Source organism: Oncorhynchus nerka, linkage group LG11 (genome assembly GCF_034236695.1).
Source record: "Oncorhynchus nerka isolate Pitt River linkage group LG11, Oner_Uvic_2.0, whole genome shotgun sequence".
NCBI lineage: Eukaryota > Metazoa > Chordata > Actinopteri > Salmoniformes > Salmonidae > Oncorhynchus > Oncorhynchus nerka.
Window position 1 is genome coordinate 23777198 of NC_088406.1, and position 72089 is coordinate 23849286.

The 72089-nt window shown below is 43.3% G+C and overlaps 1 protein-coding gene and 1 long non-coding RNA gene across 2 annotated transcripts; both read right to left on the reverse strand.

The window, feature by feature from the left end:
• Positions 1-1347: 1347 nt before the first annotated feature.
• On the reverse strand, positions 1348-14615 carry LOC115118102 (retinol-binding protein 2-like). The gene is made up of 4 exons (XM_029646645.2): positions 14446-14615; positions 3311-3489; positions 2501-2602; positions 1348-1827 (listed from the first exon to the last, which is right to left on the reverse strand). Exons 1-4 carry the CDS (start codon positions 14516-14518, stop codon positions 1774-1776), a joined length of 408 nt encoding a protein of 135 aa, XP_029502505.1. The 5' UTR covers positions 14519-14615; the 3' UTR covers positions 1348-1773.
• On the reverse strand, positions 1348-32568 carry LOC135573953 (uncharacterized). The gene is made up of 2 exons (XR_010465032.1): positions 32512-32568; positions 1348-1558 (listed from the first exon to the last, which is right to left on the reverse strand). It is a non-coding gene; the product is annotated as an uncharacterized LOC135573953 (long non-coding RNA).
• Positions 32569-72089: the final 39521 nt, after the last annotated feature.

Here is a 72089-nt window from a genome sequence, read left to right on the forward strand (position 1 = left end):
TTGTGTCTTCAGCAAACTTAATGATGGTGTTGGAGTCGTGTTTGGCCACGCAGTTGTAGGTGAGCAGGGAATACAGGAGGGGACAAAGTACACACCCCTGAGGGTTAAGGATCAGCGTGGTAGACGTATTGTTGCCTACTCTTCCCACCTGGGGGCGGCCCGTCAGAATGTCCAGGATCCAGTTACAGAGGGAGGTGTTTAGTCCCAGGGTCCTTAGCTTGGTGATGAGCTTTGTGGGCACTATGGTGTTGAACGCTGAGCTGTAGTCAATGAAAAGCATTCTCACATAGGTGTTCCTTTTGTCCAGGTGAGAAAGGGCAGTGTGGAGTGCGATGAGATTGCTTCATCTGTGGATCTGTTGGGGCGGTATGCGAATTTGAGTGGGTCTAGGGTGTTCGGGAGGATGCAGTTGATGTGAGCTATGACCAGCCTTTCAAAGCACTTCATGGCTACCGACATGAGTGCCACGGGGCGGTAATCATTTAGGCAGGTTACCTTCACTTCCTTGGGCACAGGGACTATGGTGGTCTGCTTGAAACATGTTGGTATTACAGACTCGGTCAGGGAGAGGTTGAAAATGTCAGTGAAGACACTTGACAGTTTATCCGTGCATGCTTTGAGTACACGTCCTGGTAATCCGTCTGCCCCAGTGGCTTTGTGAATGTTGACCTGTTTAAATGTTTTATTCACATCGGCTACCGAGAGCATTATCACAGTCATCCAGTATAGCTGGTTCAGACTAAAGTTCAAACCATGCTGGTGTTGCAAGAAGCACGTTCCAACCAACTAAGCAATCACATACTTGTGTCATAACAATTAGAATGTTACACGCTCCCAGCTCTATGCCTATGCTTGATGGTCGAAGTGTTCTACTTTAAATCATTTAACTGCACCTGTTGAGGGTTTCATATCTGTCAGGTCTTGATAAGAAAGCCTGGATGGTGTGAGGAATACTCTCCCAATCTTGTATTCAAAGTCCAAACCTCCTCACTGTTGCATGTTGAAAGGTTCCGTAGATCTTCTGTCATGTCATTGATAATCACTTAGATCTGTCCCTGTGAAGTAGTAGATAAGGCTGCAGGCCTTCACAACCCAACTGAGCATCATGTACTGTACGCTATTCATATATGCCTTCTTCTGGTCATCTACTGTACAGTGTACAATGTATTCGATTGATTTGCCAATTTACACAATTCCGTTCTCTCACAATGACGCGCTAATTTGAGAAGAAATGTTATGTTTTTAAAAGGTCATACTGTTTGTTTTTATTTGCAAGTACTGTCAACTCTGGTCAATATACACCCATATAAATATTAATTTAACTTAAAGTCAATGCATCCCATCTGCTTGGATTGAATTAAGTATTTATTAAATGTAATCACATCATAAATACATAACATAATTATGCAGGCAGAAACACATGTATGTAATGTTCTTTTTGATCTTTTGCACCCCAGTATCTCTACCTGCACATCATCATCTGCACATCTATCACTCCAGTGTTAATGCTAAATTGTCATTTTTTCACCTCCAAGACCTATTTATTGCCTCCCTAAACCTCCCTACTCTTCTACATTTGCACACACTGTACATAGATTTTTTATTGTGTTATTGACTATATGTTTGTTTATGTGCTACTCTGTGTGTTTATTTGTCACACTGCTTTGCTTTATCTTGGCCAGGTCGCAGTTGTAAATGAGAACTTGATCTCAACTGGCCTACCTGGTTAAATAAAGGTGAAATAATTGTTTTAACATTACAACAAAGACTGTTTTAGGGTTTCTTCTTGAATACTTGTTTGCAGACTTTGTCTTCAACATAGATGTCCTGGAAAAAAAGAGATGGATAGAAAGACAATTAGACAATCATATAACATGTAGTCTGCATCCGAACCAGCACCCTATTCCCTATATCAGGGGTGTAAACTCATTCCATGGAGGGCCGATTGTCTGCTGGCTTCAGTTTTTTCCTTTCTATTAAGACCTAGACAACCAGGTGAGGGGAGTTCCTTACTAATTAGTACCCTTAATTCATCATTACAAGGGTGGAGCAAAAACCCGCAGACACTTGGCCCTCAATAAAATGAGTTTGACATATGTGCCCTATATAGTGCACTTCTGGTAAAAATGTAGGGCACTATAAAGGGAATAGGGTGCCATTTGGCATGAAGCCCTATAGGGATTATAGTATCACTTCTCTTTCTCAGAGCTCGAAAACAAGATTGACTTTACAACTTCCACTGTACTGATTGACATACATACATGCAACTTCTCACTTTATTATCATGAAAAAGGCCAGAGTGTAAGTCTGAATGAGGATATGTATAAAAGCTGAAGGATTGATAGCTGTCTGTCTCTTTATCTCTCTCCTCAGAAATGTACTAAATGTATAGAGCTTCTGTTGTATTAGGTATGAAGAATCTGTAACGTTCTGTATGTTCAAGTTGAAGTCTAGGACATTTCTGTCTCTAAACCCCTCCCCCCATCTGTCTTGCTCTCACCAGGTGTAGCAGGTCTCCTTCTATCCATTGCTTCCAGCCACGATTGGCCTTCTCTCCCTTCTGCACAGCCACCAACGTATCTCCATTCCAGGTAACCAGTGTCTGAAGAACACACAGTTAGCTTACCGTAGACAAGCATTTACCCAAATGTCCCACAGCTATGATATCAGGCTGGTATCATAGACGTAACATAGTAAAAAAATAGGTGAAACTCAAATTAGTATATGTTACATTTGGTATGGTTGCATAAGACAGAAGGTTACTTAAGGCAAAAACGTTGGTCGGGGTGGATGACGTGAGCGTCTAGCAACCCCAAAGTTGTAATTGGTTACATATCATACACATTTTAATGCAGAACATATCATACAAAGTGGATGATGTCTATCCACAAATTAAAACATACCATACCAAATGTAAAATATCATACTAATTTGGGTGTCCCGTATTTTCGGTTACTATGTTACGTCTAACCCTGAGTCCAGGCTGAAGATGTGTGTATGTTTCCATAAAGCCAGGGTCAACAACCCACAGCAGTGCTTATGGCTGTCTCTTGAATTCTAATCTGAGAGAGACTGGGCCAAACCTTTTAAGATGCTTGGATTGTGGGCTATGTGTGTGAGGGCTATGTGACCATATTAACAAATTGAGAGTCAAGGGAAAGTAGGAGATGAAAACCTATAAGAAATGTAAATAGAAATGGTGGAATAGAATAAAAGGAGAGAACATGGAGAGGGTAAAGGTTAGGGGTTGGAACCAGTTAGGACGAAGTGCAGTGACACTCTGACATGGTCATATTGGTTGTGGTCCTACCTGGATCGTCCTGTTGTCCAGTCCCTTAGTGACCTCCTCAAACTCCTCCCCGACGGTGAAGTTGACCTCGTAGTTCCTGAAGGTGCTCAAGGTCTTGGTCTCAAACTTGTCTCCGTTCTGGATGATCACCTTGGTCTGGGTCAGGTGGGCGGCGATCTTACGGGTTGCAAAGTCAATATCTGGAGGAAACACAATGAAACAACAATGTCAATGTTTAAAGATGCTCTGCTCTTTCCATGACATAGACTGACCAGGTGAATCCAATCTCTTATTGATGTCACTTGTTTCATCTACTTCAATCAGTGTAAGTCTTGAGACAAATGAGACATGGATTGTGTATGTGTGCCATTCAGAGGGTGAATGAGCAAGACAAAATATTTAAGTGCCTTTGAACGGGGTATGGTAGTAGGTGCCAGGCGCACTGATTTGAGTGTGTCAAAAACCTCAATGCTGCTGGGTTTTTCAGAATGGTCCACCACCTGAAAGACATCCAGCCAACTTGACACAACTGTGGGAAGCATTGGAGTCAACATGGGCCAGCATCCTTGTGGAAAGCTTTCGACACCTTGTTGAGTCCATGCCCTGACGAATTGAGGCCGTTCTGAGGGCAAAATGGGGTGCAACTCAATATTAGGAAGGTGTTCCTAATGTTTTGTACACTCAGTGTATACTGTGAGTATGAAGTATGAACTTCTTAGGGCTAGGCGTCCCACTGGGTACATACAAGTGTCTTATATTGGTCAAAAGATTAGATTCTTGTTGATCTAACAGCATTGCTCAATTTATAGTAGCTTTTACAGTGAAAGCATGCCATGTGATTGTTTGAGGATGGCACACCATATCAAAATATTTTTCCACCGGCACAGGTTTCATAAATTCACAAAAAGCGATTACATATTCACTTACTTTTTGAAAATCTTCCTCTGATTTGTCATCCAAAGGGTCCCAGCTACAACATGTAGTGTCGATGTGATAGATAAAATCCTTATTTATATCCCAAAAAGTCAGTTAAGTTGGCGCCATCGATTTGAGTAATCCACTCGTTCAACATGCAGAGAAAGGAATCCGAAAATCTACCCCCTAAACGTTGTTTCAACAAGTCAAAATGCGTTTCGATTTACTCCTCAAATACTGTTACGATCATCGTAATGAGCGGACCAAGGCGCAGCGTGATTGAAGTTCCACATCTTTATTACGGTGAAAGGCGCACTTCAGGCCTGGTGCGTGGAGCCGGCACAGGTGGCACCGGACTGGTGACACGCACTGCAGGGCTAGTGCGGGGAGCTGGCACAGGACGTACCGGACTGGGGAGCCGGCACAGGTGGCACCGGACTGGTGACATGCACTGCAGGGCTAGTGCGGGGAGCTGGCACAGGACCAAACTGCTGACAGGCTCCTCAGGTCGGATGCCGTGTAGAACACACCTACATAACATTTCTCTCATCTCTCTCTCTCCCAAATTCTCCATCGCCTCCCTGACGGTCTCTGGCTCTTCAGGGTGAGTACGGGTAGCTGGCACAGATGGCACCTGACTGATGACCAGCTCTTCCACTCTCCGCTGCTCCGCCGACCACCCCCTCGGGTTTATGTGGCCGCGGTCCCCGGCGGTCTCACAACCTCCCATAATTTCTTCCCAGGTCCAAAACTTTACCTCCGTCACACGCTGCATGGTCCTTGCTTGGTGGGATATTCTGTCACGATCGTCGTAATGAGCAGACCAAGGCGCAGCGTGATTGAAGTTCCACATCTTTATTATGGTGAAACTAAACAAAAACAATAAACCAATAACGAAACGTGAAAGTAGTGGTGCACATGCACAAACACAAAACAATATCCCACAAACACAGGTGGGTTAAATGGCTACCTAAATATGATCCCCAATTAGATGCCAGCTGCCTCTAATTGGGAACCATACAAAACACCAACATAGAAATATTGAGCTAGAACACCCCCTAGTCACGCCCTGACCTATTACACCATAGAGAACCAAGGGCTCTCTATGGTCAGGGCGTGACAGATACCCTAACATGTAATCAAACTACAATATTTCTTACGGAAATAAGTATGTTCAATAGGAAACCGATTTTACAGGTGTGTCTTGTCTTCATTGCGCATGCAAACACGAATTTCCAAGACTGTGTCCCTGTACTAAAACTGATATTTCTTATCTGTTTTGAAGTTACAAGCCTGAAACCTTGAAAATAGACTGCTGACACCCTGTGGAATCCATAGGAATTGCATCCTGGGAGCTGGGACTTGAGTATGCCCTTATACTTGCCATTGTAAGAGCATGGTCTCTCTCAAAAACAAAATTAAGGTTGGTTTTTCTTTGGATTTTCTCCTACCATATTGTGGTATATTATCCTACATTATTTTAACATTTCTATGCATAAACTGGCTTCAGGGCCTAAGCAACATGCAGTTTACTTTGGGCACGTCATTCAGGCGAAAATGAAGCAGTAAGGCACGAGGGGGTGTGGTATATGGCCAATATACCACAGCTAAGGGCTGTTCTTATGCGCAACGCAACTATTGCTATTATAAACTGGGTGGTTCGAGCCCTGAAATCTGATTGGCTGATAGACCGTATAGCACGGGTATGACAAAATGTATTTTTACTGCTCAAAGTATGTTGGTAACCAGTTTATAAAAGCAATAAGGCACCTCGGGGGTTTGTGTTATATGGCCGATATACCTTCTGTATCCTTAAGAACAGCCCTTAGCCGTGGTACAGTTGAAGTCGGAAGTTTACATACACCTTAGCCAAATACATTTAAACTCAGTTTTTCACAATTCCTGACATTTAATCAGAGTAAAAATGTCTTAAGCCAGTTAAGGATCAACACTTTATTTTAAGAATGTGAACTGCACATTGAGAAAAGTATCATACTTTTTGGAGAAATGTCCTTATGTTCGGAGGAAAAAGGGGGAGGCTTGCAAGCCAAAGAACACCATGTCAGAATAATAGTAGAGAGAATGACTTATTTCAGCTTTTATTTCTTTCATCACATTCCCAGTGGGTCAGAAGTTTACACACACTCAATTGGTATTTGGTAGCATTGCCTTTTAAATTGTTTAACTTGGGTCAAACGTTTCCGGCAGCCTTCCACAAGCTTCCCACAATAAGTTGGGTGAATTTTGGCCCATTCCTCCTAACAGAGCTGGTGTAACTGAGTCAGGGTTGTAGGCCTATTTGCTCGCACACGGTTTTTCAGTTCTGCCCACACATTTTCTTTAGGATTGAGGTCAGGGCTTTGTGATAGCCACTCTAATACCTTGACTTTGTTGTCCTTAAGCCATTTTGCCACAACTTTGGTCATTGTCTATTTGGAAGACCCATTTGCGACCAAGCTTTAACTTCCTGACTGATGTCTTGAGATGTTGCTTCAATATAACCACATAATTATCCTGCCTCATGATGCCATCTATTTTGTGAAGTGCACCAGTCCCTCCTGCAGCAAAGCACCCCCACAACATGATGCTGTCACCCCCGTGCTTCACGGTTGGGATGGTGTTCTTCGGCTTGCAAGCCTCCCCCCTTTTCCTCCAAACATAACGTTGCCCATTATGGCCAAACAGTTCTATTATTGTTTCATCAGACCAGAGGACATTTCTCAAAAAGTATGATATTTTTCTCGAATTGCAGTTGCAAACCGTAGTCTGGCTTTTTATGAGCAGTGGCTTCTTCCTTGCTGAACGGCAGGTTTCAGGTTAAGTCAATATAGGACTCGTTTTTACTGTGGATATTGATACTTTAGTACCTGTTTCCTCCAGCATCTTCACAAGGTCCTTTGCTGTTGTTCCGGTATTTATTTGCACTTTTTGCACCAAAGTACGTTCATCTCTAGGAGGCAGAACGCGTCTCCTTCCTGAGCGGTATGACGGCTGCATGGTCCCATGGTGTTTATACTTGAGTACTATTGTTTGTACAGATGAACGTGGTACCTTCAGGCGTTTGTAAATTGCTCCCATGGATGAACCAGACTTGTGGAGGTCTACAATTGTTTTTCTGAGGTCTTTGCTGATTTGTTTGATTTGAAGGTAGGCCTTGAAATACATCCACAGGTTTACCTCTAATTGACTCAAATTATGTCAATTAGCCTATCCGAAGGTTCTAAAGCCATGACATAATTTTCTGGAATTTTCCAAGCTGTTAAAAGGGACAGTCACCTTAGTGTATGTAAACTTCTGACCCACTGGAATTGTGATACAGTGGATCATAAGTGAAATAATCTGCCTGTAAACAATTGTTGGAAAAATTACTTGTGTCATGTACAAAGTAGATGTCCTAACCAACTTGCCAAAACTATAGTTTGTTAACAATACATTTGTGGAGTGGTTGAAAAATGAGTTTTAATGACTCCAACCTAAGTGTATGTAAACTTCTGACTTCAACTGTATATTAGCCATGTACCACAACCCTTGGGCCTTATTGCTTTATTATAAACTGGTTACCAATGTAATTGGAAGAGTTGAAAGTAATATTTTGTCATACCTGTGCTATACGTTCTGCTATACCACAGCTTTCAGCCAATCAACATTCAGGGCTCAAACCACCAACCTATTTCATATATACTCTTTTCACCTTGGTTGAACAGTGAGGTGTGTATAGTATACTGTTTTGTTGTGTTCCCTTGTGTATTAGCCACCAGTCCCCCTCTTCAGTTATGAGACTGGAGCTCAAGTTCTAGAATTACTATTCCACTCAGACCAGCTCTGTTGACAATCTCATTTACCCTTTTTAAAATGGCCTTGTACCAGAAATACAGCTGAATAAGTTAAACTGTGAGCCTGCACTGCATTGGCCACAAAGTGTAAATTCAATTTCTACCCGTCTCTCCTTTTGATTACCCATCCAAATATGTTCTCCCTCCCTATGTTTCCATATGGCTGTGATTTTCAATCCGTTCATGGAAATGAGAGAGCGGCACGGAATGAGACGCCTCGGATTTGGGATTTGTTGGGTTGAGCGGGAGGGAGTTATGACAGGGAGGGAGTTATGACAGGGAGGGAGTTATAACAGGGAGGGAGTTATGACAGGGAGGGAGTTATAACAGGGAGGGAGTTATGACACGGAGGGAGTTATGACAGGGAGGGAGTTATAACAGGGAGGGAGTTATGACACGGAGGGAGTTATGACAGGGAGGGAGTTATGACAGGGAGGGAGTTATGACAGAGAGGGAGTTTGACTCTTGAATGGGGAGGGAGTTATGACAGGGAGGGAGTTAAACAGGGAGGAGTTATAACAGGGAGGGAGTTATAACAGGGAGGGGTTATGCCAGGGAGGGATTTATAACAGGGAGGGAGTTATTGGAGGGAGTTATAACAGGGAGGGAGTTATAACAGGGAGGAGTTATGACAGGGAGGGATTTATAACAGGGAGGAGTTACAACAGGGAGGGAGTTAACAGAGAGGGAGTTATGACAGAGAGGGATTTACACTAGAGGGACATTGACAGGGAGGGAGTTATAACAGGGAGGGAGACAGGGAGGGAGTTATAACAGGGAGGGAGTTATAACAGGGAGGGAGTTATAACAGGGAGGGAGTTATAACAGGGAGGGAGTTATCACAGGGAGGGAGTTATGACAGGGAGGGAGTTATGACAGGGAGGGAGTTATGACAGGGAGGGAGTTATGACACGGAGGGAGTTATGACACGGAGGGAGTTATGACACGGAGGGAGTTATGACACGGAGGGAGTTATGACACGGAGGGATCTAGTACACGGAGGAGTTATGACACTGGAGGGAGTTCTCTGACATCGGAGGAGTTTTTGACACGGAGGGAGTTTTGATATCTAGGAGTTTTGATACGGAGGAGTTTTGACACGGAGGAGTTTTGATATCGAGGGTATCTCTCTTGGCAGAGCTTGGGATGGGATTTTTTTTCTCTTGAATGGGGATGATAAAAATGCTTAAAAGAGTAAATCAATATTTGTTCGACGTGGTAACAAGCGGGAGCCATTCACACAAACATTGGAGGTTAAGTCGCCATGACAGAAGCTCAATAAGTAACTGAAGCAGCACCACATCATCCTTTCTCTCTCTCACAATCTCACTCACTAACACTCTCAAATAAAGTATTTACACTAACATTGTCTCTGACATCCCCCTCTCTATCAACAACCCTCGTGCAAACACACATAGACATATGCACACACACACACACACATAGACATATGCACACACTCATAGACATATGCACACACACAACACACTCTTTCTCTTTCAATTCCCTCTCTCGTCTCCACCCCTTCCTTCCCTCCCTCCCTCTCCACCATCTCTGTCTGCATATCTAGTATCTCTCTGTATATCTAGTATCTCTCTCTGCATATCCAGTATCTCTCTCTGCATATCTAGTATCTCTCTCTGCATATCCAGTATGTATCTCTGCATATCTAGTATCTCTCTCTGCATGTCCAGTATCTCTCTGCATATCCAATATCTCTCTCTGCATATCCAATATCTCTCTCTGCATATCCAATATCTCTCTCTGCATATCCAATATCTCTCTCTGCATATCCAATATCTCTCTCTGCATATCTAGTATCTCTCTGTATATCTAGTATCTCTCTGTATATCTAGTATCTCTCTGTATATCTAGTATCTCTCTGTATATCTAGTACCTCTCTCTGCATATCCAGTATCTCTCTCTGCATATCTAGTATCTCTCTCTGCATATCCAGTATCTCTCTGTATATCTAGTATCTCTCTGTATATCTAGTATCTCTCTGTATATCTAGTACCTCTCTCTGCATATCCAGTATCTCTCTCTGCATATCTAGTATCTCTCTCTGCATATCCAGTATCTCTCTCTGCATATCCAGTATCTCTCTCTGCATATCTAGTATCTCTCTCTGCATATCCAGTATCTCTCTCTGCATATCCAGTATCTCTCTCTGCATATCCAATATCTCTCTCTGCATATCCAATATCTCTCTGCATATCCAGTATCTCTCTCTGCATATCCAATATCTCTCTCTGCATATCCAATATCTCTCTCTGCATATCCAATATCTCTCTGCATATCCAGTATCTCTCTCTGCATATCCAGTATCTCTGCATATCCAGTATCTCTCTGCATATCTAGTATCTCTGCATATCCAGTATCTCTCTGCATATCTAGTATCTCTCTCTGCATATCTAGTATCTCTCTCTGCATATCTCAGTATCTCTCTCTGCATATCTAGTATCTCTCTCTGCATATCTAGTATCTCTCTCTGCATATCTAGTATCTCTCTCTGCATATCTAGTATCTCTCTGCATATCTCATATCTCTCTCTGCATATCTAGTATCTCTCTCTGCATATCTAGTATCTCTCTGCATATCTAGTATCTCTCTCTGCATATCTAGTATCTCTCTCTGCATATCCAGTATCTCTCTTCATATCCAGTTTGTTACTCGGCATATCTAGTATCGCTCTATGCATATCCAGTATGTCTCTGCCTATCCAGTATCTCTCTGCATATCCAGTATCTCTCTGCATATCCAGTATGTCTCTCTGCATATCCAGTATGTCTCTCTGCATATCTAGTATCTCTCTGCATATCTAGTATCTCTCTGCATATCTAGTATCTCTCTGCATATCTAGTATCTCTCTGCATATCTAGTATCTCTCTTCATATCTAGTATGTCTCTTGCATATCCAGTATGTCTCTGCATATCCAGTATCTCTCTATGCATGTCCAGTATCTCTCTCTGCATATCTAGTATCTCTCTGCATATCTAGTATCTCTCTGCATATCCAGTATCTCTCTCTGCATATCTAGTATCTCTCTGCATATCTAGTATCTCTCTGCATATCTAGTATCTCTCTGCATATCCAGTATCTCTCTCTGCATATCTAGTATCTCTGCATATCCAGTATCTCTGCATATCCAGTATCTCTCTATCCAGTATCTCTGCATATCTAGTATCTCTCTGCATATCTAGTATGTCTCTCTCTGCATATCCAGTATCTCTCTCTCTGCATATCCAGTATCTCTGCATATCCAGTATCTCTCTATGCATGTCCAGTATCTCTCTCTGCATATCTAGTATCTCTCTGCATATCTAGTATCTCTCTGCATATCCAGTATCTCTCTCTGCATATCTAGTATCTCTCTACATATCTAGTATCTCTCTACATATCTAGTATCTCTCTGCATATCTAGTATCTCTCTATGCATATCCAGTATATCTCTCTGCATATCTAGTATCTCTCTATGCATATCCAGTATCTCTCTCTCTGCATATCCAGTATCTCTCTCTCTGCATATCTAGTATCTCTCTCTGCATATCTAGTATCTCTCTGCATATCTCATATCTCTCTCTGCATATCTAGTATATCTCTCTGCATATCCAGTATCTCTCTTCATATCCAGTTTGTTACTCGGCATATCTAGTATCGCTCTATGCATATCCAGTATGTCTCTGCCTATCCAGTATCTCTCTGCATATCTAGTATATCTCTGCCTATCCAGTATATCTCTGCATATCCAGTATCTCTCTGCATATCCAGTATGTCTCTCTGCATATCTAGTATGTCTCTGCATATCTAGTATCTCTCTGCATATCTAGTATCTCTCTGCATATCTAGTATCTCTCTGCATATCTAGTATCTCTCTGCATATCTAGTATGTCTCTTCATATCCAGTATGTCTCTTGCATATCCAGTATGTCTCTCTGCATGTCCAGTATCTCTCTCTGCATATCTAGTATCTCTCTGCATATCTAGTATCTATCTGCATATCTAGTATCTCTCTGCATATCTAGTATCTCTCTGCATATCTAGTATCTCTCTGCATATCTAGTATCTCTCTGCATATCCAGTATCTCTCTCTGCACATCTAGTATCTCTCTACATATCTAGTATCTTAGATATCTAGTATCTCTCTGCATATCTAGTATCTCTCTATGCATATCCAGTATATCTCTCTCTCTGCATATCTAGTATCTCTGCATATCCAGTATCTCTGCATATCCAGTATCTCTGCATATCCAGTATCTCTGCATATCCAGTATCTCTGCATATCCAGTATCTCTCTCTCTGCATATATAGTATCCCTGCATATCCATTATCTCTCTCTCTGCATATCTAGTATCTCTGCATATCCAGTATCTCTCTCTCTGCATATCTAGTATCTCTGCATATCCAGTATCTCTCTCTCTGCATATCCAGTATCTCTCTCTCTGCATATCCAATATCTCTCTCTGCATATCTAGTATCTCTTTGCATATCTAGTATCTCTGCATATCCAGTATCTCTTCATATCCAGTATCTCTCTCTGCATATCTAGTATCTCTCTCTGTATATCTAGTATCTCTCTGCATGTCTCATAGCTCTCTCTCATATATTGTATCTCTCTCTGCATATCCAGTATCTCTGCATATCCAGTATCTCTCTCTCTGCATATCTAGTATCTCTCTGCATATCTAGTATCTCTCTGCATATCTAGTATCTCTCTGCATATCTAGTATATCTCTGCATATCTAGTATCTCTCTGCATATCTAGTATGTCTCTTCATAAATATGTATCTCATTCTAGGAAGGCATTTTTAAAAAATATCCAGTATGTCTGAGATCAATGCATATCCAGTATCTCTATGCATGTCCAGTATCTCTCTCTGCATATCTAGTATCTCTCTGCATATCTAGTATCTCTCTGCATATCTAGTATCTCTCTGCATATCTAGTATCTCTCTGCATATCTAGTATCTCTCTGCATATCTAGTATCTCTCTATGCATATCCAGTATATCTCTCTGCATATCTAGTATCTCTGCATATCCAGTATCTCTGCATATCCAGTATCTCTGCATATCCAGTATCTCTGCATATCCAGTATCTCTGCATATCCAGCAGCATATCCAGCATCTCTGCATATCCAGTATCTCTGCATATCCAGTATCTCTGCATATCCAGTATCTCTGCATATCCAGTATCTCTCTCTCTGCATATCTAGTATCTCTGCATATCCATTATCTCTCTCTCTGCATATCTAGTATCTCTGCATATCCAGTACGTCTCAGAGAGTAAAAGGAGGTTTCTCTGCATATCAGACAAAGTATCTCTGCATATCCAGTATCTCTGCATATCCAGTATGTCATTGCATGTGTCTCTGCATATCCAGTATCTCTCTCTCAGTCTAAGCATATCCAGTACAGCAATCTGCATATCATTAGTATCTCTGCATATCCAGTATCTCTCTGCATATCCAGTATCTCTCTCTGCATATCTAGTATCTCTCTCTGATTATATCTAGTATCCAAATCAAAAAAATCTAGATATGTTATAGAGGCTCAAGAAGAAACATGTTAATAATAAAAATAAATAAATTGTCCGATTGTCTATTCTCTCCGGTAAGACATACGGTTAGCTAGATGGGCTCTCTCATCAGGAGCCAGTATGTCGGCAGTCCAGTTGTGAAGGCCCGGAGGGGCTCTCTCTGCATTTCCAGTATCTCTCTCTGCATATCCAATATGTCTCTATGCATATCCACGGTAGCAGCCTCTGCTGTGAGATCCAGTGAATGTCTCAGATGCATATCCAGGGTCTGGAGAAAAAAATCTCTGCATTCCAGTATCTCTCAAAACTGGCGATAGATTATCCAGTAAATGTAGCTATGCACAACCTAGTATCTCTCCAGTAAAGCATATCTAGATTATCTCTAGCTCTGCATATCTAGTATTCAGATTTCTGCATATCTAGCATCTCTCTGCATATCCCATATTTCTCTATGCATATCTAGTATATCTCTCTGCATATCTAGTATCTCTGCATATGTAATATCTCTCGCTGCATATGTAATATCTCTCTGCATATGTAATATCTCTCTGCATATCTACTATCTCTCTGCATATCTCTCAGCAGCAGGGTAGCCTAGTGGTTAGAGCGTTAGACTAGTAACCGGAAGGTTGTGAGTTCAAACCCCTGAGCTGACAAGGTACAAATCTGTCGTTCTGCCCCTGAACAGGCAGTTAACCCACTGTTCCCAGGCCGTCATTGAAAATAAGAATTTGTTCTTAACTGACTCGCCTGGTTAAATAAAGGTAAAATAAATAAAAATAAATACGTAATATCTCTCGCTGCATATCTAGTATCTCTCTCTGTATCTTATGTCGCTATTTTCCAACAGACATTAGAACAACAGCTTACCAATGGCCTTCATGACATCATCAAAGTTCTCATTGGTGACCATCACCCATTGTCCGTTGAAGTCTGCAGGCATCTTGGCACCGGCCGGGTCTGTGTTACTGTATATGCCCTGTATCTGTCTATGGGGAATTTGCTCACACACACACACACTGCAAGAGGTAGAGTCAGATTCTATGGTCCCAACCTTTATATACAGCCTGTTTACGTGTGGAACTAAGGGGCAGGGTTCGCCTGATAACACTCTCTATATTCCTTATAGAGAGAAGGGACAGGTGTGTGTGACTGTATGTGTGTTTGTCCGTCTGTATGTGTGTGTGTGTGTGTGTGTGTGTCAAGTGTGGAGGCACTTAGCATCAGCTAACCTACTGCCTCTCAACAGGCTAGCCAGATCCTTTGTTCATCGTAATGATGCAGAAAGGAAACAATATGGAGAGCACCAGCTAGAGCAATGAGAGCTAGTTCCCCTGTCACCTGTCAACGCAGACACTAAAAAGCAATGCTGAGGAGAAGGTCAGAAGGTCCTTTCTCTCTTCTGAAACAAGAATAAATATAGACTAGGTTTCTAGTTCAAACACAGAATACACTGTGTACATTTGACTATTTTCTTCATGTTAAGACACAGAAAAATAATAGGAGTCAAAGCAACACACTGGCATTTGCATTTAACCCGCATTCTATTCTGGTTGCCAGATGTGTAGGTGCTTTAGCCAACTCCTATTCTTTAGCCCAGGGAATCAGGCTAAAGTATTACAGATCTGGCAACCAGGCTCGATGCAATCTGCAGGGAAAGTAAAACAACGTTCGGTACATTTTCCCAGGTTGTGAATTAACTCTATATCTGTAAGTGGTTTGTGGTTATATTTGCTTTGACTTTAATTCTCCCTAATGAATTACAATAACCTACCGTATTTCTGACTTGAAATCCCTTCTCATAATCAATGTTGAGTAGTGTGTGTGTGTGTGTGTGTGTGTGAGAGAGATGTTTACAGTAATGTGAATCATTTAGTATTCCGAATGTGACCTTGAGCTCATCAACACTGAATTAAGGACATAGATCATCCCTGAGCTTGGTGTAGGTTGAACCCAGCGTTATTCATTTATCAGGATTGAGTTACCCTAAACCACAATCCTATTCCATAAATACATGCAACCAACAACAGCTGAACAACTGCTCTGCATATATTGTGTTGTATGTACTCCTGACTACACAATTAATTTACCTGCGGGGACAATAAAGTTGTAATTTAATTCAAATTGAAACGGAGCTGTATTTCACACGATTATTGCATTTGCATCACATCAAAATAACAGTTTGACTGTGATGTGAATTGAACTCTTGAGTTGCTTTGAAGGGGTCAAAGGTCGATGTCTGAAATGTTTTATCACCCCTCTGATAAGATCAAAATAACACTATTATCATCGGAACTTTCACCCCATCATTGCCACGCAACTGAGTAAAGTCTCACGGAAAGGAAATGTTGTCATGCACCTGAGTAAGTGTTTCTTGAAACTAGTGCTGGCTGAGTAGCCTTGCTCTTCCTTCATTATGTAAAAGCCTACAGAATGCAGAATCCAATTACTTAACCCACAGCATTACCCTGAGGCAACCCATAAAGATTGTGTTTGGGGGTAAAAGTGTTTTATATTATTTAAGATTGTTTTATAATATTGATACATTATCAGAAAGACAAAATCTTCCAAAATAGGGTAATCCAAAATGATTGCAGTAGAGGGTTGATATTTATTACTGTGCCTTGCAAAAGTATTCACCCCCCTTGGCGTTTTTCCTATTTTGTTGCATTACAACCTGTAATTTAAATAGATTTTTATTTGGATTTCATTTAATGGACATACACAAAATAGCCCAAATTGGTGAAGTGAAATGAAAGAAAAAAACTTGCTTCAAAAAATGTTTAAAAAAAACGGAAAAGTGGTGCGTGCATATGTATTCACCCCCTTTACTATGAAGCCCCTAAATAAGATCTGCTGCAAACAATTACATTCAGAAGTCACATAATTTGTTTTTAAAAGTCCACCTGTGTGCAATTAAAGTGTTACATGATCTGTCACATGATCTCAGTATATATACACCTGTACGGAAAGGCCCCAGAGTCTCCAACACCACTAAGCAAGGGGCATCACCAAGCAAGCGGCACCATGAAGACCAAGGAGCTCTCCAAACAGGTCAGGGACAAAGTTGTGGAGAAGTACAGATCAGGGTTGGGTTATACAAAAATATCCGAAACTTTGAACATCCCACAGAGCACCATTAAATCCATTATAAAAAAATTGAAAGAATATGGCACAACAAACCTGCCAGGAGAGGGCCGCCCACCAAAACTCCAGGCAAGGAGGGCTTAATCAGAGAGGCAACAAAGAGACCAAAGATAACCCTGAAGGAGCTGCAAAGCTCCACAGCGGAGATTAGAGTATCTGTCCATAGGACTACTTTAAGTCGTACACTCCACAGAGCTGGGTTTTATAGAAGAGTGGCCAGAAAAAAAGCCATTGCTTAAAGTGTTCACCAAAAGGCATGTGGGAGACTTCCCAAACATATAGAAGAAGGTACTCTGGTCAGATGAGACTAAAATTGAGCTTTTTGGCCATCAAGATAAACGCTATGTCTGGCGCAAATCCAAAACCCCTCATCTCCCCGAGAACACCAGCATCATGCTGTGGGGGTGTTTTTCATCAGGGACTGGGAAACTGGTCAGAATTGAAGGAATGATGGATGGCGCCAAATACAGGGAAATTGTTGAGGGAAACCTGTTTCAGTCTTCCAGAGATTTGAGACTGGGGTGGAGGTTCACCTTCCAGCAGGACAATGATCGTAAGCATACTGCTAAAGCAACACTCGAGTGGTTTAAGGGGAAACATTTAAATGTCTTGGAATGGCCTAGTCAAAGCCCAGACCTCAATCCAATTGAGAATCTGTGGTATGAATTAAAGATTGCTGTACACCAGCGGAACCCATCCAACTTGAAGGAGCTGGAGCATTTTTGCCTTGAAGAATGGGCAACAATCCCAGTGACTAGATGTGCCAAGCTTATACAGACATATGCCTAGAGACGTGCAGCTGTAATTTCTGCAAAAGGTAGTTCTACAAAGTATTGACTTGAATAGTTATTTACGCTCAAGTTTTTTTTTTAAATATTTTGCATCTTCAAAGTGTTAGATATTGGTTCGGCAGGGTAGCCTAGTGGTTAGAGTGTTGGACTAGTGACCGGAAGGTTGCAAGTTCAAACCCCGAGCTGACAAGGTACAAATTTGTTGTTCTGCCCCTGAACAGGCAGTTAACCCACTGTTCCTAGGCTGTCATTGAAAGTAAGAATTTGTTCTTAACTGACTTGCCTGGTTAAATAAAGGTAAAATAAAAAAATAAATATGTTGAGTAAATCAAATGATACAACCCCCCCCAAAATCAATTTTAATTCCAGTTTGTAAGGCAACAAAATAGGAAAAATCCCAAGGGGGTGAATACTTTCACAAGACACTGTAGGTGGGCGATTACATTTGCCTATTTCAAATGCGTTATTTTGCATATCCAAACTCCTTGAGACACAGTGGGGGTGGGGTCACAGCTAGGATCTGCCAACAGCAACTTTGGAACAATTAGTGCCTTGCTTAAGGGCACATAGACAGATTTTTCACCTTGTTGGCTCAATGGGGGTCAATTAGCAACCTTACGGTTACTGCTCCAATTCTCTAACCAGTAGGCTACTCGCTGTCCTGAGAGTGTCGTGTGCTATAGCCACCCACTTTTTGTTATAGACTGGGCTCACCAGCAACAACTTCTATGCCAAACATGGATTGTAATTGTCTGTCAACCACACGAGGGTAGTATATCATTTTTTACTTGTGCGTTCTCTTCACATGCTCAGACTCTGCAGCAAACACTGGGCAAGCCTGAAGCTTCAAATATTTAAACCATTTTATTAAGGCAGTCTGACAAACCTGTAAAATAAATGTAAAATAAAACCTGGGAGACACTATTGATGATGATGAGGTATATTGCACTGGTCATCCCCAAAGCCAGCACTTCCTTTGGTCGCCTTTCCTTCCAGTTCTCTGCTGCCAATGACTGGAACGAATTATAAAAAGTCTTATATCTCCCTCTCTAACTTTAAGCATCAGCTGTCTGTGCAGCTTACCGATCACTGTACCTGTACACAGCCAATATGTAAATAGCACACCCAACTACCTCTTCCCCGTATTATTACTTACCCTCTTTCTCTTTTGCACACCAGTATCTCTACTTGTACATCATCTTCTATCACTCCAGTATTAATGCTAAATTGTATTTTTTTTCGCCTCTAGGGCCTATTTTTTGCTTACCTCCCTACTCTTCTACATTTGTACACACTGTACATAGATTTTTCTATTTTTATTTTATTTTGTGTTATTGACTGTACGTTTGTTTATGTGTAACTGTGTTGTTTTTGTCGCACTGCTTTGCTTTATCTTGGTCAGGTCGCAGTTGTAAATGAGAACTTGTCCTCAACTGTTCCTACCTGGTTAAATAAAGGTGAATTATATATTTTTTTAAATGAATGAATGGAAACAGATGTGTTTGAATGCTCCATCATGTTCATATAATCTCAGACATAAATTACTGCAGTTGAAGACCATCCATAGAACGTACTATATGCCAGTGAAACAGAATATCATGCACTCAGAAATGTCATTCCTCTGCTGGAGGTGTAAAACACAAGGGGACATATTTGCATATGTTATGCTCGCTCTTGTGAAGGCTGGCTGCATTCTGGCAAAGAGTATGTTCTTTTATCTCAGCATGTCTACAGATTCTCCCTTCTCCCTGTTTTTGAGATTGTTATCACAAGGAACTGTGTAACCTAGCATTTATAGCAGCTAAGAAATGCATTGACATTAATTGGAAGGTTGGTTATCCACCCACAATGTAACAATGGATGGCAGAAATTTCAAGTTATGTGTCACTAGATTTGATTTAAAACAAGATTAAGGGTATACTGTGCAACTTTCAAAAGGTCTGGATGCCTTATATGGAATACTGTGTTACAGACTCCTTGTCTCAGTCTGTAATACAAACATGTTTCAAGCAGACCACCATAGTCCCTGTGCCCAAGAACACTAAGGTAACCTGCCTAAATGACTATCGACCCGTAGCACTCACGTCTGTAGCCATGAAGTGCTTTGAAAGGCCAGTCATGGCTCACATCAACACCATTATCCCAGAAACACTAGACCCATTCCAATTTGTATACCGTCCCAATAGATCCACAGATGATGCAATCTCTATTGCATTCCACACTGCCCTTTCACACTTGGGCAAAAGGAACAACTATGTGAGAATGCTATTCATTGACTACAGCTCAGCATTCAACACCATAGTGCCCTCAAAGCTCACCATTAAGCTTAGAACCCTGGGACTAAACACCTCCCTCTGCAACTGGATCCTGGACTTCGTGACGGGCCGCCTTCAGGTGGTAAGGGTAGGTAACAACACATCCGCCACGCTGATCCTCAACAGCGGGGCCCCTCAGGGGTGCATGCTCAGTCCCCTCCTGTACTCCCTGTTTACTCATGACTGCACGGCCAGGCACGACTCCAACACCATCAAGTTTGCCGATGACACAACAGTATTGTTGCCTGATCACCGACAACGATGAGACAGCCTATAGGGAGGAGGTCAGAGACCTGGTCATGTGGTGCCAGGACAACAACCTCTCCCTCAACATGATCAAGACTAAGAAGATTATTGTGGACTACAGGAAAAGGAGGGCTGTAGTGGAGCAGGTTGAGAGCTTCAAGTTCCTTGGCGTCCACATCACCAACAAACTAACATGGTCCAAGCACACCAAGACAGTCATGAAGAGGGCACAACAAATCCTATTCCCACTCAGGAGACTGAAAAGATTTGGCATGGGTCCTCAGATCCTCAAAAGGTTCTACAGCTGCACCATCGAAAGCATGGTTGCATCACTGCCTGGTATGGCAACTGCGCGGCCTCCGATCGCAAGACACTACAGAGGGTACGGCCCAGTACATCACTGGGACCAAGCTTCCTGCCATCCAGGACCTCTATACCAGGCGGTGTCAGAGGAAGGCCCCATCAATTGTCGAAGACTCCAGCCACCCTAGTCATAGACTTTTCTTCTGCTACCGCACGGGAAGCGGCACCGGAGCACCAAGTCTAGGTCCAAGAGGCTTCTAAACAGCTTCTACCCCCAAGCCATAAGACTATAAACATCTAATGAAATGGCTATTTGCATTGCCCCCCCCCCCTCCTATTTTACGCTGCTGCTACTCTCTGTTATTACCTATGCATAAGTCACTTTAATAACTCTATCCACATGTGTATATACTACCTCAATTACCTCAACTAACCGGTGCCCCCGCACATCGACTCTGTACCGGTCCACCTATATATAGCCTCGCTATTGTTATTCTACTGCTGCTCTTTAATTATTTGTTACTTTTATTTCTTATATTTTTATCTTTAAAAAAATGTGTTGGTATTTTTCTTTAAAAAATAAAGGAGAGCAGCACACTATAGGAGGTCAGATGCAAAAATATTTATGTCCAACGTTTGAACAGACAAGCTGTCTTCATCAGGGTATAATGACAAACACTGCGGGATGACTCATTTATATAGTGTCAAAAGACACACATAGGTGTCTGTAATCATGGCCGGGTGTGGCCTGATATCATTGGTTAATTCTCATATAATAAAATAGCATACAAAAAACATAAATGGATAGCGTACGATCATAGATACAATTTGGCTACATCAGCCTACAAACAATTGCAATAGCAAAATCACAATGGTATTTTTCTTAAAACAGCATTGTTGGTTAATTAAGGGCTTGTCAGTGAGCATTTCACTGTAAGGTCTACACCTGTTGCATTTGACGCATGTTACGAATACGATTTGATTTGATTTGAAAAGGAGTCTGTATTGAAAACATGCCCACGTCCTGGCCCTGGAGGTCTGCCGTAATGTTGAAAACATGCCCACGTCCTGGCCCTGGAGGTCTGCCGTAATGTTGAAAACATGCCCACGTCCTGGCCCTGGAGGTCTGCCGTAATGTAGAAAACATGCCCACGTCCGGGCCCTGGAGGTCTGCCGTAATGTTGAAAACATGCCCACGTCCTGGCCCTGGAGGTCTGCCGTAATGTTGAAAACATGCCCACGTCCTGGCCCTGGAGGTCTGCCGTAATGTTGAAAACATGCCCACGTCCTGGCCCTGAGGTCTGGAGGTCTGCCGTAATGTAGAAAACATGCCCACGTCCTGGCCCTGGTGGTCTGCCGTAATGTTGAAAACATGCCCACGTCCTGGCCCTGGAGGTCTGCCGTAATGTAGAAAACATGCCCACGTCCTGGCCCTGGAGGTCTGCCGTAATGTTGAAAACATGCCCACGTCCTGGCCCTGGAGGTCTGCCGTAATGTTGAAAACATGCCCACGTCCTGGCCCTGGGTCTGCCGTAATGTAGAAAACATGCCCACGTCCTGGCCCTGGAGGTCTGCCGTAATGTTGAAAACATGCCCACGTCCTGGCCCTGGAGGTCTGCCGTAATGTTGGTTGTCACTGTGGCTTTGGCCTAACACACCTGAAACCAATAATGAATGTTTCACTAAGATCCTAAAGCTGAGTGGGGTGTGTTGGGTTGGGGCGCTGCAGTTTGGTGGAGACTAGGGGCATGACAGGGCTATCCAGCTATATTGATTGAAAGTAAAAGAGCTCTACATTACTATTAGGCCTATGATATGAATTACAGTGCCCTCCGTAATTATTGGGACAGTGAAGCATTTGTTCTTCTTTTGGCTCTATACTCTAAAAGTTTGGATTTGATATCAAACAATGACTATGAAGTTAATGTGCAGACAGTCAGCTTTAATTTGAGGTTATTTTAATCGATTTTGGGTAAACCGTTTAGAAGTAACGGCACTTTTTGTACATAGTCTCCCCATTTTAGGGGGGCAAAAGTATTTGGACAAATTCTATGTATATTAATGTAGTACAAAGTTAAGTATCTGGTTCCATATTCATAGCACGGAATGACTGCATCAAGCTTGTGATTTGTGACATTTGTTGTATGCATTTGCTATTTCTTTTAGTTGTGTTTCAGATTATTTTGTGCCCAATAGAAATTAATGGTAAATAATGTATTGTGTCATTTTGGAGTCACTTTCATTGTAAATAAGGATATAATATGTTTCTAAACACATCTACAGTAATGTGGATGCTACCATGATTACAGATAAACCTGAATGAATCGTGAACAATGAAAGTTACAGACACACAAATATCATACCCTCAAGACATGCTAACCTCTCACCATTACATTAACAGGGAGGTTAGCACTTTCTCACTCATCATTATTCACAATTCATTCAGGATTATCCATAATCATGGTTGCATCCATATTCATGTAGAAGTGTTTAAAAAATATTATATTCTTATTTACAATAAAACTGACCCCAAATTGGCTTTAGATACCCCAAAAAATTTGGAGGGAGGACCCCAGCCCCCCGCCAGGATATGTCCTGCCCACTTCTAAAACCAAGGTTGTGCCCCTGAACACAGGAGTCTAGACAACTGATTTCGTAACCCACTTTATGGGCTGGCTGCAAATATGACGGCTCTTGTGTGTGTTTCTTTAATTTAACGAGTCAAGTCAGTTAAAAATAAAAATTCTAATTTACAATGACGGCCAGTGGGGAACAGTGGGTTAACTGCCTTGTTCATGGGCAGAACAACAGATTTTTACTTTGTCAGTTCAGGGATTCAATCTAGCAACCTTTTGGTTACTGGCCCAATGCTCTAATCACTAGGCTACCTGCTGGTTACTGGCCCAACGCTCTAATCACTAAGCTACCTGCTGGTTACCTGCCCAACGCTCTAATCACTAGGCTACCTGCTGGTTACTGGCCCAATGCTCTAATCACTAAGCTACCTGCTGGTTACTGGCCCAACGCTCTAATCACTAGGCTACCTGCTGGTTACTGGCCCAACGCTCTAATCACTAGGCTACCTGCTGGTTACTGGCCCAACGCTCTAATCACTAGGCTACCTGCTGGTTACTGGCCCAACGCTCTAATCACTAGGCTACCTGCTGGTTACTGGGCTCTAATCACCAGGCTACCTGCGTTACTGGCCCAACGCTCTAATCACTAGGCTACCTGCTGGTTACTGGCCCAACGCTCTAATCACTAGGCTACCTGCTGGTTACTGGCCCAACGCTCTAAACACTAGGCTACCTGCTGGTTACTGGCCCAACGCTCTAAACATTAGGCTACCTGCTAATCACAACGTCCCTCCACTCTAACCACTAGGCTACCTGCCGTCCCTCCACTCTAATCACTAGGCTACCTGTCCCTCCACTCTAATCACTAGGTCCCTCCACTCTAACCACTAGGCTACCTAATCACTGCCGTCCCTCCACTAACCACTAACCTGCCGTCCCTCCACTAATCACTAGGCTACCTGCCGTCCCTCCACTCTACCACCACTACCTGCCGTCCCTCCACTCTAACCACTAGGCTACCTGCCGTCCCTCCACTCTAACCACTAGTCTACCTGCCGTCCCGCCACTCTAACCAACAGGCTACCTGCCGTCCCTCCACTCTAACCACTAGGCTACCTGCCGTCCCGCCACTCTAACCACTAGGCTACCTGCCGTCCCTCCACTCTAACCACTAGGCTACCTGCCGTCCCTCCACTCTAACCACTAGGCTAACCTAACCACTAGGCTACCTGCCGTCCCTCCACTCTAACCACCACTAGGCTACCTGCCGTCCCGCCACTCTAACCACTAGGCTACCTGCCGTCCCTCCACTCTAACCACTAGTCTACCTGCCTCCCTCCACTCTAACCACTAGGCTACCTCCGTCCCTCCACTCTAACCACTAGGCTACCTGTCCCTCCACTCTAACCACTAGTCTACCTGCCGTCCCGCCACTCTAACCACTAGGCTACCTGCCGTCCCTCCACTCTAACCACTAGTCTACCTGCCGTCCGCCACTCTAACCACTAGGCTACCTGCCGTCCCTCCACTCTAACCACTCTACCTGCCGTCCCTCCACCACTAGGCTACCTGCCGTCCCTCCACTCTAACCACTAGGCTACCTGCCGTCCCTCCACTCTAACCACTAGGCTACCTGCCGTCCCTCCACTCTAACCACTAGCCACTCTACCTACCTGCCGTCCCTCCACTCTAACCACTAGTCTACCTGCCCGCCACTCTAACCACTAGGCTACCTGCCGTCCCGCCACTCTAACCACTAGGCTACCTGCCGTCCCTCCACTCTAACCACTAGGCTACCTGCCGTCCCTCCACTCTAACCACTAGGCTACCTGCCGTCCCGCCACTCTAACCACCAGGCTACCTGCCGCTACCTGCCTAGGCTACCTGCCCCTCCACTCTAACCACTAGGCTACCTGCCGTCCCTCCACTGCCGTCCCTCCAACCACTAGTCTACCTGCCGTCCCTCCACTCTAACCACTAGTCTACCTGCCGTCCCTCCACTCTAACCACTAGGCTACCTGCCGTCCGCCACCTCCACTAGGCTAACCACTAGTCTACCTGCCTGCCGTCCCTCCACTCTAACCACTAGGCTACCTCGTCCCTCCACTCTAACCCGCCACTCTAACCACTAGGCTACCTGCCGTCCCTCCACTCTAACCACTAGGCTACCTGCCGTCCCTCCACTCTAACCACTAGGCTACCTGCCACCCCGTTTTTTTTCCATCTTCACTTCCTGTGTACCTCTCTCTGTCTTTATGTTTCTTCTTACTAGCTGTGTTGCAGCTTTTGTTTTGGAAGCATCAAAGATCAGTGGTGTAACGTAAATAAGTAAAAATTCTTTGAAGTACAACTTAAGTATTGTTTTTGGGTATCTGTAATTTAATTTAGTATTTATATTTTGGACAACTTTTACTTATACTCCACTACATTCCTAAAGTAAATATGCACTTTTTACACCCATACATTTTCCCTTACACCCCAAAATACTTGTTACATGTAGAAGACTTAGAAGATTTTTTAAATGTTCTTTATGTTCTTAAAGAGCTGTTCTGTGGCCACCCACGGTCTCCTGAATAGAAATCTTTGTGCTCAGGTGTCGCAGAGACAGTCAAAAGGTTTCCAATATGCCAGTACAGTACGATAGAATGGCTTTTCCTTCATTCTCAGGACTGCAGGAGGCTGTTCCCAAATCACCAGCTTTCAACCACTCTATGCTCCATCAGAGAAGTCTGAAATAGCTGTACAAAGCAAAAATGTTCATAGTACATGCACATGTAGGATCGTAATTTGAGCCAAATTTGTTTGCTACAGCAGGAAAATAATCCTGCAGGAACAGGAAATGTGAGCTATTATGTGGATTATAATTCATGGACATTTTCGTAGGGGTTGATACATTTTTCTTAAAGGAAAATCAAGTCTGAAATGTCAAGTGAAATTTACAAACTTCAGAAGCCTTTTTAAACCACAAATACACTACAAGTTTTAAATTTCACCTGCAACAGGGTGATCCAATTAGGATCCTACACCTGTACACGTGCACACACACACACACACACACACACACACACACACACACACACACTTCCAGGCACCCAGGACAAAAATGATTGAATGCCCATTCTGTTCACCACAATCACAGCCTTTCTTACAGGAGGGCACTTCTTTATTTTTTTTCATGTGAAGCCCAGGTGAGTGGCCTATGTGTGTGTGCGTCTACAGATGTAGGATCTTAATTTGAGCCAGTTTGCTACAGCAGGAAAATAATTCTGCAGCGGCAGGAAATTTGAATTATTATGTTGATTATAAGTATGAGGGTTTGTGCTCAGACTAGAATGAAAGGCACCCGGTGCGTGGGAGAGAAAATATCTGTAGAGTTCAAAAGTATGATGTTTTGTGCTCAGACTAGAATGAAAGGCAGCCGGTGCGTGGGAGAGAAAATATCTTTAGAGTTTAAAAGTATGAGGGTTTGTGCTCAGACTAGAATGAAAGGCAGCCGGTGCGTGGGAGAGAAAATATCTTTAGAGTTCAAAAGTATGAGGGTTTGTGCTCAGACTAGAATGAAAGGCAGCCGGTGCGTGGGAGAGAAAATATCTGTAGAGTTCAAAAGGTACTCGCACTCAAAACCATGAAATTAATAACCCAAGGAGGCAGAGATGCAAAACTAATATAAGGAATTTAATCCATGCTCGAAAGAAGCCCTCCCTTCGGCAAATCAGATCACAACATCCCTTTTGCTCCTCCCTTCCTATTGGCAGAAACTCAAACAGGAAGTACCTGTGCTAAGGTCTATTCAACGCTGGTCTGACCAATCGGAATCCATGCTTCAAGATTTTTTTGATCACATGGACTGGAATATGTTCCGGGTTGCCTCTGAGAATAACATTTACTTAAACACGGACAAGGTGACTGAGTTCATCAGAAAGTGTATAGTGGTTCCCCCTATTACTATTAAAACCTACCCAAACCATTAACCGTGGATAGATGGCAGCATTCCCGCAGAACTGAATGCACGAACCACCGCATTTAACCATGGCAAGGTGACTGGGAATATGGTTGAATACAAACAGTGTAGTTATTTCTTCCGTAAGGCAATCAAACAGGCAAAACATCAGTACAGAGACAAACAGCTCAGACACAAGACGTATGTGGCAGGGTCTACAGACAGTCATAAATTACAAAGGGAAATCTATCCACGTCAAGGACACCGACATCTTGCTCCCGGACAAGCTAAACACCTTCTTCGCCCGCTTTGAGGATAACACAGTGCCACCGATGCGGCCCGCTCCCAAGTACTGTGGTCTCTCGTTCTATATGGCCGGCGTGAGTAAGACATTTAAGCGTGTTAACCCTCGCAAGGCTGCCGGCCCAGATGGCTTCTCTAGTCGCGTCCTCAGAGCATGCGCCGGCCAGCTGGCTGGGGTGTTTACAGACATATTCAATCTTCCCCTATCCCAGTCTGCTGTCTCCACTTGTTTCAAGTTGTCCACCATTGTTTCTGTCCCGAAGAAAGCCAAGGTAACTGAACTAAATGACTATCGCTGTAGCACTCTCTTCTGTCATCATGAAGTGGTTTGAGAGGCTAGTTAAGGGTCATATCACCTCTTCCTTACCTGACACCCTATACCCACTTCAATTTGCATACCAGTGGGTAATCTACATGTCTCTCCTATAGTAATATACCACTGGGTAATCTGTAGGTGAACGTCACTTCCTGTTGTACACGGAACGAGGAAGAGCTCGGTTTTGTTTGTTTGAAAAGTGTGTTGTTTAAAAGTATATTAATGTTCTTGGTAGGTACCTAGCTTCTTATTTTGGAACCCGCGACGCAGTTGGCATCAGTTGCTGGGACTGCTTGTATCTTTCCAGTGATCCTGCCAACCAAGGACGGGTGTGAGGACCTATTTGGCGTCGCAGCTAGCCTAGCTGCTAGCTAGCTGGAAATAAAAGCTAGCGAGGTGTTCTTGAACATAGCCCGTGACGCTTTTAGCCATTGTGGCTGGGAGCGCGGATTGTCCTGGGTTTGTGGCTGTCTAGATCCCTGCTGTTTGTTGTTTTACATTTTCTGTCTCCTGCCTTGTCTGGAACTGTGAGGAGTAACAGCCTAACATACGTTGCTAGCTATCATGACAAAGACCAATGCCGGCGGGAGTACCACTGAGTACAGTGCCAGTGGTGTCTCTCTATCACACGCGAAGGATCTTTTAAACAAACATAAAGAGACCTACAAGCAGTTGTTACAACAACAAGAAAATAGCTTCAATTGTTTTGTCCAAATACTCATGAATTCTACTAATAAAAGAATAGATGACCTGACCAGAGAGGTCCAGGACCTGAAGAACAGTTTGCAGTTCTCCCAGGGTCAGCTCAACGAGTTGAAGCAGGAGAACAGCAAGATGACAGCAATCTGTAAGTCATTGAGAGGGGACATCAGTTCTGTGTGTGAATCCATGATAACAATGACAGATAAATCAGACTATCTCGAGGGACAATCAAGGTGGAACAACATGGTTGGGGATGGAATTGCAAAATCTTCACATGAGATCCGGATGGAGTCTGAGGACAAAGTGAGGGAAATGATCTCTGAGAAATTGAAGGTGGTCCACAGGAAGATTGAGGTGGAGCGTGCCCACAGGACTGGAAAACCCACCACCGGCCCAGGCCAATAGTGGTCAAGTAGCTGAGGTTCAAGGACAAGGTAGCTGTTCTGGAAAGAGCCAAGAACTTGAGCGGAACGTATATCTTCCTCAACGAGGACTATTCTGATGCTGTGTGCCAGAAGAGGAAAGAACTGATCCCAGCCATGAAAGCTGCCAGAGTGCATCAGGACATTGCATACATCCTCTATGACAGGCTCATTCTCCACCCTCCATCCCAGAAGCCTGGAAGGGATGAGAGAGCCAAGTCTATGGGTTTGTAGCCTCAACCCCGCACCACACACACACACACACACACACATTGATTAATGGACTGCTGAATGTTTATTTTTTCTCTTGATTTGTGTGCTCTTTTCAATATTATGTCTACCTCTGATAAGCTAACCAGGAAAGGGCTGAAAATAGCCCATATTAATATATGTAGCCTTAGAAACAAGGTTCATTAAATCAATAACTTGCTAACATCAGATAACATTCATATATTATACTTTTCTGAGACTCACTTAGATAATTAATTAGATGATACATCAGTAACAATACAAGGATTTAACATTTATAGAGGAGACAGAAATGCTTATGGGGGAGGTGTTGCTGTGTATATTCAGAGCCATATCCCTGTAATGCTTATGGGGGAGGAGTTACTGTATATATGCAGAGCCATATCCCTGTAATGCTTAGAGAAGATCTTATGTCAAGTGTTATTGAAGTGTTGTGGTTGCAGGTTCACTTGGCACATCTAAAGCATTTTCTTTTGGGGTGTTGCTATAGGCCACCAAGTGCTAACAGTCAGTATCTAAATGATGTGTGAAATGCTTAGTGTATGTGATGTAAACAGAGAGGTCTACTTTCTTGGGGACCGAAATATTGACTGGTTTTCATCAAGCTGTCCCCTCAATAGGAAGCTTCTTACTGCCACCAGTGCCTGTAATCTGGTTCAGGTTATTAATCAACCTACCAGGGTGTTGACAAAGACTACAGGATCATCCACATGTATTGATCACATTTTTACTAATACTGTAGAACTTTGTTCTAAAGCTATATCCGTACCCATTGGATGCAGTGATCACAATATAGTGGCTATATCCAGGGAAGCCAAAGTTCCAACAGCTGAGCCTAAAATAGTGTATAAGAGATCATACAAAAGATTTAGCTGTGACTCTTATGTGGATGATGTTAAAAAATATTTGCATCCAGACGCTGCATTTGATGAATTTATGAAGTTGCTTCTTCCAATTATTGATAAACATGCACCTGTTATGAAACTGACTGTTAGAACTGTTCAGGCTCCATGGATTGATGAGGAATTTAAAAACTGTATGGTTGAAAGAGATTGGGACAAAGGAGTGGCTAATAAGTCTGGCTGCACATCTGACTGGCTTACTGGCAAATTGAGAAATTATGTGACTAAACTCAACAAGAAGAAGAAGAAACTTTATTATGAAGCCAAGATCAGTGATATAAAGAATGATGGCCTTTTGCGGGGGGGGGGGGGGGGTACTTTAAATTAAATTATGGGCAGAAAGACAAATTCAACTCTGTCTTTCATCGAATCAGATGGCTTATTCATCACAAAACCATTTGATGTTGCCAATTATTTTAATGATTATTTAATTGGCAAAGTGGGCAAGCTTAGGCAGGAAATGCCCACGACGAACAGAAATCCATGGAGAATAAGAGCACTTCCTCCCAGCAGCCCACTGCACTGAGGATAGGAAACATTGTCACTACCGATAAATCTACAATAATCGATCATTTCAATAAGCATTTTTCTATGGCTGGCCATGCTTTCCATCTGGTTACCCCTACCCCGGCCAACAGCTCTGCACCCCCCTGCAGCAACTTGCCCAAGTCCCCCCCTGCTTCTCCTTCACCCAAATCCAGACAGCTGATGTTCTGAAAGAGCTGCAAAATCTGGATCCCTACAAATCAGCTGGGCTAGACAATCTGGACCCTCTCTTTCTAAAAATATCAGCCGAAATTGTTGCAACCCCTATTACTAGCCTATTCAACCTATCTTTCGTATAGTCTGAGATCCCCAACGATTGGAAAGCCCTTCTTCAAAGGGGGAGACACTCTACACCCAAACTGTTATAGACCTATGTCTATCCTACCCTGCCTTTCTAAAATCTTCGAAAGCCAAGTTAACAAACAGATCACCGACCATTTTGAATCCCACCCCATGGTTTCCGAGCTGGTTTCCGAGCTGGTCATGGGTGCACCTCAGCCACGCACAATATCCTAAACGATATCATAACCTCCATCGATAAGTACTGTGCAGCCGTCTTCATCAACCTGGCCAAGGCTTTCGACTCTGTCAGTCACCGCATTCTTATCGGCAGAATCAATAGCCTTGGCTTCTCAAATGACTGCCTCGCCTGGTTCACCAACTACTTCTCAGATAGAGTTCACTGTGTCAAATCGGAGGGCCTCTTGACCGGACCTCTGGCAGTTTCTATGGGGGTGCCACAGGGTTAAATTCTCGGGCTGTCTCTTTTCTCTGTATATATCAATGATTTCGCTCTTGCTGCTGGTGATTCTCTGATCCACCTCTACAAAGACGACTTCATTCTGTATACATCTGGCCTTTCTTTGGACACTGTGCTAACAAACCTCCAAACGAGCTTCAATGCCATACAACACTCCTTCCGAGGCCTCCAACTGCTTTTAAATGCAAGTAAAACTAAATGCATGCTCTTCAACCGATCGCTGCCCGCACCCTCCCGCCCGACTAGCATCACTACTCTGGACGGTTCTGACTTAGAATATGTGGACAACTACAAATACCTAGGTGTCTGGTTAGACTGTAAACTCTCCCTCCAGACTCACATTAAGCATCTCCAATCCAAAATGTAATCTAGAATCAGCTTCCTATTTCGCAATAAAGCATCCTTCACTCATGCTGCCAAACACCCTCGTAAAACTGACTATCCTACCAATCCTTGACTTTGGCGATGTCATTTACAAAATAGCCTCCAATACTCTACTCAGCAAACTGGATGTAGTTTATCACAGTGCCATCCGTTTTGTCACCAAAGCCCCATATACTAAGCACCACTGCGACCTGTATGCTCTCGTTGGCTGACCTTCACTACATTTTCTTCGCCAAACCCACTGGCTCCAGGTCATCTATAAGTCTATGCTAGGTAAAACCCCGCCTTATCTCAGCTCACTGGTCACCATAGCAACACCCACCCATAGCACGCGCTCCAGCAGGTATATGTCACTGGTCATCCCCAAAGCCAACACTTCCTTTGGCCGCCTTTCCTTACAGTTCTCTGCTGCCAATTGACTGGAACGAATTGAAAAAATCACTTAAGCTGGAGTCTTATATCTCCCTCACTAACTTTAAGCACCAGCTGTCAGAGCAGCTTACCGATCACTGTACCTGTACATAGCCAATCTGTAAATAGCACACCTGTCACACTCGTTGTGGTAATCATACTCGTACCGAGGCGAGCTTACATAGAGTTCCACATGTTTAATTCAAATTAAACTTACAAAAACAATAATGAGCAAACTGAGACGTGAAGTCATAGAGTGCTCACAGGCACACACAAACAAGATCCCACAAAAACCCAATGGGAAAAGGCTGCCTAAATATGATCCCCAATCAGAGACAATGATAGACAGCTGCCTCTGATTGGGATCCATACCAGGCCAACATAGAAATACAAAACCTAGAGTACCTACCCTAGTCACACCCTGACCTAACCAAATTAGAGAATAAAAGGCTCTCTAAGGTCAGGGCGTGACAACACCCGACTACCTAATCCCCATATTGCTACTTATCCTCTTGCTCTTTTGCACCCCAGTGTCTCTACTTGCACATCATCATCTGCACATATATCCAGTTTTAATGCTAAATTGTAATTATTTTGCCTCTACGGCCTATTTATTGCCTTACCTCCCTACTCTTCTACATTTGCACACACTGTACATGGATTTTTCTATTGTGTTATTGTTATTGTTTACGTGTAACTATGTGTTGTTGTTTTTGTCATACTGCTCTGCTTTATCTTGGCCAGGTCGCAGTTGTTAATGAGAACTTTTCTCAACTGGTCTACCTGGTTAAATAAAGGTGAAATAAAAATTCAAATTCAAGTTAAAAATTGTGTTCGCTAATCCAAGTTTATAATTTTAAAAGGCTAATTGATCATTAAACAAAAACCGTTCGCAATTATGTTAGCCCAGCTGAAAACTGTGGTACTGATTAAAGAAGCAATAAAACTGGCCTTCTTTAGACTAGTTGAGTATCTGAAGCATCAACATTTGTGGGTTCAATTACAGGCTCAAAATATCCAGAAACAAAGCCCTTCTGAAACTCATCAGTCTATTCTTGTTCCGAGAAATGACGGCTATTCCATGCGAGAAATTACCAAGAAACTGAAGATCTCATACAACGCTGTGTACTACTCCCGTCACAGAACAGCGCAAACTGTCTCTAACCAGAATAGAAAGGGAGAGCAAACCGTGGGAGGCCACGGTGCACAACTGAGCACGAGGACACGTACATTAGAGTTTCTAATTTATAGAAGCAGACACATAACAAGTCCTCAACTGGCAGCTTCATTAAATAGTACCTGCAAAACACCAGTCTCAACGTCAACATTGAAGAGGCGACTCCAGGTTGCTGGCCTTCTAGGCAGAGCTGCAAAGAAAACGTTTCTCTGTCCAGTGCCTGTGTTCTTAATCTTAATCTTTTCTTTTTATTTGCCAGTCTGAGATATAGCTTTTTCTTTGCAACTCTTACATTTGATTTTGACTCCCCTTTGTTCAGGGACACATTATTCCATTTCTGTTCGTCAAATGTCTGTGTTCAGTTTATGTCTCAGTTGTTGAATCTTGTTATGTTCATACATATATTTACACGTTAAGTTTTCTGAAAATAAATGCAGTTGACAGTGAGAGGATGATTCTTTTTTTGCTGAGTTTAGATATGTACGCTTTATTTTGTCTGGTTTAGCGTCCCAGATAAAGTTCAATATTTTTTGCTCATATGATTTGAAAAACGAATCATCAGGAGTATGCAGCGCCATAAGTAAGTGAGTAAACTGAGATATGACTAAGGAGTTAATCAAGGCAATTTTTCCATAAATAGACAGGTATTTACCTCTCCATGGTTGCAGGATCTTGTCTATTTTTACAAGTTTTCTAATGAAATTCATTGTGGAGAGCTTATTTATATATTTTGTGATATGAATACCGAGTATGTCTACTTCACCATCAGCCCATTTTATAGGTAAGCTGCAGGGTAATGTAAAAGTTGTATTTTTTAAGGATCCAATATGTAATATTGTACACTTATCATAATGAGTTTTTAGTCCAGAGAGTACAGAAATGTTATCTAGATCTTTAATGAGACATTGCAGGGATCTATCTTGCAGACTTAATATAAAACTTGAGTCATCGGTATACATGGACACCTTTGTTTTTAAGCCTTGGATTTCTAATCCTCTGTTATTGGATCTGATTTTAGTAGCTGGCATTTTGATGACCATAACGAATACATATGGTGACAGCAGACACGTGTGCCTTTTTAAAAGTGTATGTAGTTCTGTCCTTGAGCTGTTCTTGTCTAATGATGTTCTGTATTATGTTTCATGTTTTGTGTGGACCCCAGGAAGAGTAGCTGCTGCTTTTGCAACAGCTAATAGTGGGAGCTAATTGATCCAAATAAAATACCAAATACCAGATCCACAGACGATGCAATCGCCATTGCACTGCACACTGCCCCCATCCCATCTGGACAAGAATGCTGTTCATTGACTACTTGGTCCTGGACTTCTTGATAGGCCGCCCCCTGGTGGTGAAGGTATGAAAAAACACCTCCACTTCGCTGATACTCAACACAGGTTCCCCACAAGGGTGCATGCTTAACCCCCTCCTGCACTCCCTGTTCACCAATGACTGTGTGGCCACACACACCTCCTACACAATCATCAAGCTTTCAGACAACACAACAGTAGTAGGCTTGATTACCAGGAGACTGAAGAAATTTGGCTTGCCCCCTAAGACCTTCACAAACTTTTACAGATGCACATTTGAGAGCATCCTGTCGGGCTGTTACACCACCTGCAACCACAGGGCTCTCCAGAGGGTGGCACAGTCTGCCCAACGCATCACCGGGGACACACTGCCTGCCCTCCAAGACACCTATGTCACAGGAAGGTCAAAAAGATCATCAAGAACATCAACCACCGAGCCACGGCCTGTTCACCCCGCTACCATCCAGAAGACGAGGTCAGTATAGGTGCAGCAAAGCTGGGACCGAGAGACTGAAAAACAGCTATCTCAAGGCTATCAGACTGTTAAATATCCATCACTAGCCGGCTACCACCTTTTACCATCACTAGCCGGCTACCACAATTTGATTTGAAATGTTATGTGCCAATATTGCACTGATACATCCTTGACTAACCTACTAGCTACTACTAACGTTTGACAACATTTGCCCATTTTCACATACAGTATATGACAAAATCCCACTGTTTCACAAACATCCATGTGCTTTTAAAGAAACAAGGTCCTTACAACATAAAGTCCTTACAATATTAAGATTATAGTACATTGTAAAACAAACAAAAATTAAAAGTCCTCTGGATTTGTCAAATAGCTGTCAGGCTACTGTTGTCACCATCGCTTCTAGGTGGCACAGTTGACAATTGATAGTGTACCTAAACCACTGGTTCGAGCCCCCCTAGAGTCTAGCTTTTTTGTTGAGGAAAAAAACTGTCCACTGCAGGTCCTTGATGCTCGATTCATTCTGCATGTGGCAAAGTGGATGATTATAAATAATGTATAGCCTATAAAACTTTGTAGGCCTACATGTGTATCCTAATAATTTATTAATGATATCCTACACTATTGTCACTTTGCCAGGAGAGGGTTTAATCACTATGGGTAGGCTCCATGGGTAGGCTCCATGGGTAGGCTCCATGGGTAGGCTCCATGGGTCGGCTCCACCAGGCTTCCACCTCACAGGCCTGGAAGCCGAGGCTACATGAAGGCAATATCTCAATTGCATACTCCTCGTGTCAAATAACGCACATGAGACAAAGCAGATGATTATAAGAATGCATATAAAAGGTTGTAGGCCTACATTTAGGTGTACACGTCCATGTAATAGCCTATGCAATATGATAATTGCTGGTCTAATAAAACGTTCCATCTTTGTATCCATCGTGTTACTGTTTTCTTGCCATTCAATTCTATATATATAGAATAGCAATTTGTTTGTGTGCAAGACTAAAAGAGGTAGCTCCTTAAAGTCAAGTTATGTATCACTAGATTTTATTTATTACAAGATTAAGGGTTTCCTTTGCAACTTTCATGAGGTCTGGATGCCTAATAGGCTTAAAGTTTGAAATCTATTCCTAAATTAATTCTTAATTTTAATGCTGTTGGCTTTAGGCTATGTCTCTTTTCAACACACTACTATACATATAAATCTACATTTCGCAAGGGAGCAAACTGATGTGAGATTCGAAGCCTTGCCACAGTCGGCAACATTTTACATGTACTTGGCACTTTAGAGCTATTTGACCAGTCAGTCAAATACACAATAGTTGCTTTGAGGATCAGAAAGTGCTGTTGGACTGAGGTACACTACATGACCAAAGGTATGTGGACACCTGCTCGTCAAACATCTCATTCCAAAATCATGGGTATTAATATGGAGTTGGTCCCCTCTTTGCTGGTATAACAGCCTCCACTCTTCTGGGAAGGCTTTCCGCTAGATGTTGAAACATTGCTGCAGGGTCTTGCTTCCATTCAGCCACAAGAACATTAGTGAGGTTAGTCACTGATGTTGGGTGATTAGGCCTGGCTCGCAGTCGGTATTCCAATTCATCCCAAAGGTGTTCGATGAGGTTGAGGGATCTGTGCAGACCAGACAAGTTCTTACACACCGATCTCGACAAATCATGTCTGTATTGACCTCGCTTTGTGCATAGGGGCATTGTTTTGCTGAAACAGGAAAGGGCCTTCCCCAAACAGTTGCCACAAAGTTGGAAGCACAGAATCGTCTAGAATGTCATTGTATGCTGTAGCATTAAGGTTTCCTTTCACTGGAACTAAGACGCCTAGCCCGAACCATGAAAACCAGCCACAGATCATTATTCCTCATCCACCAAACTTTACAGTTGGCACTATGCATTGGGACAGGTGGCATTTTTCTGGCATCTGCCAAACCCAGATTTGTCTGTCGGACTGCCACTGTCTGTGATGAAGCTTGTATATTACTCCAGAGAAGAGATTTTCACTGCTCCAGAGTCCAATAGCGGTGAGCTTTACACCAATCCCGCCGACGCTTGGCATTGCGCATGGTGATCTTTGGCTTGTGTGCGGGTGCTCGGACATGGAAACTCATTTCATTTCATGGTCACCAATTGAATTTCCTTTCATGAAGCTCCCGACGAACAGTTATTGTGCTTACTTTGATTCCAGAGGCAGTTTGGAACTTGATAGTGAGTGTTGCAACTGAGGACAGACAATTTCTACTCGCTTCAGCACTCAAGGTCCCGTTCTGTGAGCTTGTGTGGCCTACCACTTCACGGATGAGCCGTTGTTATTCCTATACGTTTCCACTTTACAATAACAGCACTTACATTTGACCAGCGCAGCTCTAGCAGGGCATACATTTGACAAACTGACTTATTGGAAAGGTGGTATCCTATGAAGATGCCACGTTGAAAGTCAATGATTTCTTCAGTAAGGCAATTCTACTGCCAATGTTTGTCTATGGAGATTGCATGGCTATATGCTTAATTTTATACACATGTCAGCAAAGGCTGTGTCTGAAATAGCAGAATCCACTAATTTGAAGGGGTGTCCATATACGTTTGTATATATAGTGTTTCGTGTCTCTGGCTATCATTAAATGTGAAGGCTTATTTGATCAATTAAATTCTCTGTAGTTAATATTACGTGATTAAAATAATCATGTAAATTTAATTAACTAGGAAGTCGGGGCACCACGGAAAATCTTCAGATTACAAAATTATAATTTTCCGAATATAACTCTTCAGATATTTTAATCTGATCTATTAGTCTTCTATTAATGAATTGTTCTTTACCTTACATCAGTCTCATTTCAAACGTCGTAGAATTATTGGTTATCTGCACGAACCCAGCCTAAACTATGAATCACCCATACACCAATTGGCTTAATCATTTATTTACTAACTAACTAAATAATCACAGAAATGCATAAACAAACAGTAGATATTGGTTATTAACAATGATGGGGAAGATTCCCTAGTGGGCTAAGCCGATATGACGGCTTTGTGGAAAAGGGAATGGGGGTGTGGACCGATAAAGTAGAGGGAAGGACAAAATGGATTGACTACACACAGTGGGTAATTATATTCATTGAAATGCTAATCCTTTGCAAATGAACGGCCGCTCATTCGGGAATAATTCCAATAAATATATTTACGCCCGTCTGTCATTGTTGTCTTCTCTGTTAGAATCGTCGGTCCGTCTGCTGAAGAGTCAGTTCATCAGAGAGTCTCTGGTTACTTCCCCAGAAGTCACAATGTCTTTCATGGTTGTAGCTTTATCAGTGGCTCCGGATAGTGTCTGTTGTAATGGATAGGTCAGGCGTTCATTGTTCTTCGAATAGATGTTTCGGCGGTTGTCAGTATTCGCATCCTAGGTTTACATAATTTCTAGCTGCAGTCTAGTAATAATATCTAAGATTTGCTCTTATTATGTGAGGATCGATAGTCTCAGTGTTTAACTATTTCCAGACGTGTAGCCAATTCTCCACATGGTATGGTTTTCTAGTCTTAGGAATTCAACCATTTGCAACCTCAGCTCACGCTGGGTTTTATTCATAACAATAGAAAAGGGCAGCACCATGATGCCAGATCATGTCTGTGCTCACGGGGGGCACTGACTAGTTCAACTTTACAGGGAATACAATTCTCTCAAATTAAAGTTTAACATCACATCATTTCACAAATAGTTTAATCTTTACTCATTCATTTTATACAATAATTAGATGTAAACCCCATAATTGAGAAATGTACACATTCAGAGATATAGTTGTGTGTGTTTCCTGTCCGTCATGAGGTCATTAAATTAAACACACTCAACATACAGTGGGGCAAAAAAGTATTTAGTCAGCCACCAATTGTGCAAGTTCTCCCACTTAAAAAGAAGAGAGGCCTGTAATTTTCATCATAGGTACACTTCAACTATGACAGACAAAATGAGAGAAAAAAAATCCAGAAAATCACATTGTAGGATTTTTAATGAATTTATTTGCAAATTATGGTGGCAAATAAGTATTTGGTCAATAACAAAAGTTTATCTCAATACTTTGTTATATACCCTTTGTTGGCAATGACAGAGGTCAAACGTTTTCTGTAAGTCTTCACAAGGTTTTCACACACTGTTGCTGGTATTTTGGCCCATTCCTCCATGCAGATCTCCTCTAGAGCAGTGATGTTTTGGGGCTGTTGCTGGGCAACATGGACTTTCAACTCCCTCCAAAGATTTTCTATGGGGTTGAGATCTGGAGACTGGCTAGGCCACTCCAGGACCTTGAAATGCTTCTTACGAAGCCACTCCTTCGTTGCCCGGGCGGTGTGTTTGGGATCATTGTCATGCTGAAAGACCCAGCCACGTTTCATCGTCAATGCCCTTGCTGATGGAAGGAGGTTTTCACTCAAAATCTCATGATACATGGCCCCATTCATTCTTTCCTTTACACGGATCAGTCGTCCTGGTCCCTTTGCAGAAAAACAGCCCCAAAGCATGATGTTTCCACCTGGGTAATAAAACCTGGGTTTAGGAGAGAGAGAGTGTGTGAGAGAGAGAGAGGGGGAAGCCACGAAGCCACCCAGAAAGGGCCACGTCATGACAAGTGCATGTTAAGGACCCTTCCAAGGAACAAGTGTTGGAACACACTTTATACAGAACTTGTGGCAGGATATAATCAGTGGCACCTGTTGAAGTTAGCATATGGCTAACGTGTGCCATGTTATCTGATGGGACAAGCTACAATGTAGCATTCTGTTTATGTAGCATTCTGTCACAAGTAAATCACTGATTTTAATTGACGGTTAAGCATTTTGAGCTGGAGAACTGATTTACCTTCAAACCGTTTTTTTAATGTTCGGAAGTATGACCTCACTTTGAATAGTCCTTAGTCTATTGTTGTGATTATTGTTTTTTTGTACTGCAGGTGTCTGATGTCAAATCCAGTCCAGTCTTTATGTTTACATTGCAAAAATGCTATCTCAAGCTTACTCACACATAATGATATAGTTTGTGCATTCTTTGCACTGTACATACTGAAATGCCAGCAAAGAGAATAGAATTGAATGGCAAGAAAACAGTAACACGATGGATACAAAGATGGAACGTTTTATTAGACCAGCAATGATCAACATTGGCAATCATTGATCAGCATTGATCCAAATTGACCAGCATTGACCTGCATTAATCAGTATTGACAATCGTTGACCAGTATTGATCAGCATTGACCAGCATTGACCAGCACTGAACATTATTGATTAGCATTGAACATCATTGATCAGTATTGACCGGCATTGGCCAGCATTGATTAGCATTGATCAATATTACACATCTGATAATGACCCCCCTCACGGGTAGGGGATGGCTAAGTCCCCTACAGCCCAGCATGACTCACTGTCCAAGGTAACCATTGAACAGCATTGATCAGCATTGACAGGCATTGATCAGCATTGGCCAGAATTGACCAGCATTGATCAACATTGATCAGCATTGATCAGCATTGACCATTATTGATCAGCATTGGTCAGCATTGATCAGCATTGATCAGCATTGACCAGCATTGATTTTCAAAGATCATCATTGACCAGCATTGATTATCAAAGATCATCATTGACCAGCATTGATGATCAAAGATCATCATTGACCAGCATTTGCCAGCACTGACCATCATTGACCAGCATTGGTTCAAACTCACAAGCATTGATCAGCATTGATCAGCATTGACTAGCATTGACCATGATTGATCAGCATTGACCTGCATTGATCAGCATTGACCTGCATTGACCAGCATTGATCAGCATTGGCCAGCATTGATCAGCATTGATCAACATTTCCCAGCATTCACCAGCACTGACTAGCATTGACCATCATTGATCAGCATTGGCCAGCATTGATCAACATTGATCAGATTTGACCATTATTGATCAGCATTTACTAGCATTCGTCAGCATTGACCAACATTGATCAGCATTGACCAGCATTGATTTTCATTGATCATCATTGACCAGAATTGATCATCGTTGGGCAGCACTGAACAGCATTGATCAGCATTTCCAAGCATTCACCAGCACTGATCAGCATTGACCATTATTGATTTTCATTGATCATCATTGACCAGAATTGGGCAGCACTAAACAGCATTGATCAGCATTTCCCAGCATTGATCAGCATTGACCAGAATTGATCAGCATTTACTATCATTGGTCAGCAATGACCAACATTGATCAGCACTGACCAAAATTGATCAGCATTGACCAGCATTGGCTAACATTTATCAGCATTGACCAGCATTGATCAGCATTGGCCAGCATTTGCCAGCACTGACCAGCATTGACATGCATTCATCAGCATTGAACCAAACTGGCAAGCATTGATCAGCATTGACCAGCACTGATCATGATTGATCAGCATTTATCAGCATTGACCTGCATTGATCAACATTGACCAGCATTGATCATAATTGTCCAGCATTGACCAGCATTGATCAGATTTGACCAGCATCGATCAGCTTTGACCAGCATTGATCAGCATTGGCCAGCATTGATCAGCATTCACCAGCACTGATTAGCATTAACCAGCATTGATCCAAATTGACCAGCATTGACCAGCATTGATCAGTATTGACCATCATTAATCAGCATTGACCAGCATTGATCAGCGTAGACCAGCATTGACCAGCTTTGACCAGTATTGACCAGCACCGACTAGTATTGACCATCGTTAATCAACATTGACCATCATTAACCAGCACTGACCAACATTGACCAGCATTGACCATTATTGACCAGCATTGTTCAGCTTTGACCAGCATTGACCAGCATTGATTAGCATTGATCAGCAATGACCAGCATTGAGAACATAACATGACTGCTTACTCTCTGAGAAGTACTGTATGTCTTTGGTGATTTTCAGATCTTTTTAGGACAGTTCTGTTTGTTCGTTTTCTGAGAAATATTTTTCAAATATTTTACATTGATTGAACAATAAATTATCACGTGATTTCAGAGAATTGTGTCGCAATACTGTTTACGCAATTGATAATGACCACATTTCCCCCAAAAGGGTAGTGGATGGCTAAGTCTCCCACAGCCCAGCATGCCTCGCTGTCCAAGGTAACCGGGCTGCCGAGTGGCGCAGTGGTCTAAGGCACTGCATCTCAGTGCAATAGGCGTCACTACGGTCCCTGGTTTGAATCCAGGCTGGATCACATCCAGCTGTGATTGGTAGTCCCACAGGGTGGCACACAATTGGCCCAGTGTCATCTGGGTTTGGCCGGGGTAGGCTGTCATTGTAAATAAGAATTTGTTCTTAAAGTGACTTGCCTAGGTAAATAAAGGTTAAATCAAAATTTCCTGGTCCCTCATCAAGATTCCTTATGTAGGCCTACGCACACAGACACCGATATTTGGGTCTGTCTCTCTCTCTCATTTTTGTTGCTCTGTGTTGCTTCACCCTGTCCTCCTATACAGTCACATAGAGCCTGCTGCTGCCTCTCAATAGAAAGGTGCTTTTGATCTATGATAGTCTTGGCAAGTATCTGGCCTTGTGTGTGTGTGTGTTGTGGAAGTTCAGGGCTGTACTGGTTCAGAGATCTCCATCTGTTAGTGACTGATGTCACAGATATCTGGAATTGGACTGGTCTGAGCTGCTCACACTGGTCACAGTCAACTTGCCTTTATCCCCCAGGTAGGGGAGAGGGAGAGGGAGAGAGAGAGAGGGAGAGAGAGAGAGAGAGAGACGCTCACATAGTCAATCAAACAGGCTTGCATGCACACAAAAAGATGCATGCAAACACACATTATCTTCCATAAATTGATTCATGCAGGCATCATATACCAGAAAAACACTTTTCGTGCTGTTTTAAAGTAATAATAGCATGGCAATTCACACAAGCTTTGCGGAGGAGTCCAATTTCACAGAGCCAGATACACAGATAAGGTTAAGTGTCTCAGTCAAAGCCACAGACAGATATTTTTACCTAGTCGGCTCAGGGATTCAAAGCAAACACCTTTCAGTTACTGGCCCTGATATATACCAGTTATTGTGTACTCCTCATATGTACCAGTTACTGTCACATCTGCTCCTGCTACACCCTCTGGTGTTCATCAGTCTTCTAGACCTGCAGTTACTCCCCCCTGTACACTCTCTCTCTCTCTGTCTCTCTGTCTCTCTGTCTCTCTGTCTCTCTCTGTGTGTGTGTGATTGTGTGGTTGGAGAGTGTGCTGGAGTAAGAGCAGATCCCTACCAGCTGCAACTTGTCCCATAATCAAGACCTCTACAAATACTCAGTCCTGCCACTTCCACTCTGCCTGATTGTAATCTCTGCTCAGTCAGTTCATGATTCTAGCCATTTAGGATTATTCAAGATCCTGTTACTCTGCTGTGCCTGTTTCCCTGCCTGACACCGTTTATCCTCTCATTGCAGTTTATCGCTCTGCTCCTGTCTCCCGTTCCACATCACCCAACTACCTAGCTTTGGATTACTCACCAACACTACCTTGGATTCCCCTCAGGACCTGTTTACCCTGTTCTACTCAGCCAACTCCAACCTCAGTCTCCACATCTCATCACCACTACCTTGGATTCCCCTCAGGTCCTGTTTACCCTGTTCTACTCAACTAACTCCAACCTCAGTCTCCACATCTCATCACCACTACCTTGGATTCCCCTCAGGACCTGTTTACCTTGTTCTACTCAACTAACTCCAACCTCAGTCTCCACATCTCATCACCACTACCTTGGATTCCCCTCAGGACCTGTTTACCCTGTTCTACTCAACTAACTCCAACCTCAGTCTCCACATCTCATCACCACTACCTTGGATTACCCTCAGGACCTGTTTACCCTGTTCTACTCAGCCAACTCCAACCTCAGTCTCCACATCTCATCACCACTACCTTGGATTCCCCTCGGGACCTGTTTACCCTGTTCTACTCAACTAACTCCAACCGCAGTCTCCACATCTCATCACCACTACCTTGGATTACCCTCAGGACCTGTTTACCCTGTTCTACTCAGCCAACTCCAACCTCAGTCTCCACATCTCATCACCACTACCTTGGATTCCCCTCAGGACCTGTTTACCCTGTTCTACTCAACTAACTCCAACCGCAGTCTCCACATCTGGTTTTTCTGCAACTCATCCAAGCTTCCCCGGATCTGCACTCCATATCTCCCTGTGTAACAATAAATATGTTGGTTCACTCATCCCTGTTTCCTCATCTGAGTCTGCTCTTGGGTTCCCATGTGTCGCTCCGCCTAACAGTTAGTGTGTATCATGTACTCCTGATATGAGCCAGTTACTGTGTCATGTACTCCTACGATCATGCAGTAACATTACAGTCACTAAGCAGTATAGCGGTTACACTGGGGGGCTCGGTGGAAATAAACCAAAAGCTTACCTTGACTTGGAAGAGTTCCAGTGTTTTTTTGGGTAGTCATAGCCAGCTAGCTAACATAGCCGTGCAGTACTGAAGAGCCCTTACTGCTGCTCGATCATCCAATTTTTCTAACTTAATTGAGGAAAATAAGAACAATCCGAAATTCCTGTTTGATACTGTCGCAAAGCTAACTAAAAAGCAGCATTCCCCAAGAGAGGATGACTTTCACTTTAGCAGTGATAAATTCATGAACTTCTTTGAGGAAAAGATTATGATTATTAGAAAGCAAATTACGGACTCCTCTTTAAACCTGCGTATTCCTCCAAACCTCAGTTGTCCTGAGTCTGCACAACTCTGCCAGGACCTAGGATCAAGAGAGACGCTCAAGTCTTTTAGTACTATATCTCTTGACACAATGATGAAAATAATCATGGCCTCTAAACCTTCAAGCTGCATACTGGACCCTATTCCAACTAAACTACTGAAAGAGCTGCTTCCTGTGCTTGGCCCTCCTATGTTGAACATAATAAACGGCCTCTATCCACTGGATGTGTACCAAACTCACTAAAAGTGGCAGTAATAAAGCCTCTCTTGAAAAAGCCAAACCTTGACCCAGAAAATATAAAAAACTATCGGCCTATATCGAATCTTCCATTCCTCTCAAAAATTTTAGAGAAGGCTGTTGCGCAGCAACTCACTGCCTTCCTGAAGACAAACAATGTATACGAAATGCTTCAGTCTGGTTTTAGACCCCATCATAGCACTGAGACGGCACTTGTGAAGGTGGTAAATTACATTTGAATGGCATCGGACCGAGGCTCTGCATCTGTCCTCGTGCTCCTAGACCTTAGTGCTGCTTTTGATACCATCGATCACCACATTCTTTTGGAGAGATTGGAAACCCAAATTGGTCTACACGGACATGTTCTGGCCTGGTTTCGATCTTATCTGTCGGAAAGATATCAGTTTGTCTCTGTGAATGGTTTGTCCTCTGACAAATCAACTGTAAATTTCGGTGTTCCTCAAGGTTCTGTTTTAGGACCACTATTGTTTTCACTATATATTTTACCTCTTGGGGATGTTATTCGAAAACATAATGTAAACTTTCACTGCTATGCGGATGACACACAGCTGTACATTTCAATGAAACATGGTGAAGCCCCAAAATTGCCCTCGCTAGAAGCATGTGTTTCAGACATAAGGAAGTGGATGGCTGCAAACGTTCTACTATTAAACTCGGACAAAACAGAGATGCTTGTTCTAGGTCCCAAGAAACAAAGAGATCTTTTGTTGAATCTGACAATTAATCTTAATGGTTGTACAGTCGTCTCAAATAAAACTGTGAAGGACCTCGGCGTTACTCTGGACCCTGATCTCTCTTTTGAAGAACATATCAAGACCATTTCGAGGACAGCTTTTTTCCATCTACGTAACATTGCAAAAATCAGAAACTTTCTGTCCAAAAATGATGCAGAAAAATTAATCCATGCTTTTGTCACTTCTAGGTTAGACTACTGCAATGCTCTATTTTCTGGCTACCCGGATAAAGCACTAAATAAACTTCAGTTAGTGCTAAATACGGCTGCTAGAATCCTGACTAGAACCAAAAAATTTGATCATATTACTCCAGTGCTAGCCTCTCTACACTGGCTTCCTGTCAAAGCAAGGGCTGATTTCAAGGTTTTACTGCTAACCTACAAAGCATTACATGGGCTTGCTCCTACCTATCTCTCTGATTTGGTCCTGCCGTACATACCTACACGTACGCTACGGTCACAAGACGCAGGCCTCCTAATTGTCCCTAGAATTTCTAAGCAAACAGCTGGAGGCAGGGCTTTCTCCTATAGAGCTCCATTTTTATGGAACGGTCTGCCTACCCATGTCAGAGACGCAAACTCGGTCTCAACCTTTAAGTCTTTACTGAAGACTCATCTCTTCAGTGGGTCATATGATTGAGTGTAGTCTGGCCCAGGAGTGGGAAGGTGAACGGAAAGGCTCTGGAGCAACGAACCGCCCTTACTGTCTCTGCCTGGCCGGTTCCCCTCTTTCCACTGGGATTCTCTGCCTCTACCCTGTTACGGGGGCTGAGTCACTGGCTTACTGGGGCTCTCTCATGCCGTCCCTGGGGGGGGGGTGCATCACCTGGGTGGGTTGATTCACTGATGTGGTCAGCCTGTCTGGGTTGGTGCCCCCCCCTTGGGTTGTGCCGTGGCGGAGATCTTTGTGGGCTATACTCGGCCTTGTCTCAGGATGGTAAGTTGGTGGTTGAAGATATCCCTCTAGTGGTGTGGGGGCTGTGCTTTGGCAAAGTGGGTGGGGTTATATCCTTCCTGTTTGGCCCTGTCCGGGGGTGTCCTCGGATGGGGCCACAGTGTCTCCTGACCCCTCCTGTCTCAGCCTCCAGTATTTATGCTGCAGTAGTTTGTGTCGGGGGGCTAGGGTCAGTTTGTTATATGTGGAGTACTTCTCCTGTCCTATTCGGTGTCCTGTGTGAATCTAAGTGTGCGTTCTCTAATTCTCTCCTCTCTTTCTTTCTCTCTCTCGGAGGACCTGAGCCCTAGGACCATGCCCCAGGACTACCTGACATGATGACTCCTTGCTGTCCCCAGTCCACCTGGCCATGCTGCTGCTCCAGTTTCAACTGGCCTGGGCCCTAGGACCATGTCCCAGGACTACCTGACATGATGACTCCTTGCTGTCCCCAGTCCACCTGACTGTGCTGCTGCTCCAGTTTCAACTGTTCTGCCTTATTATTATTCGACCATGCTGGTCATTTATGAACATTTGAACATCTTGGTCATGTTCTGTTATAATCTCTACCCGGCACAGCCAGAAGAGGACTGGCCACCCCACATAGCCTGGTTCCTCTCTAGGTTTCTTCCTAGGTTTTGGCCTTTCTAGGGAGTTTTTCCTAGCCACCGTGCTTTTACACCTGCATTGTTTGCTGTTTGGGGTTTTAGGCTGGGTTTCTGTACAGCACTTTGAGATATCAGCTGATGTACGAAGGGCTATATAAATAAATTTGATTTGATTTGATAGCATCCCTCTGTTTGAGCTGGGTGCTTTGAGTAGGCTAAACTAGCTAGCTGCATTCTCTAGCTAAGTGAAACTAAAAGTGAATGTAAAAGAAATCTTGCTTCTCCTTCAGTTTTGAAGAAATTCAATTGTTAAAAACCTTTCAACTATTGTCTTTCTCTCTCCTTGAGTCAACTACTCACTACATTTGGGCTCCCGAGTGGCACAGCAGTCAAAGGCACTGCATCTCAGTGCAGTGTTAGCTAACTTATGCTTTCAGTACTAGATTCATTCTGAACCTTTGATTGTGTGGACAACATGTCAGTTCATCCTGCAAGAGCTCTGATAGGTTGGAGCACGTCCTCTGGAAGTTGTCATAATTACTGTGTAAGACTATGGAAGGAGGAGAGAACCAAGAGCCTCCTAGGTTTAGTATTGAAGTCTATGTACCAAGAAGAGGACAGAACCTGTCTTCCGGCAACACCATGGTGTTACCCTACAGAGTGCTGTTGAGGCTGCTGTAGACCTGTTTTAATTAATTATTTGGTGATGTGAATATATTTAGTATAGTTTTAATTAATTATTTGGTGATGTGAATATATTTAGTATAGTTTTATTTCAAAAGGATAACTTTTTAAATGTTTTACCATTTTATTTGTATGAAATTCACTGAGGATGGTCCTCACATTCCTTCTCTGGGGAGCATCCACTGATACTCAGTGTACAGTCGTGGCCAGTTTTGAGAATGACGCAAATATTAATTTTCACAGTCTGGTGCCTCAGTTTTTATGATGGCAATTTGCATATACTCCAGAATGTTATGGAGAGTGATCAGATGAATTGAAATTAATTGCAAAGTCCCTCTTTGCCATGCAAATGAACTGAATCCCCCAAAAACATTTCCACTGCATTTCAGCCCTGCCACAAAAGACCAGCTGACATCATGTCAGTGATTCTCTCGTTAACACAGGTGTGAGTGTTGACGAGGACAAGGCTGGAGATCACTCTGTCATGCTGATTGAGCTCGAATAACAGACTGGAAGCCTGAAAAGCAGGGTGGTGCTTGGAATCATTGTTCTTCCTCTGTCAATCATGGTTACCTGCAAGGAAACACATGCTGTCGTCATTGCTTTGCACAAAAAAAGTGCTTCACAGGCAAGGATATTGCTGCCAGTAAGATTGCGCCTAAATCAACCATTTATCGGATCATCAAGACTTCAAGGAGAGCAGTTCAATTGTTGTGAAGAAGGCTTCAGGGCGCCCAAGAAAGTCCAGCAATTGCCAGGACTGTCTCCTAAAGTTGACTCAGCTGCGGGATCGGGGCACCACCAGTACAGAGCTCGCTCAGGAATGGCCGCAGGCCGGTGTGAGTGCATCTGCACGCACAGTGAGGTGAAGGTTTTTGGAGGATGGCCTGGTGTCATGAAGGGCAGGAAATATGCCACTTCTCTCCAGGACAAACATCAGGGACAGACTGATATTCTGCAAAAGGTACAGGGATTGGACTGCTGAGGACTGGGGTAAAGTAATTTTCTCTGATGAATCCCTTTTCCGAATGTTTGGGGCATCTGTAAAAAAGCTTGTCCGGAGAAGACAAGGTGAGCGCTACCATCAGTCCTGTGTCATGCCAACAGTAAAGCATCCTGAGACCATTGATCTGTGGGGTTGCTTCTCAGCCAAGGGAGTGGGCTCACTCACAATTTTGCCTAAGAACACATCCATGAATATAGAATGGTACCAATACATCCTCAGAGAGCAACCATCCAGGAACAGTTTGGTGACGAACAATGCCTTTTCCAGCATGATGGAGCACCTTGCCATGAGGCAAAAGTGATAACTAAGTGGCTCGGGGAACAAAACATTGATATTTTGGGTCCATGGCAAGGAAACTCCCCAGACCTTAATCCCATTGAGATTATTGCGGTCAATCCTCAAGAGGCAGGTGGACAAACAAAACCCCACAAATCCTGACAAACTCCAAGCATTGATTATGCAATAATGGGTTGCCATCAGTCAGGATGTGGCCCAGAAGTTAATTGACAGCATGCCAGGGCGGATTGCAGAGGTCTTGAACAAGAAGGCTCAACACTCCAAATATTGATACTTTGCATCAACTTCGTGTAATTGTGACACTTTGACACTTATGAAATTGTAATTATACTACAGTATTTATAGTAACAGCTGACAAAAATATCTAAAGACACTAAAGCAGCAAACTTTGTGAAAATTGATATTTGTGTCATTCTCAAAACTTTTGGCAACGACTGTATGTGAATTTTTTGGGGGGATGCATACTTTCTGATTTCCCAAACTTTCTTGTTTATCCCATTACTTGCGATGCTCGCACTTTGAAATCCACAAAGAGGGGGAGGTGCTAGATGGTGATGGACTGAGAGATCAGCCAATTAAAACCAGTGTCTGTTTTCTCTACTCCTGCCATAGACTGTCATTCAAGTCCCATTCTGAGGCACTCTGAAAACAGGCGTGAGAGCTGGCTGGTGGGGGGGATCAATACCAATACATATACCTACCCCCCACCTGCCCAAACACACACACACACAACCCAATCCATCTCACCCCCTTGTCCTCTCCGTCTCATCCCCCTCTCGCTCCCTCACCTCCATCTGTCCACCTCCTTCCTTCTCACTGTTCTCTAGAAGGTAGCCTAGCAGTTAAGAGCACTGGGCCAATAAGCAAAAGGTTGCTGATTCAAATCCCTGAGCCAACTATGTGCAAAATCTGATCAAGTGCCCTTGAGCAATGCACTTAACCGTAAATGCTTTGGATAAGAGTGTCTGCTAAATAGGCGCTCTCATTCGTTGACTTATGTAACCGTAAAAGCCTTGGTTTCATGCATGTTAACATTAGAAGCCTCCTCCCTAAATTTGTTTTATTCACTGCTTTACCACACTCTGTCAACCCGGATGTCCTAGCCGTGTCTGAATCCTGGCTTAGGAAGACCACCAAAAACCCTGACATTTCAATCCCTAACTATAACATTTTCCGACAAGAACTATCAAAGGGGGCGGAGTTGCAATCTACTGCAGAGATAGCCTGCAGAATTTTGTCTTACTATTCAGGTCTGTGCCCAAACAATTTGAGCTTCTACTTTTAAAAATCCACCTTTCCAGAAACAGGTCTCTCACCGTTGCCACTTGCAATAGACCACCTTCTGCCCCCAGCTGTGCCCTGGACACCAAATGTGAATTGATTGCCCCCCATCTATCTTCAGAGGTCGTGCTGTTAAACTGAGACATGCTTAACACCCCAGCCATCATACAATCTAAGCTTGATGCCCTCAATCTCACACAAATTATCAATGAACCTACAGGTACAACCCCAAATCCGTAAAGACGGGCACCCTCATAGATATCATCCTAACCAACCTGCCCTCTAAATACACCTCTGTTTTCAACCAGGGTCTCAGCGATCACTGCCTCATTGCCTGTGTCCGTAATGGCTCTATGGTCAAAAGACCACCCCTCATCACTGTCAAACGCTCCCTAAAACACTTCTGCGAGCAGGCCTTTTTAATCAACCTGGCCCGGATATCCTGGAAGGATATTGACCTCATCCTGTCAGTAGAGGATGCCTGGTTATTCTTTAAAAGTGCTTTCCTCACCATCTTAAATAAGCATGTCCCATTAAAAAATAGAACCAGGAACAAATATAGCCCTTGGTTCAACTCCAGATCTGACTGCCCTTGAACAACACAAAAACATCTTGTGGCGTACTGAATTAGCATCAAATATCCCCTGCAATATGCAACTTTTCAGGGAAGTTAGGAACCAATATACACAGGCAGTTAGGAAAGCAAAGGCTATGTTTTTCAAACAGAAATTTGCATCCTGTAGCACAAACTCCAAAAAGTTCTGGGACACTGTAAAGTCCATGGAGAATAAGAGCACCTCCTCCCAGCTGCCCACTGCACTGAGGTTAGGAAACACTGTCACCACCGATTAGTCCACAATAATCGAGAATATCAATAAGCATTTTTCCATGGCTGGCTATGCTTTCCACCTGACTACCCCTACCCAGGTCAACAGCTCTGCACCTCCCACAGCAACTCGCCCAAGCCTCCCCACTTCTCCTTCAGCCAAATCAAGATAGCTGATGTTCTGAAAGAGCTGCAAAATCTGGACCCCTACAAATCAGCCGAGCTATACAATCTGGACCCTCTTTTTCTAAAATGATCCGCCGAAATTGTTGCAACCCCTATTACCAGCCACTCTTTTGTATCGTCTAAGATCCCCAAAGATTGGAAAGCTGCCGTGGTCATCCCCCTCTTCCTACCCTGCCCTACTAAGGTCTTTGAAAGCCAGGTTAAAAAAACAGATCACTGACCATTTAGATTCCCACCATACCTTCTCCGCTATGCAATCTGGTTTCCAAGCTGGTCATGGGTGCACCTCAGCCATGCTCAAGGTCCTAAACAATATCATAACCGCCATCGTCAAGAGACAATATTGTGCAGCTGTATTCGTCAGCCTGGACAGGGCTTTTGACTCTGTCAATCACCACATTCTTATCGGAAGAATCAACAGCCTTGGTTTCTCAAATTACTGCCTCGCCTGGTTCACCAACTACTTCTCATACAGAGTTCAGTATGTCAAATCGGAGGGCCTGTTGTCCGGCCCTTGGCAGTCTCTATGGGGTGCCACAGGGATCAATTCTCGGGCCGACTCTTTTCTCTGTATACATCAATGATGTTGCTCTTGCTGCTGGTGATTCTCTGATCCACCCTACACAGATGACACCATTCTGTATACTTCTTGTCCTTCTTTGGACACTGTGTTAACAAACCTCCAGACAAGGTTCAATGACATACCACTCCGTGGCCTACAACTGTGCTTAAATGCAAGTAAAACTAAATGCATGCTCTCAACCGATAGCTGCCCACACCTGCCTGCCCATCCAGCATCACTACTCTGGACGGTTCTGACTTAGGTATTTGTAGTTGTCCACATATTCTAGGTGTCTGGTGAGACTGTAAACTCTCCTTCCAGACTCACATTAAGCGTCTCCATTCCAAAATTGAATCTAGAATCGGCTTCCTATGTCGCAACAAAGCATCCTTCACTCATGCTGCCAAATATACCCTCGTAAAACTGACTATCCTACCAATCCTTGACTTCGACGATGTCATTTACAAAACAGACTCCAACACTCAGCAAATTGGATGCAATCTATCACAGTGTTTTGTCACCAAAGCCCCAAATACTACCCACCACTGCAACCTTTATGCTTTCGTTGGCTGGCCCTCGCTTCATATTTGTCGCCAAATCCACTGGCTCCAGGTCATCTATAAGTCTTTGCTAGGTAAAGTCCCACCTTATCTTAGCTCACTGGTCACCATAGCAGCACCCACCCATAGCATGTGCTCCAGCAGGTATATTTCACTGGTCATCCCCAAAGCCAATTCCTCCTTTGGCCTCCTTTCCTTCCAGTTCTCTGCTGCCAATGTCAGGAACGAACTGCAAAAATCACTGAAGCTGGAGACTTATATCTCCCTCACTAACTTTAAGCACCAGCTGTCAGAGCAGCTCACAGATGATTGCACCTGTACATGGCCTATCTGTCAATACCCCATCCAACTACCTCATCCCCATACTGTTATTTATTTTATTTATTTTGCACCCCAGTAGCTCTACTTGCACACTCATCTTCTGCACATCTATCCCTCCAGTGTTTAATTGCTATATTGTAATTATTTCACCACTATGGCCTATTTATTGCCTTACCTCCCTAATCCTATCTCATTTGCACATACTGTATATAGACTTATTCTATTGTATTATTGACTGTATGTTTGTTTATTCCATGTGTAACTCTGTTGTTTGTGTCGCATTGCTATGGCCAGGTCGCAGTTGTAAATGAGAACTTGTTCTCAACAATCCCACCTGGTTAAATAAAGGTGAAATAACATTTTTTTTTAATAATGAATAAATAAATAAAGGCCTGAGTGTTACTCGTAATTTACTAAAGTGCTCTTAGTATGTTTTACCCATCAAGAGTGAAAAGCATGGAAAAGATTAAAGAGTTAAAATAGCCCCTGTGATAGCCCCTGTGATGACGGCAATTATGTCATTTTCACTCTGACACTACAACGAAAGTAAAGTCTAGATTGTTTTCAGAATTAGACTGCCAGCGTGACTCGCAGCAAGCCACGCTGGAGAGGCCCAGATTGTTTTGTTGCTAAGAGCTTGGAGGCCATTTTCTCTGTGCCTCATGGTTCAGAATAATGTTGAGTTTAAGAGACAGATTATCTGTGTTATTAGTAGGGCGGGCTAGAAGCAATGTTTAAGAATGCTGGGCCAGAATGCGGACTAGTGTCACTCATCACTAAAGAGAGAGCTAAAGGAGGGGAGGGAGGTAGAGAAATGCGTGTTTGTGTGAGGCAGAAAAGTAGAAGGAATGTTCAGCTGTACAAAGTAACATGTTTTTCCTTTTTGTCTTTTTGTCCATCTACCCATCACACCCTCTTTCTTCTCTCTATGTCTCTCTTTTTCTTGCCACCTCCCCCTTTCTTTCTCCTTTTTAATTTTTTTTTTCTGTAGAGGCTTGACCATCTGAGGTCTTGTCTGATGCAGGATGTTCTTCACACAGAACTTTTATCACCTCAGCTGCTTCCTCTTTCTAACTTCTATTAACCTTCACCACCTCTGACTGACCCATCCTTCCCAGTACTGCACCTACCAACAGCATTTTTTTCCACACATATCTTACTGGTGTACCCAGGTATGTGTATGGCCTAAGCTTGAGCCAAAACAGTCCCCACCAACTCTAAGCCACTCATAGGCCCGAGTCACACCTGTCAATCACCTTATTATACGACAGTGGGTTCAGCGGTATCTAAAGGTTGTTGATAGGCTCCTATCCCTCTTTTGGAAGAAGAAAATTGAAAAGGACAGAGGGAAACCAACAAGGCGAGAGATAAAGTGACCTTTGCTTCCATGTGTAGAGGGAGAGAGAGAGATGGAGAGAGAGGACACATGAGAAATAGGGACAACATGAAAGCATGAAGGGGGAGCGATAGAGAGGGGGAGCGATAAAGGAGAGAGAGACCACAAGAGTGAAGCACGGGGGCAAGGAGAGCCCCGCTGGGCAGAGTTCATTAAAATTCCCATCTCCTCACCAGCAGGAGTCTCAACGAGCAGCACTCCCAAGGCCCACAGGCCAGAGGGCTGTGTGTGTGTGTGTGTGTAACAGTATAACTTTAGACCGTCCCCTCGCCCATACCCGGGCGCAAACCAAGGACCCTCTGCACACATCAACAACAGTCCCCCTCCGAAGCATCGTTACCCATCGCTCCACAAAAGCCGCGGCCCTTGCAGAGCAAGGGGAACTACTACTTCAAGGTCTCAGAGTAAGTGACGTCACCGATTGAAACGCTATTTAGCGCGAACACCGCTAACTAGCTAGCCATTTCACATCGGTTACACTCACCCCCCTTTTGACCTCCTCCTTTTCCGCAGCAACCAGTGATCCGGGTCAACAGCATCAATGTAACAGTATAACTTTAGACCGTCCCCTCGCCCATACCCGGGCGCGAACCAGGGACCCTCTGCACACATCAACAACAGTCACCCTCTCAGAGTAAGTGACGTCACCGATTGAAACGCTATTTAGCGCGAACACCGCTAACTAGCTAGCCATTTCACATCGGTTACACTCACCCCCCTTTTGACCTCCTCCTTTTCCGCAGCAACCAGTGATCCGGGTCAACAGCATCAATGTAACAGTATAACTTTAGACCGTCCCCTCGCCCATACCCGGGCGCGAACCAGGGACCCTCTGCACACATCAACAACAGTCACCCTCTCAGAGTAAGTGACGTCACCGATTGAAACGCTATTTAGCGCGAACACCGCTAACTAGCTAGCCATTTCACATCCGTTACATGTGCGTGTGTGCGTGCGTGCGTGAGAGATAGTGTATGAGTGTGTGAATGTGGTGTGAGATGGTGTGACATGAGCTTTATAATGGAGACATAGCTCACAGGCATAGGTTTGTGTGTGTGTACATGTGCATACGGTATGTGTTTGGTTGTGAGATGCAGTAAAGTCAAGTGTCCTGCAGCGTACTTGGTGGGATGGACTGACTCATCATGCGCAGGCTGGACTGACTGTTTGATGGACGGACTATTTCCCCTCCACTTCCTCATCTTCATCTTCCTCCTTTCCTAGATGATCTCCACTCTAAACAGAGAAACATATTTAAGCCCAATCATCCATGAATCCCTTTCCATCACTCCACACCTTCTTCCCTCTCCCACCATCATTCTTCTCCTCCTCCCTCTCCCTCTATCCTCCACACCTTCTTCCCTCTCCCGCCATCATTCTTCTCGTCCTCCTCCTCCCTCTATCCTCCACACCTTCTTCCCTCTCCCGCCACCATTCTTCTCCTCCTCCTCCTCCCTCTATCCTCCACACCTTCTTCCCTCTCTCCACATCATTCTTCTCCTCCTCCCTCTCCCTCTATCCTCCACACCTTCTTCCCTCTCTCCACATCACTCTTTTCCTCCTCCATCTCCCTCTATCAGCTATCCTCCACATCTCCTTGTCTTGCCAATCATCTTCACTCATTCCTCAACCCGCTCAAAGAAAAGCCTGGATTTAAAAAGCTTATGTCCTCCAAAAGTTTTTCTTTCATTACAAAATGAGGCCAAAGCAATTAACCTGTTTCAAACTCTTCATCTCCGTCCACAAAACAAGTATATTTGTCCCCAGCAACAGAGACCTCAGTTTATTAGTTCTGTGCAAACTGAGTTTAATAAAAAAAATAGGCATCTTATAGCCAATGTTCATGCCATCTTAAATCTTAACGGGCACCAAAAATATAGCTTCATTAGCTATGTAAATGAGTTGAGCACGATGTGTGTGTGTGGGGGGAGTATGTGTGTGTATGGGGGTAGTATGTGTGTGTATATGTGTGTAATGACTAGAGCGCTAAAGTAAAACTGTCAACATAAATAAGCAGGTTTAACAGAGGGGAACCGTTTCTTCAGCGCTCCAAACCTACCAATTCCCCCGCCGGGCTAAACAAGGAGCTACAACAACGCTTCTAAAACGCTTAACAACAAGAAGCAGAACGTACACAGGCAAAGTGGCCGTGTTAAAAAGGGGATTCTACAGTATGTTGATGATAGGTGTTTGGAGTTTGGCCAGAGAGTGGAGAATTATCACTAGCTGTGTTGATGTGATGAAGGTGGTGAGATTAACAACTGTTTGTTGAGGTTCCAGAGGAGAGAATAAATTAGATTTCAAGTGATGAGTGCTGATGAAAGTAGTTGCAATTCTGAGAGAATGAAGGAGATTTACAATAATTTATATGTTAATACAGTAGTATGACAACTTCTGTTGCTGGTAAAAATTAACAATATGGTAATATCAATAAGGTCAAAGTGTTACAGGTTCTACTATTTCATTGAAAAACAAGCATCAGAGCCCTGGAATAGTATTGAGCAGAAGCACAGATATACAGCCAGCATTATAGGATAAAATAGCGTAGGTGGAGTTGCGGGGATATTCACTTCATATTCAAACTGAACAACCTACTCCATTTTGCCAATGGGCAAATCAGTTTGATTTGGTCTGAAAATTCTAGCTATTCGATTAACTTGTTTATTTTCATAGCTAATTTAATTTCTCACCTTCCCTGCGAGTGTGTGTGTGTGTGTGTGTTGCACGTGTGTATGTGTGTGTGCATCTGTGGGACCATTGTTGCCTTCAAGAGGTTTGTTTTTAGTGTGTGTGTGTGTGTTACATCTCTTATTTCTCTAAAACAATGCTTTTGCAACTCGTGTCAACTCCTTACGTTGAACACAGATTGAGAGGAAGATGAGAACACAGATGAGGAGGAAGAGGAGGAAGATGATAATGAAGAGGAGGAGGAGGATGATGATGAAGAGGAGGAGGAAAATGAGGAAGATAAGAAAGAGGAAGAGGAGGAAAAGGAGGAGGCAGAGGAGGAGGAAAAGTAGTAGGACGAATACACAGAAGGAAAGAAAAAACAACCTCAAAAATAGAATCATAGCACACATACTGTTCTGTCACGCCTGCTTCCACTCCCCCTCTCTGGTGCTCGAGGGTGCCAGGCTGCCCTTCATTACGCACACCCGTCACCATCATTACGCGCAATATTGGACTCACCTGGACTCCATTACTTTGTTGATTACCCCCTCCATATCTGTCTGCTCCTCAGTTTGTTCCCTGTGTCAGCACTGATGTCGTTATTTTTCCCGTGACCAGATGCTGTTCCTGTTCTGTTTCTTGTCCGTGTTTCATTAAACATTCACTCCTTGTATCTGCTTCTCATCTCCAGCATCAATCCTCACAGAATGCTAACACCGGGAAAGGAAGCATAAGGGAGTTTTTGTTTTGGTTGGTGACGTCGGGTCCGGGTGCCATCGCCGATGGTACCGGGGGTGCCTCAGCTAACTGGTCGGGCTTCCTCGCCTTAGCTGGCTCGAGAGGTCCTCTTGCCTCGGTTGGCTTGGCACACACCCACCCCACATCATGATTCAGCCGGCCCATCAGGCTCCCACGCCTCAGCCGGATCATCATACTTTCCCGCCTCAGCTGGATCATCAAGCTCCCACGCCTCAGCCAGCTTGTCCAGCGCCCATGCCTCGGCCGGTCTGTCAGGCTCGGCCAGGTGGGACGCCGGGTGGCGCCCCTAGAGGAGGAGTTCTGTCATGCCTGCTCCCACTCTCCCTCTCTGGCGCTCGAGGGCGCCAGGCTGCCATTCATTACGCACACCTGTCACCATCATTACGAGCAGCTGCGCAATATTGGACTCACCTGGCCTCCATTACTTTGTTGATTACCCCCTCTATATCTGTCTGCTCCTCAGTTTGTTCCCTGTGTCAGCACTGATGTTGTTATTTTTCCCCTCTATAGACAATGTTCCTGTTTTGTTTCAAGTCTGTGTTTCATTAAATGTTCACTCCTTGTACCTGCTTTCTCGTCTCCAGTGTCAATCCTCACACTATATATTTAGAATGACTTATCCCAGAGGTCTATGTTGCTGTCCTATGAAAGCAGAACTCATTACAAGCCAATCAGGTGAACTGTACAGAGACAACCAGCTAAGTGTTAACCTTATGGAAATTACAGTCTTTATGTTCAACCAAACAAGCAGAAATCCCTCCACACCTCCTCGTGCAGCAAGGCACAGAGCCCACCTCACCACAGTCTGAGAGAGACAGAATGTTAGGGTATAGGGACAGGGAAAGATATACAGAATTATAGGGTAGAGACACAGGGTGAGAAAAACAGAATGATAGGATAAAGATAGACAGGGTGAGAGAGACAGAATGATAGGATAAAACAGACAGGGTGAGAGAGAGAATGATAGCACAGACAACCAGGTTGAGAGAGACAGAATGATAGGATAAATAGGCAGGGTGAGAGAGAGAATGATAGGATAAATAGACAGGGTGAGAGAGAATGATAGAACAGACAAACAGGTTGAGAGAGACAGAATGATAGGATAAATAGACAGGGTGAGAGAGAGAATGATATGATAAATAGACAGGGTGAGAGAGAATGATAGGATAAATAGACATGGTGAGAGATAGAATGATAGGTCAAATAGAGACAGTGTGAGAGAAACAATAATAAGATATATAGACAGGGTGAGAGATAGAATGATAGGTCAAAGAGAGACAGTGTGAGAGAAACAATAATAAGATATATAGACAGGGTGAGAGATAGAATGATAGGTCAAAGAGAGACAGTGTGAGAGAAACAATAATAAGATATATAGACAGGGTGAGAGATAGAATGATAGGTCAAAGAGAGACAGTGTGAGAGAAACAATAATAAGATGTATAGACAGGGTGAGAGATAGAATGATAGGTCAAAGAGAGACAGTGTGAGAGAAACAATAATAAGATATATAGATAGGGTGAGAGATAGAATGATAGGTCAAAGAGAGACAGTGTGAGAGAAACAATAATAAGATATATAGACAGGGTGAGAGATAGAATGATAGGTCAAAGAGAGACAGTGTGAGAGAAACAATAATAAGATGTATAGACAGGGTGAGAAAGACAGGTATATAGGATAAATAAACAGGGTGTTTGATGCGTTCAGTCTTGGTTTTCAGACTGTTACTTTGGATTTTGACCCCCTCTTTGTTCAGGGACACATTATTCCATTTCTGTTAGTCACATGTCTGTGGAACTTGTTCAGTTTTTGTTTCAGATGTTTAATCTTGTTATGTTCATACACATATTTACACATGTTAAGTTTGCTGAAAATAAATGCTATTGACAGTGAGAGGACATTTCTTTTTTATATTCAGTACCAGTCAAAGGTTTGGACACACCTACCCATTCAAGGGTTTTTCTTTATTTTTACTATTTTCTACATTGTAGAATAATAGTGAAGACATATATGGAATCATGTGGTAAAACAAATCAAAATATATTTTAGATTTTAGATTCTTCAAAGTAGCCACCCTTTGCCTTGATGACAGCTTTGCACACTATTGGCATTCTCTCAACCAGCATCACCTGGAATGCTTTTGCAACAGTCTTGAAGTAGTTCCCACATATGCTGAGCACTTGTTGGCTGCTTTTCCTTCACTTTGCGGTCCAATTCATCCCAAACCATCTCAATTGGGTTGAGGTAGAGCGATTGTGGTCTGGTCATCTGATGTAGTACTCCATCATTCTTCTTCTTGGTCAAATAGCTGTTACACAACCTGGAGGTGTGTTGGGTCATTGTCCTGTTGAAAAACAAATTATATACCCACTAAACACAAACCAGATTGGATGGCATATCACTGCAGAATGCTGTGGTAGCCATGCTGGTTAAGTGTGCCTTGATTTTTTTTTTTTATCAGTGAGTGTCACCAGTAAAGCACCCCCACACCATCACACCTCCTCCTCCATGCTTCACAGTGGGAACTACACATGTGGAGATCATTAGTTCATCTCCTCTGCGTCTGACAACGACACAGCGGTGGTGGTCTTCATGAGAGCCAGTTTCATCATAGTGCTTGAACTTTCAAAGTTCTTGAAATGTTCCATATTGACTGCCCTTCATGTCTTAAAGTAATGATGTACTGTCATTTCTCTTTGCTTATTTGATCTGTTCTTGCCATAATATGAACTTCATCTTTTACCAAATAGGGTTATCTTCTGTTATCTTCCCCTCTTTCCACTGGGATTCTCTGCCTCTAACCCTATTACAGGGGCTGAGTCACTGGCTTACTAGGGCTCTTTCATACCGTCCCTAGGAGGGGTGTGTCACTTGAGTGGGTTGAGTCACTGATGTGATCTTCCTGTCTGGGTTGGCGCTCCCCCCCCCCCCCCTTGGGTTGTGCCGTGGCGGAGATCTTTGTGGGGTATACTCGGCCTTGTCTCAGGATGGTAAGTTGGTGGTTGAAGATATCCCTCTAGTGGTGTGGGGGCTGTGATTTGATAAAGTGTGTGGGGTTATATCCTTCCTGTTTGGCCCTGTCCGGGGGTGTTATCGGATGGGGCCACAGTGTCTCCTGACCACTTTCCTGTCTCAGCCTCCAGTATGTATGCTGCAGTAGTTTATGTGTCGGGGGGCTAGGGTCAGTTTGTTATATCTGGAGTACTTCTCCTGTCCTATCCGGTCTCCTGTGTGAATTTAAGTATGCTCTCTCTAATTCTCTCTTTCTCTCTTTCTTTCTCTCTCTTGGAGGACCTGAGCCCTAGGACCATGCCTCAGGACTACCTGACATGATGACTCCTTGCTGTCCCCAGTCCACCTGGCCGTGCTGCTGCTCCAGTTTCAACTGTTCTGCCGGTGATTATTATTATTTGACCATGCTGGTCATTTATGAACATTTGAACATCTTGGCCATGTTCTGTTATAATCTCCACCCGGCACAGCCAGAAGAGGACTGGCCACCCCACATAGCCTGGTTCCTCTCTAGGTTTCTTCCTAGGTTTTGGCCTTTCTAGGGAGTTTTTCCTAGCCACCGTGCTTCTACACCTGCATTGCTTACTGTTTGGGGTTTTAGGCTGGGTTTCTGTACAGCACTTTGAGATATCAGCTGATGTACGAAGGGCTATATAAATACATTGGATTTGATTTGATTTGTATACCAGCCCCCTACTTTGTCACAACACAACTAATTGGTTCAAACACATTAAGAAGGAAAGATATTCCACAAATTAACTTTTAACAAGGCGCACCTGTTAATTGAAATGCATTCCAGGTGACTACCTCATGAAGTTGAATGAGAGAATGCCAAGAGTTTACCAAGCTGTCATCAAGGCCAAGAGTGGCTACTTTGAAGAGTCTCAAATATAAAGCACTTTTTTGGTTACTATGTGATTCCATATGTGTTATTTCATAGTTTTGATGTCTTCACTATTATTCTATGTAGAAAAACGTTTTAAAAAATAGCAAAACCATGGAATGAGTAGGTGTGTACAAAATGTTGACTGGTACTGTATATATATAATGTTTTTGTGTAGGTTTTTTGTTGTTTTGCATGTTATTTTGGCATTAATACGTGTCACGTATCAGTTTGCAAAGATGTATAAAAAAAATGTAGAGTTGAGTTGATAAAGCCGCATACAAACATGGTCTCTTTTTTGCTTTCTTGAGTAAAGGCAGCTTCAAAATGTAGTTCTTTCAGCCTAGCTCAGTGCTTTCTGTTGCCAAAGCAGCAGCTACTGTTCCTGGGGTCCAGCAAAATGAAGGCAGTTTATACCATTTTAAAAACATTACAATACATTCACAGATTTCACAACACACTGTGTGCCCTCAGGCCCCTACTCCACCACTACCACATATCTACAGTACTAAATCCATGTGTATGTATAGTGCGTGTTATCGTGTTATCGTGTGTGTGTGTGTGTGCCAATGTTTGTGTTGCTTCACAGTTCCCGCTGTTCCATAAGGTGTATTTTTATCTGTTTTTGAAATCTAATTTTACTGCTGGCATGAGTTACTTGATGTGGAATAGAGTTCCATGTAGTCATGCCTCTATGTTGTACTTAAAATATGGAGCGGTGGGGTTGGTAATGTTCTCTAGTTGCGCTGTGATTGGCTCAGTGTTCTGTCACTCATGGGGACACTACCTCACCGCAAAATCTACAGGTAGAGCTAGAACATTCAAGATCCTTGGCTGCTGTCATAGATTTACATTAGAATTGACCATCCAAGAAGGCTCATGGTCATTGGCCACAGCTAAAATGATGTCAAATCACCTTATATCTACCGTAGCTTTGATTGGACTGATCATGTTAACGTCATACTTTCAAAATCTTAGCTAGCAAGTTATCAGTAATCATCATGAATCAAGTCGACAATCTACTGGCAAGTTCATTTCAATCCTTGTCATATGAAGAGAAAGTATAGATAAAATGTATCGGTGGTCATTGGTTGGCCATAGGACATAAACATTACACAACAAGTTGGAAATCACAAATTCAAAAATGATTGGTTTGGAAGGAATCAGTGGCTAACTGCAAGCTTTGCAAAGCAAGCCCTAGCCTGTGATTCAGTGGAGAGCGTGTGGTCCTAGTCTGGGTTTAAGGGTCTCTTTTCCAAGCTTAAAATGATTATTATTGTCTCCTAACACACCATGGGCCAGAAAAGATTGAATACATTGGCCATGCTGTCAATCCAGCATGACTTCTGCCGCGTTCAAAACAACTGGAAACTCGGAACTGAGAAATCTCATACTTTAGTGAGTTCAAGACAACTGGGAACTCTGAGAACAATGGGGGAAAAAAGTTTGGAAAAAACAGTTTTGAACGGTCATCCAACTCCAGCTCCCGGGTGGCGCAGCAGTCTAAGGTGCTGCATCTCAGTGCTAGAGGTGTCATTACAGATCCTGGTTTGATTCCAGGCTGTATCACAACTGGACGTGATTGTGAGTCCCATAGGGTGGCTCACAATTGGCACAGTGTCGTCCGGTTTAGGGTTTGGCCGGGGTAGGCCGTCATTGTAAATAATAATTTGTTCTTAACTGACTTGCCTAGTTAAATAAAGGATAAATAAAAATTCAATAAATTAACATCTCGCAATTCAATGTCTGGAATACGGGCCTCTTTCTAGAGCTCCGACCTGAAAATCATGTCATGATTCAACCTTTTTTTTCTGAGTTTCCAGTTGTCTTGAAAGCACCATCAATCCAGAGAATGCCAGACATTGATTACAACGTTGAATGACAAAATTTGCCATCAAGAAGGACCGCCCCGCCACCTTCCTGTTCAAGGAAGCACAGAACAACAAGGTGAGTCCAAAAATGTATTGTATGCTGCTGAATAAATGATATTATATGCCAGGGGGATATGTATACTGTAGCTAAGAAAGTAATACTACAAGTAAGTGTATGTTATGTAGTAAAGTGTTAGTAGCCCAATTTCCCTAATCATTTGGTCCCTTTCCCCCTCATCACTTAGCCTACTGTTCTGACATGTAATCATCAAGAGCATTCATTGTCTGCCTATATGTCCCCGTTATTTACCCTACGGCTCTGACTTGGTATACAGGAGAATACTGTAAAAAATGACCCGTGTTCTGAAATGTCGCTGTACATTTGAAAAGTGCAGAACAAATAGATATATTGACTACTTCCGTTCTAACTCACTCGTTGTCTTAATTGAAATGACGGATTGTCTCTTATCCGTTTGTAGATCTCATTTGTCATTAGAAACCACATTTGTGTAAGCAAGTTAGCCATATAAGCTATGTTTTTTTTAAGGGCAGTAAATGAGGGTGAATGAACTGTTTCACTGCTAGACAAGGCTCCGCTGATAGCCAGACGTAGCAGTCGTAAGGATTCACTCCATGATGCTGAAAAGAAAGCTCTGCTGTTGGGACAGGTTTATGTAGCTTTATGTTTGTCACCGTTAGTGCAATTAACATGTTGGGTTGTGTAGTGGCTTTCCTGACATGCATCTAAAATTAGGGAGTTTGCCCCACCAACATTTAGATGATGAAATCGTCACTGCAGTTATTCATGAGCTGATCTGCTATCTGTTTAATCATAGCTAAATATTGCCAAATATATGAGCTTTTCTGTCATTTGTTGATGGAGGTTATTTAGCAAGCTTAGTAACTTTGATCATTTGACTTTTGTTTGAATGCCATTACAAAGTTTGTCTGATTGGACAATGCTATAATTGGGGTGTGTTCTGTGCGTCCTGAGCGACCTCTGTGCATGAGATAGCCTATACTTATGAATTCATTGAGGAACATGATAACCAGTGTTGGGGAGTAGTGAACTTACATGTAGTTCAACTAGTGATTTAACTACATTTTGAGGCATCTTGGTGGTAGTCGAATGTCCATGTCCGTGTCCCGTTTCTTGTAAGCGGTAGCTCTAGTCCAGCACAGATATTGCCTGTAATCCATGTTTTTTTGTTTCGATATGTTCTTATAGTGACAGTGGGGATGACGTCGTCTATGCACTCATTGATGAAGCCCGTGACTGATGTGATAAACTCCTCAATGCTATCGGATGAATTCTGGAACATTTCCCAGTCTTGGGACGGCAGGGTAGCCTAGTGGTTAGAGCGTTGGACTAGTAACCGGAAGGTTGCAAGTTCAAACCCCCGAGCTGACAAGGTACAAATCTGTCATTCTGCCCCTGAACAGGCAGTTAACCTGCTGTTCCTAGGCCGTCATTGAAAATAAGAATTTGTTCTTAACTGACTTGCCTGGTTAAATAAAGGTAAAATAAAAAAATTAAATAAAAAGTCTGTACTAACAAAACAGTCTTGTAGCCCCGCGTCTGCTTCATTGGACCACTTCCGTATTGAGTGCGCCACTTCCTGTTTGAGCTTTTTTTTGTAAACAGGAAGCAGATTGTGGGTTGTCATTGTCAGATTTTCCAAAGGGAGGACGAGGGAGGGCTGATATGCATTTCTGTGGGTACTGGACTTCCTGACGGGCCGCCCCCAGGTGGTGAGGGTAGGCAACAACATCTCCACCCCGCTGATCCTCAACACTGGGGCCCCACAAGGGTGCGTTCTGAGCCCTCTCCTGTACTCCCTGTACGCCACGCATGCCTCCAACTCAATCATCAAGTTTGCGGACGACACAACAGTGGTAGGCTTGATTACCAACAACGACGAGACGGCCTACAGGGAGGAGGTGAGGGCCCTCTGAGTGTGGTGTCAGGAAAATAACCTCCCACTCAACGTCAACAAAACTAAGGAGATGATTGTGGACTTCAGGAAACAGCAGAGGGAACACCCCCCTATCCACATCGATGGAACAGTAGTGGAGAGGGTAGTAAGTTTTAAGTTCCTCGGCATACACATCACAGACAAACTGAATTGGTCCACTCACACAGACAGCATCGTGAAGAAGGTGCAGCAGCGCCTCTTCAACCTCAGGAGGCTGAAGAAATTCGGCTTGTGACCAAAAGCACTCACAAACTTCTACAGATGCACAATCGAGAGCATCCTGGAGGGCTGTATCACCGCCTGGTACGGCAACTGCTCCGCCCACAACCGTAAGGCTCTCCAGAGGGTAGTGAGGTCTGCACAACACATCACCGGGGGCAAACTACCTGCCCTCCAGGACACCTACACCACCCGATGTTACAGGAAGGCCATGAAGATCATCAAGGACATCAACCACCCGAGCCACTACCTGTTCACCCCGCTATCATCCAGAAGGCGAGGTCAGTACAGGTGCATCAAAGCTGGGACCGAGAGACTGAAAAACAGCTTCTATCTCAAGGCCATCAGACTGTTAAACAGCCACCACTAACATTGAGTGGCTGCTGCCAACACACTGACACTGACACTGACTCAACTCCAGCCACTTTAATAATGGGAATGGATGGGAAATGATGTAAATATATCACTAGCCACTTTAAACAATGCTACCTTATATAATGTTACTTACCCTACATTATTCATCTCATATGCATACGTATATACTGTACTCTATATCATCGACTGCATCCTTATGTAATACATGTATCACTAGCCACTTTAACTATGCCACTTTGGTTACATACTCATCTCATATGTATATACTGTACTCGATACCATCTACTGTATCTTGCCTATGCTGCTCTGTACCATCACTCATTCATATATCCTTATGTACATATTCTTTATCCCCTTACACTGTGTATAAGACAGTAGTTTTGGAATTGTTAGTTAGATTACTTGTTGGTTATTACTGCATTGTTGGAATTAGAAGCACAAGCATTTCGCTACACTCGCATTAACATCTGCTAACCATGTGTATGTGACAAATACAATTGGATTTGATTTGATTTGATTTGAATAAAAGTGGTGTAATGTTTTAGCAACCCGAGTGTGGCAGGAGACATGTTAGTAAAAGTGAGGTTTAACAATTTAAGTCTCCCCGCATTAAAACTTCTTAGGGCTAGGCCCCTTTTTTCTCCACTTCCTGTCTGAATGACATGCCCAAAGTAAACTGCCTGTAGCTCAGAACCTGAAGCCAGGATATGCATATAATTGGTACCATTGGAAAGAAAACACTTTGAAGTTTGTAGAAATGTTAAAATAATGTAGGAGAATATAACACAATAGATATGGTAGGAGAAAATCCAAAGACAAACCAACCAGCATATTTGTTTGGAGAGACCATCCTCTTAGATATGCAAGAGAAAGGTCATATTGAGAATTATCTTCCTGCTTCCACAGGGTGTCAGCAGTCTATGTTCAAGGTTTACTCAAACGTTACTCAAATTACTCAAATCGATGGCGCCAACTAAACTGACTTTTTGGGATATAAATAAGGATTTGTTATAGCTGGGACCCTTTGGATGACAAATCAGAGGAATATTTTCAAAAAGTAAGTGAGTATTTAATCGCTATTTGTGAATAGTAAAATATGTTGATGTGGTGTGCCGTCCTCAAACAATCGCTCGGCATGCTTTCACTGTAAAGCCTATTGTAAATCGGACAGTATAGTTAGATTAACAAGAATTTAAGGTTTTAACCAATATAAGACAATATCCATAATTTGTATGATTATTTATTTGAATTGCGTGCCCCCCCCAGTTTCACCGGAAGGTGTCCCGCTAGCGTTACCGCTGGGCGTTAAAGCCTTACCACTAGTCCACATGGTGGAATCAACCCCGTTAAACACAACATGATTAAATCAGCACTGACAGATGTTTTGTGGATACTAAAACACATACACACATAGGCATGCACACACTCACTCACATGCACGGACCTGCACTCAGGCATACACACGAATACACACACACATTTAACAGCCACAAAACCATGGCACATAATCTCACCCTACACTCATCTAATGAAAAAACAATCCACACTACAGCACCCTCCCCAAATCCCAGACTTTGTTGATTTAAGAGTGCGATTTTTCTCTCTCTGCTTTCGCTCTCTCTCTATCTTCCTCTCTCTCCTCTCCCCTCTAAACCATGTCCAAAGACATTTGGCATCGACTACCTCTATCTGAAATGTGGGCCTTCTCTCCCTCTCTTCTCTCTCCCCAAGGCCTGTCTTTCATTTCCTATTTCCCCCCGTTCCTCAGTCCTGCTCTTCCTAACCTGAACCCCTTTATCAACTGGATGTGCCATTTGGCTCTTGGTTACACAATCAGAAATATTCAGGAATAAGTTCCCATCTTTTTTCTTCTTTACCCATTTAGATTGCCCATACCAACCACATCCCCTAACTCTCTCCCCTCAATCCTGCCCTCCTTCCCATATATGGACTGTAAAGTAGATTACAGAGGAAAATGTCATAAAGTCAATGGAGAAGAATCTAGCATCCATATTGCACAGGTGACTCTGCTATCTTTCGCAATTCAAAGGGCTTTACTCTCTCTCACTCTTTCACACTCTGTCCCCCTGCCCTATTTTCACTTTTTCTCTCTCTCTCTCTCTCTCTCTCTCTCTCTCTCTCTCTCTCTCTCTCTCTCTCTGTCTCCCTCTGTCCCCTGCCCTACTCTCTCTCTCTCTCTCTCTGTCTCCCTGCCCTACTCTCACTCTCTCTCTCTCTCTCTCTTTCTCTCTCTGTCTCCCTGCCCTACTCTTACTCTCTCTCTCTCTCTCTCTCTCTCTCTCACTCTTTCTCTCTCTGTCTCCCTGCCCTACTCTCTCTCTCTCTCTCTCTCTGTCTCCCTGCCCTACTCTCACTCTCTCTCTCTCTCTCTCTCTCTCTCTCTCTCTCTCTCTCTCAATTCAATTCAATTCAATTCAAGGGCTTTATTGGCATGGGAAACATGTGTTAACATTGCCAAAGCAAGTGAGGTAGATAATATATAAAGTGAATATATAAAGTGAAATAAACAATACAAATTAACAGTAAACATTACACATACAGAAGTTTCAAAACAATAAAGACATTACAAATGTCATATTATATATATACAGTGTTTTAACAATGTACAAATGGTTAAAGGACACAAGATAAAATAAATAAGCATAAATATGGGTTGTATTTACAATGGTGTTTGTTCTTCACTGGTTGCCCTTTTCTTGTGGCAACAGGTCACAAATATTGCTGCTGTGATGGCACACTGTGGAATTTCACCCAATAGATATGGGAGTTTATCAAAATTGGATTTGTTTTCGAATTCTTTGTGGATCTGTGTAATTTGAGGGAAATATGTCTCTCTAATATGGTCATACATTGGGCAGGAGGTTAGGAAGTGCAGCTCAGTTTCCACCTCATTTTGTAGGCAGTGAGCACATAGCCTGTCTTCTCTTGAGAGCCATGTCTGCCTACGGCGGCCTTTCTCAATAGCAAGGCTATGCTCACTGAGTCTGTACATAGTCAAAGCTTTCCTTAATTTTGGATCAGTCACAGTGGTCAGGTATTCTGCCGCTGTGTACTCTCTGTGTAGGGCCAAATAGCATTCTAGTTTGCTCAGTTTTTTTGTTAATTCTTTCCAATGTGTCAAGTAATTATCTTTTTGTTTTCCATTATTTGGTTGGGTCTAATTGTGCTGCTGTTCTGGGGCTCTGTAGGGTGTGTTTGTGTTACATTTACATTACATTTAAGTCATTTAGCAGACGCTCTTATCCAGAGCCACTTACATTTACATTTACATTTAAGTCATTTAGCAGACGCTCTTATCCAGAGCGACATACAAATTGGTGCGTTCACCTTATGACATCCAGTGGAACAGCCACTTTACAATAGTGCATCTAAATCTTTTAAGGGGGGTGAGAAGGATTACTTTATCCTATCCTAGGTATTCCTTAAAGAGGTGGGGTTTCAGGTGTCTCCGGAAGGTGGTGATTGACTCCGCTGTCCTGGAGTCGTGAGGGAGTTTGTTCCACCATTGGGGGGCCAGAGCAGCGAACAGTTTTGACTGGGCTGAGCGGGAACTGTACTTCCTCAGTGGTAGGGAGGCGAGCAGGCCAGAGGTGGATGAACGCAGTGCCCTTGTTTGGGTGTAGGGCCTGATCAGAGCCTGGAGGTACTGAGGTGCCGTTCCCCTCACAGCTCCGTAGGCAAGCACCATGGTCTTGTAGCGGATGCGAGCTTCAACTGGAAGCCAGTGGAGAGAGCGGAGGAGCGGGGTGACGTGAGAGAACTTGGGAAGGTTGAACACCAGACGGGCTGCGGCGTTTGTGAACAGAGCCCTAGGACCAGCTTGCTTAGGGGACTCTTCTCCAGGTTCATCTATCTGTAGGTGATGGCTTTGTTATGGAAGGTTTGGGAATCGCTTCCTTTTAGGTGGTTATAGAATTTAACGACTCTTTTCTGGATTTTGATAATTAGTGGGTATCGGCCTAATTCTGCTCTGCATGCATTATTTGGTGTTCTACGTTGTACACGGAGGATATTGTTGCAGAATTCTGTGTGCAGAGTCTCAATTTGGTGTTTGTCCCATTTTGTGAAGTCTTGGTTGGTGAGCGGACCCCTGACCTCACAACCATAAAGGGCAATGGGCTCTATGACTGATTCAAGTATTTTTAGCCAAATCCTAATTGGTATGTTGAAATTTATGTTCCTTTTAATGGCATAGAATGCCCTTCTTGCCTTGTCTCTCAGATCGTTCACAGCTTTGTGGAAGTTACCTGTGGCGCTGATGTTTAAGCCAAGGTATGTATCGTTTTTTGTGTGCTCTAGGGCAACAGTGTCTAGATGGAATTTGTATTTGTGGTCCTGGTGACTGGACGTTTTTTGGAACACCATTATTTTGGTCTTACTGAGATTTACTGTCAGGGCCCAGGTCTGACAGAATCTGTGCATAAGATCTAGGTGCTGCTGTAGGCCCTCCTTGGTTGTTGACAGAAGCACCAGATCATCAGCAAACAGCAGACATTTGACTTCGGATTCTAGTAGGGTGAGGCCGGGTGCTGCAGACTTTTCTAGTGCCCGCGGCAATTCGTTGATATATATGTTGAAGAGGGTGGGGCTTAAGCTGCATCCCTGTCTCACCCCACGACCGTGTGTGAAGAAATGTGTGTGTTTTTTGCCAATTTTAACCGCACACTTGTTGTTTGTGTACATGGATTTTATAATGTCATATGTTTTACCCCCAACACCACTTTCCATCAGTTTGTATAGCAGACCCTCATGCCAAATTGAGTCGAAGGCTTTTTTGAAATCAACAAAGCATGAGAAGACTGCCTTTGTTTTGGTTTGTTTTGTTGTCAATTAGGGTGTGCAGGGTGAATACATGGGTTGTTGTACGGTAATTTGGTAAAAAGCCAATTTGACATTTGCTCAGTACATTTTTTTCATTGAGGAAATGTACGAGTCTGCTGTTAATGATAATGCAGAGGATTTTCCCAAGGTTACTGTTGACGCATATTCCACGGTAGTTATTGGGGTCAAATTTGTCTCCACTTTTGTGGATTGGGGTGATCAGTCCTTGGTTACAAATATTGGGGAAGATGCCAGAGCTAAGGATGATGTTGAAGAGTTTTAGTATAGCCAATTGCAATTTGTTGTCTGTAAATTTGATCATTTCATTGAGGATACCATCAACACCACGGGCCTTTTTGGGTTGGAGGGTTTTTATTTTGTCCTGTAACTCATTCAAGGGAATTGGAGAATCCAGTGGGTTCTGGTTGTCTTTAATAGTTGATTCTAAGATCTGTATTTGATCATGTATCATCTCTCTCTCTCTCTCTCTCTCTCTCTCTCACTCTTTCTCTCTCTGTCTCCCTGCCCTACTCTCTCTCTCAAACTTTCTCTCTCTGTCTCCCGGCCCGACTCTCACACTCTCTCTCTTTCTCTCTCTCTCTCTCTCTCTCTCTCTCTCTCTCTCTCTCTCGGTGCATGCTGGGTGTTTTTGGAGTTTGGGTGTTTGGTGTGGAGAGCTCTATCCTAACTAACTTTCTTGATTCTTTTCTTTACATGTTATTTTCTATGGTGGAGGGTTAATGCAATATTTGTTTTTAGCGGTATCCAAAGTTTTTTTTCAAAGTTAGGGTGGAAGAGGACAGAGTAACTTTCCTGGGGGTTGGAAGGTGTTGTGTGCGCAATGGCTTCTCAGCCTAGCGCGGAGGAGACGCTGTCGATACAGCATGGATTCAGGTGTGTTCCTGAGAACGGAGTTAAGGTGGAGGAGGTTCTGCTCGCGGTCGGTGAACAGGTAGGAGCTGAGTTTATACATTCTGCTTCTAGAATGAACAAAGCGGTGGTTGTGTTCATGAAAAGGGCTAATTTGGTCGGTAGGCTAATTGCTAGCGGAATATTTGTAAGGGATGTGTTGGTGTCAATTTCACCTCTCTCTACCCCTTCAACAAGAGTTGTAGTGGCAAATTTGCCTCCGTTTATTACGGATGATCAAATTAGGAAAGAGCTGAGTTGTTTTGGTAAGTTTGCTAGCGGTTTCCGTGTACTGTCAGCAGGTTTTCAGGCAGATGCCGTTAAGCACGTTGTTTTGTTCAGGAG

Bases quoted from the DNA above. Each gene is read 5' to 3' on its own strand.
- LOC115118102 (XM_029646645.2), bottom strand. From the start codon at position 14,518: ATGCCTGCAGACTTCAACGGACAATGGGTGATGGTCACCAATGAGAAC. The intron at 3,490-14,445 runs GTAAGCTGTTGT...TGTTTCCTCCAG, and splicing joins TGATGTCATGAAGGCCATTG to ATATTGACTTTGCAACCCGT. The intron at 2,603-3,310 runs GTAGGACCACAA...TGTGTTCTTCAG, and splicing joins TGGACAACAGGACGATCCAG to ACACTGGTTACCTGGAATGG.